Source organism: Cibotium barometz, chromosome 7 (assembly GCF_041138505.1).
Source record: "Cibotium barometz isolate CiBa-2024 chromosome 7, ASM4113850v1, whole genome shotgun sequence".
Taxonomy (NCBI): Eukaryota; Viridiplantae; Streptophyta; class Polypodiopsida; order Cyatheales; family Cibotiaceae; genus Cibotium; species Cibotium barometz.
In genome coordinates this window covers 7,684,685-7,756,773 of record NC_141052.1, presented here as the reverse complement: position 1 = coordinate 7,756,773, position 72,089 = coordinate 7,684,685, and the positions used below count along the sequence as shown (strand labels likewise).

Below are 72,089 nucleotides of genomic sequence, written 5' to 3'. Positions count from 1 at the left end.
TTCTGAAAGTGGTTTACCACCCTCCTCTTAGCCTTTGGTTAATAGAAGTAATCCTTCAAAAACATTTGAATTTAGCTTTTTACCACTCAATTCTTATCCCCTTCTCCCTAGGTCTAGCTCTTATACCACTCACACGGATCTAAATTTCTAGGGAGAGAGAATTTATATAAATTTGCAACAAGAATTGATTTAAATTCAAAGAATTCATCAAACACCACATGATCACGATCAATATATTCAAAAATAAATAAAAATACTTAGCTCACAAAGGCTCGACTCTCCAAGATTGGGTGCAATCATCTCCCCCTCATGTGTGTATGGCCTATTTTTCCCCACATGAGTATTTACGAGATAATTTATTCCAATTTAGGCCATAGCCTCCAAAAATACAAAAAGGGTGCTTTTCTTGCACGACACTCTCTTATCTTCAAAAATAGAGTGCCCATAAATTGAGGCTTGGGTTTAAAGCATATCACACTTTACAAAATATTAAAGATCAAGTCTATGCTTGATAAACTATGGCTTTTTCAAAATAAATGAAAATGTGCACAAGCTAGCACATGTATATACAAAGCTTGTTTATAAAAATGGTGTGCCAAGTAATAAATTTGTGTGACTTCTCTTCAATCCTTGGAATCCTCTTCATCTATAAAATAACCAACAATAAATTGGTGAAATAAATATTCCAGAAGCATACAAACCATTATCACACACATGTTTGCTAGGCATAAGTAACCCGAGAATCACCCCTACATACGAACCAACTCAAAACAAACATTGGAGACCCCAAACATATGTTAATATCCACCAAACGTATTAATATTTATAATGGTATCACCCATGATATTAACATAATTTAGCATGGCGCAAAGATATTCCAAGCATCCTTGAATTATCTAAAAGGGTAGAATAATATTTTTAAGAGGGCTTAAAATATATTCCCATAATAACCAATAGCTAATTTATCCTAAATTAGATTCACTTCCGTATTGGATTCACTCACAATGTCCTCACGCGCATCGCACATGTCACATAGTTGATCGGATTCACTCACGATCAAACCACACATTCCTTACACGCATCACATGTGTCACAGCTGGTTGGATTCACTCACAACCAACTTGGGTTAACCTCTAAAGAATTCGCTCTTAATTCTTATACCACATTTGGGTCACCCTCTAAAGAATTAATCAGATTCACTCTTATAACTAATTCTTAAATCACACTTGGGTCACCCAAGATAAATAGTCAATTTTATTATTCGTAACACATTATTGTTGCCTAGAGATTACTACAAAAAGCCCAATGATCTTTGTCGTGGTAGAGTGTAACATATGCATCATTTAGCAATGAGGGACATACAGATCATTTGTTTACTAATGAAGCATGATGGGCACTATGATGTCACGTAAAGATAGTGTAATGAAACATGGTATATGGATTTAGGTACATCAAACCACATGACATGTCATAGTGGAGAGTGGTTTGATAACATGATGCCTACACAAACTCAGGGATATGTTGCTACTAGGTGATAATACGCAGCATCCTATTACACATGTTGGTAGTGTACTATTGAGGATGCATGATGGCAGAGTGAAACCCATGTCTTAGGTGTTATATGTGCCATCTATTACAAAGAGGTTTGCATATGTTGGGGACAAATGGTAGAATAAGGATTACAGGTGAGATTCAATAAGTATGGATGACTTCAAGCATGGCTGTAAACTAATTGGCCAAAGTTTAACAATAAGGGAGATTGTTTAAGCTAGATGCAATCATACCAGAATTGAAGTTAGCCATGTTTTCTCACAGTCATGGGATAGTGCCAAACATTGATATTTGGCACAAAAGGACTAGACATGTGAACATACAAAAGCTAAAATCTATGTAGACAAAGGGAATTGTTGGTGGTCTACCAAGATTCAAGTATGATGGGAGCACACACATTTGTGATGCATGTTAGTTTGAGAAACAAGGAAGGTTGCCATTTCCCAAAGATAGTCAAATGAGTAGGAGACCACTTGAGATTGTGCATAGTGATATTTGGGAACAAGCAAGGTTTCCATTTCCTAGAGATAGTCAAATGAGTAGGAGACCACTTGAGATTGTGCTGCATAGTAATATTTGGGGTCCTACTCAAACCCACCAATCAATAAATGGGAGCAAGTACTATATTACATCTATCGTCGATGATTTTACCAGGATGACATGGATTTACTTCTTGAAAGAGAAGAGTTAAGCATTGTGCAAGTTTAAAGAGTTCAAAGCACTTATGGAAAAGCAATATGGTCATTGGATTAAATGTTTGAGGACATATGGTACCTCACATACATTGGATTCTCAAGAGAACATGGTATTAGACGATAGCTCACATGCAAGTATACTTCTTAGCAAAATGGGATTGTTGAGAGAAAAAATAGAGTGATAAGTGAAGTGGCAAGAGAATTGTGAATGAGAAGAGTATGCCATTGTATTAGTGGGCAGAGGCATGTGCTACAACAATGTACATCTTGAATAAGAAACCTACAACTGCCATACATGAGAGTACTCTTAAGATGAGGATGACAAGTTTTAGGCCCCACATTGGACATTTGAAAGTCTTTGGATGTATTGCTTATGTGCATGTGCTAGATGAAAAAAGGAGGAAGTTGGATCAAAAAGTTGAAAAATGTGTGTTCATTGGGTATGCACAAGATAGGAAAGCATACAAATGTTATAACCCAATGATAAAGAAGGCTCTCATTAGTAGAGATGTGATATTTAATGAGATGTCTAGTTAATATGAGCAAAGTGAGAGTGTCATGATTGATGACATTGATGCCAATGAGGATGTACACTTACCTTTAGAGGAGTCCACTAGTATGTGTGGGCCACATGAGACATCTAGTAGTGACAATATGAGTCCATGGTCAAGAAGATTGAGACACGAGGTTAGCACTACTGAGAGTAGGGCATTGGAGAAAGGTAAGAAGAAAGTTGAAGGCATTGGCATTGGAAATGCAGCTTATGACTCATCTAGTTTAGAGAATCTTGATGATGAGTTAGGAATCCCAGTGGTAAGAACTCCACGTGCAAGGAATGATTGGGATGTACCGCCACATCCTAGAGCTTAGGGAGCTCACACAATGACCCACCGCAATTGAGGAGGTCACAAAGGGTAAGATATCTAGTTCAAAGATTCACGTATAGTGGGCATGCTATGAATTATGCATATATGACATCTATGGTTAAGCATGTGGAGCCTTCTTATTTTGATGAGGCTATTGGCAAAGAAGCATGGAATCCCCATGGGACAAAGTTATGGATGAAGAGATGGATGCTTTGGCACACGATGATACATGGGATTTGGTTGAGTTACCAAAAGGAAAGAATGTGATTGGATGTAAAAGGGTTTACAAAGTCAAATGCAAGTCAGATGGATACGTGGAAAGATATAATACAAGGCTGGTCGCTAAAGGTTATGCACAAACACATGGACTTGATTATGATGAGACATTTATCCCAGTGGCTGAAATGGCTACGATAAGATCTGTGATTTCATTCGTTGCATATAAAGGCTCAGAATTGCATCAAATGAATGTTAAGAATGCATTCTTGAATGGAGAGTTGTAAGAAGAATTGTTTATGGAACAACGAGAGGGCTATGTACACCCAGATTTTTCCACACATGTAGGCAGATTGAAGAAAGCATTATATGAGATGAAGCAAGAACCACAAGCTTGGAGTGATAGGATTAGCAGGTATCTCATAAGCATTCGATTTCATATGGGAAATTCAGATTCTCACTATATGTGAAGAAGACAAAGAATGATACGGTGATTGTCATTTATGTTGATGACTTGATAATCACAAGTGATTGTGGGAATGACATTGCCAATGTGAAGGTACGACACCATTGGAGCAAAACATAAAGCTAAGGGCTGATCTTGGTGATGAGTTGGATGATATTATTATGTACATGAAGATGGTCAGTAACTTGATTTACTTGACCATTACTAGACTGGATTTATGTTATACAATGGGACTAGTTTGTTAGTTTATGTAAAGTACTAGGAAGCCACATTTGGACGTTGTCAGGAGGATCATGAGATATGGCAAGACCACTACCCATTATGGTTTATTCTATGAGAATTTTCCATTGTGGTTTATTCTATAAGCATGTAAGATCATGAGATATGTAAAGACCATTGCCCATGAGCATGGAAAGGATGTGATGGTGTATGCCACATTTGGATGTTGCCAAGAGGATCATGAGATATGTGAAGACCATTGGCCATTATGGTTTATTCTATGAGCATGGAAAGAATGTGATGGTGTATGGCTACACATATGAAGATTAGGCAAGTAGTGCTTATGATAGGAGGTCTACAAGTGGGTATACATTTAGAATGGGAAGTGCTGCAGTGAGTTGGAGTAGCAAGAAAAAACCCACAGTCACTTTATCTAGCAAAGAGGCAGAGTATAGAGGATCAGTATGGCTGCATGTGAGGTGATATGGCTGAATGTGAGGTGATATGGCTGAAAAAGTTATTTGGTGATTTGGGATAGCATCATGATGGAGCTATTGTCATACACTATAATAACATGAGCAGTATTCAATTAGCTAGTAATCCGGTTTATCATGTGAGGACCAAGCACATATCACTATCATTTTATCAGGGAGAGAGTGTTGGATGGTCAGATAGATTTAACATATGTGAATACTAAAGAGTAGGTTATAGATATCTTTACCAAACTACTTAGTAAAGAGAAGTATGAGTACTTTAGAGATAGACTTGGAGTACATGAGATGGATACCTTATGCGTTAGTGGGTGTGGGATTGACCATATGTATAAAGAATGTACGCTAAGACTTGGAACAATGGGTGTGAGAGATGGCTCACATGGTCCCTCTCAACGCAGTAACCCGACTACAAAATCGATAGAAAGCTGCAACTCATGCTGCAACAAAGGCATCTCACGAGACCAGGGACAAGCCAAGGTTATATCCTCAAAGAATGTCCTTGAGTAAGCACAAGCGACTAGACACTCAAAGAAGAAAACTACAAAGATTGGCAAGGGAGACAGCCGGGTAGTTATCAAAAGTGGTTCGAAAGATGGCACGACAACACATGCATTAACTTCTTCGTCAGAAGAGGAAGATCTAATATGCTCAGCCGCCTAAGCCCGAGAACTAATTGAAGCTACACCCAGCTCTCAAAAACTCTTGCTGAATATCCTAACCTCGTAATAGAGGAGAAGTAAAGAAAGAGGATGAATTGAATGCAACTTTGTCGATAACCTTCGATGGCCTCCAAGTTACAGCAATCTTGGACGGGGAAGCATGAGTAAGCATTATTACAAGACAATGCTGGGAAAAATGGGGAGCACCTGCCATGGATGACACCACATTGTTAGTCTAACTCGCTGATGGAGCCACAGCTAGACCCATTGGTCTATTGAAGGATTTGAAGATAAAGATCCTTGTTGGAACTACTTACCGCCACACCTTTGTGGTGATGAACTTTGGACGTCAGCCTGTTTCTTACGATGACTGCATCCTTGGGGATGACCATTCATGAGAGAATCCAAGATGATCCACGACTGGGATACGGACCACATATGCATTCGAAGAGAAGATCAAACCGTAAAGATCAACTTATGCATGTGGAAAGTACACCCTCTGAGTGGCAAACCATTCGCAGTAGTAACAACAACTAGATCTACTACAGTCCATCTCTATAAAACATGCCACAAAACACTTGATGATGAGGAATGTGCACCTCTTCTAGAGCCAGAAGACTTCGAGGATTGGATGCATATCCTTGCCACACCCATGACATCCTTCCTAGATGTACTGGCACAAGGTTTGCTATGGCAAATGGGCAGGAGATAACGTCTCTATACATGCTTAGTTCAACATACCAGCCTAATGTTGCCACACCCAAGAATTGGAACAAGCCATTAGAGCGAAACCATCAAGGGACACACACTCCCACAGGACTGGCAAGCCCGATGGATTCCCGGGGCTAGAGCGATATATCTTCCCAGACAATTCAGACACCCACTGGCTGAAGTATGTTGGGGTTATTGAAGCACATGACCACTACAACAAAATATGGCCACTAGAGCGATATATCTTCCCAGACAATTCAGACACCCACTGGCTGAAGTATGTTGGGGTTATTGAAGCACATGACCACTACAACAAAATATGGCAAAAGGAGTTTGCCAATAGCTCCCTTTTGAATGCATTTCATTGCCTTGTCATCCAGCTTAGTTCTGCTTTGTGCTAGCATATGTGCATTTGCCAAATAACCAAAAATACACACGTGTTCAACCTTAGATTTTTTATTGAACCAAGCCTCATAAGGAGTGATAATATTCAAAGACGCACCTATATTTAGCACATAGGTAGTACAAAGAACTACTTCCATCCAAAACTTGTGTAGAAGCTACTGACCTTTAACCATGCATCTAACAATCTTCATGAGGGTCTTTTTTTGCCTAAGTGGTAGGGGAAGAACGATTGGAACCCTTTTTTCTTCTTTTCCTTATTTTGAAGTTTGAAGCAATTTTCAATTGCAGAGGCCGGCTTTTTACAATATTGGCAAGTCTTCTTCTTTGGATTTTTGGACCCTCAACCTCAGAAGTTTTGTTTTCATTAGTCTTCTGTTAAAATTTCTTGCCCTAGGAGTCGCTTCTATTAGTCATCACATGTCCCAGAAGCACGAACACTTCAAGTCTTGGCATCAAGTGCCATGTATATCGAGTGTACTAGTATACAAACTTAGCCACCACTAGTATACAAACTTAGCCACCACCACTAGGCACTACCCTACCCGTTTCACCCCAGAGTTGCTTTATGTCCTCACACTAATCGTGCCAGGATTACACCCATGTTTGATTGAGAGGGTTCAAGTTCTTGAATGACCACCTTCATGTGATGTACCCCACAGATGAAACCCATACGATAATCCATAAACTTGTATGGTACCTACATAAGCTAAACAAACATATGCAACATATGATTATAGTATTTCGATTAAAGCATACCATAATCTCATTTGGAGCAGTGTAAAGCATCGCAAGCTCGATAAGACACCAGTCAAAACTCTGCATGAACAAGTGGAATTCCTTTAGCCACACATATCCTAGTGAAGTCTTCTCAAGAATCTTTCCTATTTGGGATCATTTCCAAGTCTAATCCAATCCATTTTACTTAAGGTAAATATGGTCATTCTAGCTCTTGGATTTAGGCTTTATCACAAATCGATAATCCTTCTAAGAAACCTTAGTCAATTCTATCTCTCCTCAAAATTCCCTTAATTTCAATTCAACCTTGGTTTCTCAAGTCATATTATCATCACACTTCTTAAGGATTGGACCTCTTTTTAAATTATACTAATCAATCCCTATTCTTTTTTGACCTTGATATTTTAAATCCTAGACCTTATTCTCCATAAAAAATCACTTAGTCTAATTTTATTAAGACTTCTTAGTCTTTGCTTTTTGAAATACATCATTTTCTTCCTTGAAGTGCTTTTAATCTTTTGAGTTTAAAGTAGCTATGACTTTCTCTCTCTAAAAACTTATTTTCTTGAGAGAGATGGATTTAATCTAATCATAATCATATTTGGAATCAACTTGATTTTCTTGAGATGATTCTAGATTTTTAACCTAATTTATCTTATTGTTAATCTTTCTTGCATAAGAGGTCATTTTTCTTTCTTTCATTAGAATCACTTCATTAGAATCACTTCTTCTCACTTTTTAGGGTCCTATTCTTCACGTAAAGCTATTATCTCTCTCTAAAATCCTAATCCCATTTCTCTCTCTACACCTAGGACTATCCCTAAAATAAATCCTATTCTAAAGTCTTGATCTTTACTTAAAATTAATATTATAACCTTTTTAAATTAATTTTTCTACAAGGGGTCGATCTATGTGCATGATTTGTGTGCATTCTCGATGTACACATTTATGTGCATAATATAATGCACAAGGCAGTTCAACCTCACATTGAGAATGCACATTTATGTGCATAATCTAATGCACATCGTAATTCAGCCTTAATTAATATTAAAAATCAAAGCAATTTATCCTATCCTTCCAAGGGTGACCTCATAATTTTTGGGGTACTCAAATATCAAAATGTAGTGCTTTACTCCTTATTCTAAAATTTATCCTAACGTCAAATCATTAAATTAACCTAAGGAAGCTTCTATGGTCAATTAATTTTCTATTTCTAAGAGTATGGGTAGAGAATATTACTTACTCAAAATTTAATATAATCCTTCATTCTAAATCAATTTCAAGCCTTAGAATTAATAGAACTAATTGTTGACTCGCGCCTTGTGGCATTATTGTTTGTAACTTCTAAAGAGACTTCTTGTCAAAAAAAGCTGACCGATCTCTCTCTTTGGGCAACTTTTTTGTAACATTACCTTTTAAAAATGAACTCTTTCTCACAATAAAGACATATGAACAATGCCAATTAACTATTATCAAAAGATATCATAATACAACAAAAAAAAGTCCAAATATACAACCTGCACTTTACTGCTCCCCCTCACGCTCGAGCTCAGGAGCTCGAGGTGCTACCACATGGTAGAGCCCTACCTCAAGATTATGCATAATGACTCAGTAATTATAATTTATGGAGGAAACAAAAGCCCATGACCACTTAAAAGATAAGTTATGTTATATGCTCATGACCCTTACGTACTCGTCAAATTTGAGATACATATTCTGATACCTTCTTGATATCATTAACCTATTAGTGAAGGAGATGAAACTTAGACAAAGACAAAGTCACCTTTGGAAAGGAATGTGACACAATGTCTTTAGTGCACTCTTTACTGTTACCACAAAAAAAACATGACATCTTTGATGGAGTGAAGTAGAATGAGATTACACACTTGGGGATGCAAGAATGCACCTTCAATAAAGTCCTACATCTAAGGATCCCCAAGCTCCTCCAATAACCTACTCAAACACCCCATATTTAGGAATAATTATCCTACTTACCATCATGCATAGTTTTGGCATTAATTAGAATTTGTGTAACTTGTAACTCAAATGTAATCATTGTGCTAATAAAATGAGTTTTTCCTCAATCCATGTTCTCTTAATGTTGGGCCCAAGGTAAAAAGAATGTTAATATAATTCCCTTATCCTATTCTAATATGGGGTCTTCTCACTAATCCTTATTTAACACCAATGCCAATTAATGGCACATCTACATAATTGATTTATAAAAAAATTAAGTGCCTAATTGAACGCCAGTACTTCATGAAATCACAAGATAAGATTCCACATATTCACACAATTTTACCAGGATTTAGCACCCAGATGAAAATAAATAAGTATTAAACGCCAAAAAGTTGTAGTAGATTGTTAAAAATTTGGTGACTAAGTACCACAAAAACACATCGATAGCACAGATACACTACGTTGACACGGATTAGGCATAAATTACTAAGGGGCTTACTGTCTCTGATGATGATTGCAATTATGAGATGTGCAAGAGGTTATGTGGGTTATGAAAGGGGGTAGAATAAGCTGAGTACATCGGTGGTGGAGAGGACAATGACAACCATGATGTAGGCCATGAAAAGGGTATCACAAGCACCAGCCTTATATCTAACCTCAACAATAAGCCTTCAGCCTTGCCACCCATTGCCATCTCCTTCATCTTAATAGAAATCGTTGTTGTGTGAGGCATTGAGGAAGGAAGGGATGCAGAAAGCGAGGGGCAAGGGGGTGAGGCATGGACAAAATGGGAAGGTTGGAATGTTAAAATCCTAAAGATATCTCTAGCTAATCACTATGCATAAACACACATAATCCAAGCATATACTCATCCACCCAACCACCCCTGAGCCCAAGGGTTCACACATCATAGTAATGAAGAACCACAAACCTAACCTTGGTGTTCCATACCACCAAGTGGTATGTCTTCAATCTAGTAGTAGTAGCACATAGCTCTAGTATGAAATGGCAAGAGAGTAGATACTATGCTCTACACAAGAGAACATCCCTTGAGAGTTCCCCATGCTCCTATTATATAGGAGAGCTCTCAAGTGACTCTTGACTCTCCATTTCCATGTGTGACCCTTGGTTGCGGACCCTAATCCCAACCCAAGCTAGGTCTAAAACTTATCCCACTAGAGCATGTTCCCATGATCCCATGCTCACATGCCTAGGGTGGATTAGCCTCCTAGTATATGCACATAATATGATGTGCACATAACATATACCCATCCTCAAGTATTCAGCTAGTTGCTTGGCTACCTTGTCTTCCTTAGTCTGGCTAAGCTAATACGGAGGAGCACTAACAGGTACTGCACCTGCTACTAGCTTAATTTTATGGTCCACCTCTCGTTTAGGAGGTAATCCGTGAGGTAACTCATCGAGAAATACATCATGAAATTCTCTCTTAATAGAATTTAACACTTTATTTTCCTGAACAGGACCCAAGATCATGACATGAAAATCAAGTCCTTCTGAGTACAACTGGATGTCTAGCGGTAGCTTTGACACCTTCTTGTCCCAAAATTGGACTTGTCCTCCAACCATTGTACATGTGATTAATAAAATTGTACCAGCTTCATCCTCTGTACCACAATGTTGTCAATAAAATTGTAAGTACTACCGAGACAATATATGAACCTGATGTCCATTTATTGTTCCATAAATATGAAATAACTCATTTGGACCAAAATATTTTTACTGAAAGTACAATCTGGACATTGGCTTCCTTCAAGATGCGTAATATTGTCTTCAAAAAAATTACCTTAAAGTTATGTAATGTGCACATATTTCTTTGGTATAAAATTCTTCGGTCCCACCTTTTGCCCAGGTGCCGAAGGTGTTGCAGCTCCGTTCAAAGGACATAATTTCTTTATGTGTCCCTTTTCTTTGCATTTGAAACATGTGAGATTATCCCTACTCACAAATTTTGGCTTCTTGTTTGCTGGCATTGTCGAAATTTTTTGGTTTTGGTGTAAAACCCATCTTCTTATTTTGTCCACTCTTCGCTCGTAAAAGTGAACGTGGATTTCTTTTCATTAAATGCTGGTTTTGAAGTGTTGGTGCCAACATTGTCTTATGAAAAACTTGAGCTGCCTGAATAATATCCTCAATTGTTTTGACTTTGTATTTTTTTACCTTATACTGATAGTCATGAGCTAGACCATTGATGAAAATCCCACATAAGGTATGATCATCTGATTTGGCTTTTGTAGCTTTTACAGCAGCCAATTGTCTAAACTTTTGGACATAATTGTCAAATGATTGATTCCCCATGCTAGCCAAGTGGTAGGAATAGAATCTTCGTTAAGATCCTTCCACCAAGTCATCTACAACTTTTGCAATAATCCTTGCGCCATCTACAACTTTTGCATATCAGGTGTGTAGTCAACCTGTTGGGCCAAGCATCTACACTTTCTTGAGTCTTCTCCTTTTTCTCATCGCCGTCGTACACCTTTGGTGTAAACGACGGAGCAACTACTTTGTTAGGAGCAAGAGGCGCCACCAAAAGAGTCTTTTCCAGTGTTAAGATTTGCACCTTTAGTGACTCCATCTCGTCATGGAATTTGGCAATAGTTGCTTCCAGACACTCTGTCACTTCCATAAATTCACTCTTTCCAACAGCCTTCTCTTCTTCAACAACTTGGAAATTAAGATCTTCCCTTCCTAAGTTGGGAGTCAGTTGAGAACGTTCAATGCAGGTTTCCTTCTTTTCATTACAAGAGTGCAATGTTTTGAGAGAGGGGAAGTATGTTATGTGCATGTCATATTATGTGCATATACTAGGAGGCTAACCCACCCTAGGCATGTGAGCATGGGATCATGGGGGAACATGCTCTAGTGGGACAAGGGTTAGACCTAACTAGGGTTGGGGTTAAGGTCAAGCAACCAAAGGTCACACATAGAAATGGAGAGTTAAGGGTCACTTGAGAGCTCTCCTATATAATGGGAATATGGGGAACTCTCAAGGGATGTTCTCTTATGTAGAGCATAGTATCTACTCTCTTGTCATTTCATACTAGAGCTATGTGCTGCTAGATTGAAGACATACCTCTTGGTGGTATGGGACACCAAGGTTAGGTATGTGGTTCTTCATTACTATGATGTGTGCACCCTTGGGCTCGGGGGTGGTCAGGTGGATGAATATATGCCTAGATTATGTGTGTTTATGCATAGTGATTAGCTAGAGAGATCTTTAGGGTTCTTCTAACCAAAGCTAAGGTACATTGTATGCCAGGATATCCTGCTGATGGTGCATCATGGCACTCAAAGAGGATCCTGAGTCTAATTTCTAGCACATTCGACACACAAACCTTATCATTTCAGAATAAGAGACCATTCCAGATAAAAAATTGGTTAGATTTTCCTTGATTCACCAAGTTTTGATCTACCTCAGAGTTAGACCCTGATTCTGCCAAATTCCAATACTTTCCAAAGAAAATATCTATATTGTATTTTCCCTTGAGTGAATCGTACAAGCTAGAGGTAATTTCCATGAAGCTAAGTTCATTAACTTCACCAATTCGACTCAATGCATTAGCAATGCGATTCGAGCTACCTTTCATGTATTTAATCATGAAATCAAAGTCTTGCATCAACTTAGCCCATGTGGCCTTTCTAACTTTCAAGTCTGGCTAATCACAAATGTACTACAAGACTGGTGATCTCTCAAGACCACAAACCGAGACCTGTAGAGATACTGTCTCCATGTCTTTAAAGCATAAATGATCACATACAACTCTTTCTCCTGAACTGGGTACCTAGTCTGCATCGTTGAGTTTCTTACTCTCGAAGGCCACATGCTTTTCATCCTGGAACAAAGTTGCGCCTATCGCAAAATCACTAGCATCAGTCTCAACGATGTAAGGTTTGCTAAAATCCGGCAAGGCTAACGTAGGAGCATCTCGAACTTTATTTTTCAAAGTATCGAAAGTTCCCTGTAGCTTCTCATTCCATTCAATCCAAGAATGACTTCTTATTTTTACCCTTACATCCTGAAAAGAGACGTTAAGAAGCCGGTAGAGCTGAAACAAATGGAAAAGAAAAAGAGATAGTATTGTGGACTAGCTCTGCACTAGACCTTATCTCAACAAAGAAACATGCATGGGTGGCCACAAAGAAGTTCAAGGAGAAAGCAAATGATGAAGCATACCTACGTGTCTAGATTAAGGAACTAGAAGCGCTCTCATCGAAGAATATAAGGAACATCAAAAGTAGGATGGCTAGACCATTAAAGCATTAAAGAAAGAGGTAGAAGTAGCCACACCCACAAGGGTGACGAGGAAAAGGAGGAAAGATGGGGATTAATGAGCTGAACGTGACATTAACAATGGCAAATGCTAACATCAAGAAAAAGCCCAAGAAAATGGATGCCATGAAAAAGGCCCACGCCGAAGAACTGCAGTCCAAATAAAAGATGGTTCATGACTTCCAAGACTGGGGCAAAAGAGAGAAGAAGGCTAGGGAGGATGTACAATGTAAGCTTCAGGAGGAGTTAGGCCAGAAGAGCCTTAGTGCCTAGAAAGAAATAGCTCTCAAAAGCATGTAGCATTTAATAAACTTTGCACAACAGGTGGGCACCATGAGGCCTTCCTTGATATAGCCAAATTCATGAACAAGTTGGAAGCACCTAAAGTGGCAGGACAAGGCCAAAGCCCGTCCCTCACCCAGATCCATGTGGGGAAGCAATAGGATGTTATGACTTGTGGATCCGGGTGAGGAGGCAATGTCTCATTCAAAATGCAATGTTGCTAGTGCCCCTCACCAAACAACAGAGTCAATTGGCAAACAAAGCAAAGGGGAATTCAAGATCCGATCAGTCCGAAAGGCCACCCTAGGAGTGGAAGTGGAGCCAAGGAACTTTGGAGAGTTGCAAAAGTATTTTAGAGATAAGTTATCCCCATAGGCAATAAAAGTGAGACCATACAAATATTGTCCCCATTTTTTTTAAAAGCATGAATCATAGCATATAGCTTTGTTTCATGTGTGACCATTTGAACAATAGGCCACTCTCCTCTTTTTACTCTTAAAATAAAATGTGATAGCATCCTAAAAAAATGTTGCTCCAATACTCCTCCAATAGCATAATCACTAACATCTTTTTTAACCATAAAGGGTTTATTTGGATCTAAAATTTGGAGCATAGGATCTATGGTACCCTCATGTTTCAACTCATTGAAACACTTATCTATGCCCCGTCTATTCCATAGGCCTATACTTTTTATACTTGCCTTTCTCCACTCCTTCAAAAAGATTTAATATATTGTGATTTTAAAAAAACCATGATAGTTACACCATATGCATGATTGCTGCATGAGCATACAATCAGATGACAAAATACAAAGTTCCTTTTGATAAGTAAAACCAAGTGCATACCAAAGTACATAAAATACATTTAGCTCACTAAAGATCCAAGTACATAAAATACATTTAGCTCACTAAAGATCCAAAGACCAACATGAGGAAAAAGTTAGAGCACAAGAAACTAGCCTCAAAAAATATAAGATAGAAAAGAAATTCAAGTCAACAAAAAATCAAACAAAAAAAATATTTTAAGAAAAATAAAAAAATTAAAGAAAGAAAAATATTTATAAAAAGGAAGTGAAATGTTGATATATATATATGTCATAATATCATTATGGCGTATATATATCATTTCTAAAAAGAAGGGAAAAATGTTGAGAAAAATGTTGAGATATACATGTTGTAATATTAATCATAGTTAATGTTACTAACTCTTTGTGGCTTTCCACCAACAACTGTGTAAAGCTCCCTCCTAAGTTTGGTGAGCTTTTTTTCTCTATGGTTGCCAATGTGAGTTAGCATAAATTTCTATTAAATGATAAAAGAGATGTATGTTGGAGAAGCTACGCTCGCTCCCTACCGTCGTGCTGAGACCAAGTTCCCCCCTCTTCACCCCCACCCTGTGCCTCTATTCGCCGCTCCTTCTCGTCGATGCCCCCTCCTGCTCCTGTTTGTGCCCTGCTGCCCCCAACCCTGCATCCCCCCCCTTGATTTCGCTAGCGCCCCCCCTCTTGCCTATGCTCCCCCCTTTGCTCTTGCCCACCATCCCCACTTCCCTCCCCCTCCATCGCCTGCGCTGTCACTTGCTTAGCGTGATACCCCCCCTTTGTCGCCCGCTCTCCCCCCATCTCCAGCCTGTGCCTTCCCCTCCTTCCTATGCCCCTTTCATACATTGGGGCGTGGCTACTACCAGGTTGAGTTCGATTCACCAGCAACATCTGATCTTGTCATGCAACTGATCCGTTGCACTACGTAAGGCCAAAGCCTTCTTTGCATGGTGGCAGCATGGCTTTGACCCGGCATCTTACTCTGTAGCTGGAGTTTTAGGCATTCTCGTGAACACTCTACTTTTCAGGCCTCAGGAAGAAATACCTTCCTCTTCTCCCGGTGATTGGTGGTGCCATCGGGAGAGTGATGGAATCCCCCCCACCATTGCCTTGGCCCCCTCGCACAAGCAGTCAGGATTCCATCTCTCCGTATCTGTGTTGCCTCATCGGATTCAATACCTCACATGATATCTATTCCCAGTCTTCGAGGCAACCCCATTATGTAGAGAGTGGAGTATTCCGGCCTTTCAGGCCAATGTTTCATTTGTAGGAAGATGGGTCATTTGGCCAAAGCTAACCCTCGACGTAAGTCTAGGAGACCGCCCTCGATGGTTCCACCTCCTACTTCCCGCTCAGATTCGCACCAAGGGGCCAAGGGACGAGCAAGTTCCCAAGCCACGAAACACCAGGTACCGACCAGTGATGACCCATTAGCCGGAGAGTGGCGGACGATTGGCCCCTGCCCGTGTCGCCGACACCAGAGCTAAGTGTCACCCCGTCGTGCATGCCAAGGTTGCAACATGCAGGAGGATTCGGTTCTGTCAGAGAACTGTTACGAGCACTTATCACAGCATCCACTTGGAGATGGGCCCCCTTCAGTCCACAAAGAGGGCCCCCTACCCCCCCTGATTTGGTGGCCGATTCCTCATCGTGACTCCTCTTCCAGCCCTTAGTGCTACCCAATGGGGTTGGTTGATGCTACCCTCTCTCCGTTGAGCCTTCCTCTCCAATGGATACCTCTCAGCAGCGTCCCTCTCTAGCCTCTCCACCTTCCTACTCCCCCTCACCTCCTCCCCCTCCCCCACCCTCGCCTCTGTCTCCTTCTACATTCGCTCCATCTACCCCTTCCTCTTCTTTCATGCCCACCATCCCCCCATCCACCTCCTCCAGAGCATTCCTGTTGGCCCTCTACAGCCCCTGATCCATAGAGGAGACAGTCGGCGAGCTCCATTTGACACCTCATTCATTTTTTCTCTGCGCTGGTGGTGGAGATGATGATTGCGGCCTCATCGGTGAGGGCTCTCCCACCTGAGTCTCTAGGCGGCCCCTAGCATCTTGGGGCAGCCTATGGATCATAGTTTCTTCCGGTGTCTTCGGACAGAAGGGATAGACAAGTTTGAGGAGAACGTAGCCCCTATTCGGATATGCGTGGTCTTTCGCCACTCCATACCATCTATGCCATAGAATGGAGCGATGATTTTCTCTTTCCCCTTGAGCATAGCCCCAAGGATAGAGTGGGATCTAGAGTCGGTGGGGCCGCTACCATTCAGGGCTAGGTAGTTGAGCTATCGCATCATTTTTAGGATCTCCACATCACTGACATTCTTACTCATCTATGACCTCTGGCCAAGATCGAGCTTGGTGGATCAGCCCATAGAGACTAGGAAGGGGAGATGATGACCTCCAGCCTAGAGGTGCTACTCTTTGTGTTCATGCATACCTCTATTGTAGTACCTCTCCCCCCTTCCTATAGGTATCTTCATTGTGATCGATTGAGCACAAATTATGCATACTCTCATGTTGGGACAGAGTGGCAGTACACATGGAGGGCATGATCCATGCCTACTTGGTGCGACTTTGCACGAGGACAAAGTGTGAGACTCTTCAAGTGGACTCTTCGAGTGGAGGGCAGTTCTGATAGTTATGCGTCACACAGATATTGATATGAGGATTGTCTCATGGAACATCCAAGGTGGGGGGGGGCTCAGTGCTTTCATAGATGAGGTGTCCTTAGAGGAGAGCTTCAGCGAGCTATGGTGGGGGGACCTATTCACATTCGTTTCCTCCAGGAACATCACCTTACTGAGGGGCACACCCGCCCGCAGTGGAAAGATTTTACGGGGCATGAGTCATACTTTTTGGTCCCCATCCTTCGGCCCTTCAAGGGCATAGGGAGGAGTGTGTCTCTCTATCAGTAAAGCAACTTCTACCATCTATGAGATAGGATTAGGAGTCATAGTTCCAGGACGTGCTCAGTGGGTTACCATTTTGATTGGTGTGGATAGCATTGGCTTCCTCAACATTTATGCCCCGAATGCTGCTACTGGTAGAGCTATCTTTTGGAGCACTGTCCAACAGGCCCCACCCCCCAGGCTAGTGCATGGGTGGTGACTTCAATATGATAGAGGCGGTAGAGGACAGACTTGGAGGTGGCACAGCCATAGTCTTAGGAGTAGAGTACTCTGCCTGGGAGGAGATGGTACTGATTCTTAGGGGACAGGACCCTTAGCATCTCCTAGAGTTTGGGTGTAGCCTTGGGAGTCTTAGCTTCTCTCGATAGGATAGGGGGAGCACTAGTCCCAACCTCTCTCGTCGGCAAGACAAGTTTTACATCGATGAGTGGGCTTGCAGCCATGGAGGCATGATTGGTATTCTGGTATGCACTACTTTCTCAGATCATGCCCTAGTTATTTTGTCCCTAGAGGACCCATGAAGGCATGACATGCATGCGAGCTCCAGGATTCAAAGACAACCTCATTCAGAACCCCTAGATGTATAGCCGGAGCAGATATGGGTAGGACTGGACTTTTCCTCAGGCTCTGCAATGTGCACTTTGGATGATGGCTTGGGGGGGATCAATGTTTTCTTACAGGATGCATCCGAGACTAGATTGGAGGGATTTCAGGAGGAGGAGAGGAGCCTGAGGAGGGGTCTAGCCTCTTTACAATGTCTTCAGGAGAGGAGCCTAAGGAGGGGTCTAGCCTCTTTACAACGTCTTCAGGAGAGTTCCTCAGACAGCCCATGGATTGAGAGTCAGACTGCTCCCACCCGCACAAAGATTCGAACCATGAGTGAAGGAGAGGAGAGTGGAGTATAGATATCATGCCAGGGCTTCATTCTAGACTCAGGTTGGTGACAGGAGTTATTGGAGATTTCTTTGTGATAGCTGGCCCCCACAGGAGGAGAGACAGTATTTGCAGGTTGCGCGGCCAAGATGGAGCTATTGTTTCAGACCCCCCACATGTGGGAGCCATCGCCATGGATTTCTTCTGCCCTATTCTCATCACTGGTGCCCTTTTATCACCGCAGGTGATGGCCGCGCGAGAGAGATTCTAGAGGCACACGAGAGAGGTGGTTCCTCCCTCCCTTTAGTCTTTCTTATTGACCCCTTTCACTTTAGAGCAACTCGTGGAGGCGATGATGGTATTACCTAGGGGCAAATGCCCAGGGGAGGATGGACTTCCTGTCTCTTTCTTTCTTTCGCCATTGGGGCCTCATGGAAGGTGGCCTTCGCGCTACCTTTAATGAGATTATGCTCAAAGGTTCCATGGCAAAGAGGCTCGTAGAGGGCTTGATACATTTGATTCCCAAGGAGGGTGGTGACAGATTAGAGATCCGAGAGAGACCCATCACCCTTCTAGGCCTATAAGATTTTGGCCAAGGCCACCCAATAGGAGACTTCAGCCTCCTCTCCCAGATTTGATCCACGACACTGAAACTGGTTTTGTTCATGAGGATCAAAGAATTCTGGACAACATCTTTTTGGGAGGTGACAACTTCAACCAGGATGATACGACATTAGGACCTCATTGTGCTACTCTTAGACTTTAAGAAAGCTTATGTGACAGGGTGGATTGGAGCTTTCTAGAGGACACTATGAGCCGGATGGGATTCCCCGTGGAGTGGGTTCATGGAGTCTTATGACTTTATTCAGCATCTCACAGCCAGGTTCTCATTCAGGGAGCCCAAGTGACAGATTCCCCCTTTCCTGCTCGATTCGACAAGGTTGTCCTCTAGCTCCGTACCTCTTTTTATTTGTCACTGAGGCCATGAGTAGTTTTCTCTCTGCCCAGCAGCAGACCGGACTTCAGGGATTGCACCTTCCCCTCCACACACAGAAGGAGCTGCTTGGACTCAAAGTTTGTAGATAACACAGCAGCCTACCTTGCAGGAGATGTTGGAAATCTCTATAGATTCGCAGAGGCAATCGAGATTTTCTATCATGCATCACGAGCGTAGATCCACTGGCACAAGTCGTGTGGTTTTTGGGTAGGGTCAGCACCCACCCCCTAACTTGGCAACCAGTTCAAGCTTTCCAGTGAATCCCGAGGGGGGGCACTCCAGTTCGCTACCTCTTGCCATTTGGCATTGATATCACTCCCAAGCAACAGCTCACTCCGCTTCTTCTGAGTATTTGGAAGAAGCTTTTATACTGGAGCTCGGAGGCTATCCTTAGCACGCAGAGTGGTGGTGTGGCAAACCAGGTACTGCTTGCCACCATGTGGTACATCACTTCATGTTGGGCCTTTTCTCGGCAGGCATTGTAACATGCCCATCTTCAATGATAGTATATGCTCATTTTATGGATGAATTTATAGTCTTTTTGTGATGTAAAAACCATCAATTTTAATATTTTAGTTATTTCCACTTGGAATCTTAAAGTTCTGAGTCCAAATTTGGAATCTGCGAGACGAATGAGTTTACCTTAATATAGGATTTTACAGCACTCAAAACGGACACCGGATTAATCCTATATGCAAATTTTTAGTTATTTTTAGTTGAAATACAGTAAACTTTAAACCTAAATAAATGCATGTTTAGGTGTCCGATTGACGAACATATTGCACCCCTATGACCAAGGAAACACCTCGAACATTTTTGCTGAAATTTTTTTGCACCCGTTGGGTGGTCTGGCGTATGCATATTGAGGTCGGTGCCCCAAATTACTGATCCTCGCTCCAAAAAGATGGCGTTCATATAGTCGGGTGCTCGTACAATATCCGCGTAAGGACCAAAGGACGACCTCCCCAATGTATGGTGGTGCACACTGGCCGCCACGTGGACATCCATGCTACCACTGACTCGGAAGGTATGTGTGTACCTCATCTTGTGCACAGGTACCATCCCTTTCCCCAGGCTCATGCAGCCACAGATCGGTTTACTTTCACCATACACCATCCTTTGTACCCCACTTTTCTCTCCCTTTCCTTGCACCCATACCCCATATCAGCTCCTATATATACCCCCTGCACCTCCATGGTCAATACCCCGACACTCTGTGCTGCCCATACCCGACACTCTGTGTAGAGACTGTACTTGATAGTTCGTACTCGACACTCTGTGCGAGACTGTACCCGACAACCCCAAATTCCAGTTTAAGGACACCTTTCCCCCCCATTTGTGGTGACTTTAGTAAGGGCTCTTTGGCCCTTATAGGTGGTTCCCACCTAAGAGTTTTTTGTTCATAAAGAGAGCAAACAAACTTTGATTCGTGATCTAAGTAAAGCATTGCATTCAAGGCGATGTGGGCTACGAGAAGGTGAAGAGAATGGCTCCTCCATAAAGTAGATCCTACCAAGGTCAAGGATATACTGGAATGGCCACCCTCTAAATCAGTCCGCGAAGTTCATGGATTTTTGGGAATCACAGGATGGTATAGGATTTTCATTAAAGATGATGCCCTGGTAGTTGCACCCTTGATAGATCTTCTTAAGAAGGATTCCAAAACAGTGTGGCTGCTAATCCATCAAGTCAGCTTTGATCAGCTTAAAGCCATCATTACCTCAGCTCTCCAATCCTGAAACTTCCTGATTTCACCAGAGAATTTGAGGTGTGGTTATTACTGATGCTAGTAATCTAGCACTTGGTGGTGTCTAAGGCCAAGAAGGAAGACCGGTATTTTATACTTTACGTAAGATGAAGCAATATGAAGCAAATTATGCCACCCATGATTTGGAACTCTTAGCTCTTGTTCATTGCCTTAAGTTATGGAGACATTATCTCTTGGGGTGCAAATTCTAGCTTGTTTTTACTGACCACAAGAGTCTGAAGTGGATCTTCACCCAGCCTAACCTCAACATGAGGCAGAGAAGATGGATTGAAATCCTACAAAAATATGACTTTGACATCAAATTCCGCCCTGGGAAGGATAATGTGGTAGCTGATGCACTCAGCGGCCGCCGCAAATCTTTCTTAAGTGCAATTTCTATGCCAAATGATCCCATTTTGATCAAGGTGAAAGAAGTGTCAATCCATGATCCAGATTACCAAAAGATAGTGAACCTAGTCAAAGAAGGAGGAACCTTAGAAAAAGAGAAAAATCTAGTCAAAGGTTACTGCACCCATGATGGGTGCCTCTACTTTAATCACAGGCTATGTATTCCTAAGGATCCTTCCTGAAAGAAGTTAATCCTCCACGAAGCTCATGCTATGCAAAAACCTTGAATGCTGTAAGAAGGAGCAATCATTGGGCGGGCTTGTGATGTCCTTCGATACTTGAAGTAATGTCTCTCATGTCAAAGGATCAAAGCTGAAAGAGTCAAAATGCCTGGGAAGCTTCAACCCTTGGATATCTCCCAAATGAAGTGGAAATGGATTAGTATGGATTTTGTCACAAGTCTCCCCAATGTACAAGGAGGATATGATTCCATTCTAGTGGTGGTGGACTTGCTTACCAAAGTAGGTCATCTTATACCCGCAAAGAAAACCTTCAAAGCTTAGGATGTTGCCCGGTTATTCATGAAGGAGATATTTAAGCTTCATGGTCTACCAAAGACGATAGTCAGTGACCAAGATTCTGATTTCACTTTGAAGTAATGGCAGTCCTTATTTTAGGCCTTGGGTACTCAACTTTGTTTTAGTACAGCTTATCATCCAGAGACCAATGGCCAGACTGAGAGAGTCAACCAAATAATTGAAGACATTCTCAGATCATATTGTGGACGGGAGCCAAGAAGATGGATTCAATACCTTCCTCTGCTGGTAGAATTCGCTTATAATACATCTTATCATCAAAGCATAAGAATGTCACAATTCAAAGCACTCTAGGGCAAGAATACTTATCTCCTCTAAATTTATCTGATCTGACCTTAAGAGTTGAGGCATCCAAAAAATGCTCGAGGAGATGGAGCAATAGACCAAAGCTATCCAAAAAGATATTAAAGCTGCTTAAGATCGGTAAAAGCATTATGCCGACAGAAGGAGGTCTGAAAGGATCTTCAAGGAAGGAGACAAAGTTCTTTTACAGGTGCGACCCAAGCGTAGCTCTCTGTTACTTGGGAAATATAAGAAGCTCAACCCAAAATACTGTGGACCCTATACAGTCATCAAATGTCTTGGCAGAAGTGCCCATAAGCTGCAGCTCCCAACCCATATTAAGGTCCACAATGTATTTCATGTAAGTTTGTTAAAGCCTTATGTACTCAGACTCAATTATATTCTTGATAATGAGCAAGTTGTAATCCCAACTCAAGGAGTCCTTGAATTGCAGCCTACTAAGATCATAGATTCTAGAGAAAGGCAACTCCGTAAATAGAACTCTTGTAGAACATCTAGTACAATGAAAAGATTATCCTAAAGAGGATGCAACTTGAGAAGATGAAGCTACACTCTTAAAAGAATACCCCGAATTCATGAGACGAGATGAGGACATCTTGATTTCTTTAAGGGGGAAGGATGTAACATGCCCATCTTCAATAATAGTATATGCCCACTGGAGGGATGAACTTATGGTCTTTTTGTGGTGTTAAAATCATCAATTTTAATATTTAAGCTATTTCCACTTGGAATCTTAAAATTTCCCATCTCTCCCCTTGGGAGTCTCACAAAGAATTAATGGCTAGATCATTTAAAAAAGAGGCTTTTGATTGAATTTTTAATACTAGCATTAATTAATTAAGAAGGAAGATACCACTATCCTTGCTTTGAAAAATACCAAAATCCTTGTGATATTATTGTTTTCTCGTGAAGGTGATGTTGTTTATCGTATTCTATGGTTTAGTTTAGCAATTTTTATTTTGATTAAGTTAAAAAGTACAGGTACATCTCCTCCTTGCCTCGATGCTAACCCTGTTTCCGTGCTTGTGTAGCCAGGCGGGGATGTTAGCAAGGCCCAGAGTTGGCCCAAGGTATCCCTCCTACCATTGGGAAGATGAGGTTCGCCAGTTTTGGCGAGTAATATGATGCTACCTAGTTCTGCGGGCCCAGGCTAGTGCGGTGAATAAGCCCTCCCTAGTGTGTAAACATCCCTTTGAGGAGCGGGAGGATCAAGCGATGGAGCCTGAGAGGGCGACAGGCCGGTTTGAGTCCTTGCTAGTAGCTGCCGACGATGAGGTGTATGGTCCCGTAGGGATTATCTAGTCTATATAGGCTGGAAGGCTGAATTCTAGATCATCGGGAGAATAAAGTAAAGGAATAAGAGAGCCTAGATTTGGCTATGGATAATTTTGAACATTATATCTATTTCTTTTATTAAATTCTTTGTTTGTAAGCATTGTTGTATCATTGTTAAAGGCTATTTAAATGAACAATGTGTAAGGTTATTAATTAAAGAACTCGTCTATATATATGTCACACAGCGTGGTAGGACTAATTAGAAAACAAAATTGATGCATGAGTTGGGTGGAAAGTGGGAGGATAGAATGCCCTGATGGCACCATCCTATGGATGGGTGGACGCGATTAGTTAGGTAGCTTTCCAATATATTAATTGGAAGTTCTACGTTAGGTAAGTAGGTTCTTGGGCAACTCTACTCTAGAGGACTAGGCCAACGGCTGTGCCTTGCATAGATGAGGAAAAAAGCATTGTTCCTAGGAATCAGAATAGAGGTTGCCCGATTTAAGGTTAGTCACTCTATGAGTGATCTGATTTTAAGAGTCATTTAGAAGACCACACTCCCCCTGCAGGATAGAACTAGGTCGGTCTTACCTACTACGAATCATATCCTTATATCTTTACATGGCCAAGGTGTTGATGAGTAGGACATTTTGGAGTTAGACTTAGTAGACTATCTTATGGTTTTTCCCTATTTCTTTAAGGGGGGGAACCTTACAGGCGTGTATTAGCCAGGTACAATGTTTGATCTGGAACTTCTTGTGGGTCGGATGTGATGGGCAGCCAACCAGGGCCAAGGTGGCATGGAGAGTGATCATTCAGCCATGTAGCAGAGGGGGACTTGGCCTCATCGATCTCGCTATATAGAGCTATGCCTTGCTTGGGCAAGTTGATTATCATAGGACTCCTATCCCAGTGGGTGGTGAGCCCTGTAAGGACTTCCTCTTGGCCCGGATTCTAGACCGCACTCTGTGACTTGGAGGCCTGTGGGCTGCAGAGTACTAGATGGATCTTCACAGATATGCGAGCCTGTGGTTTTAGGCCATCCTTTGAGGATAGATTGGCAGCCAATCGACTTCATGCTTGGGATCTTAGATAGTGTGTTCCAGTTGGCTTAGAGGAGCAGGTTCGGCAGCCCTTGGTTTGGAACCCCGTGATTCGTTTACCCAGTGGGGCCACATGCTAGGGGCCCAACCGCATATATCCTGGGACGCCTTGAGCATGGGACCATGCAGGTCTCTTGGAGATTGGATTGCACATAGGTAGTTACCCCTTAAGAGGAGCAGGAGAGAGGCCTGACAAGGATCCAAGGTAGAGACAGGCTCAGACATAAACTCAGTTATTCCTCATAAGACACCTATTCTAGACCCGACCCCCCCCCGGTGCGGGTAGGTGTGTTTACTAGACACGATATTCTTGTGGAAATCCATGGGGCAGATGAGGATAATGGTCTGCTCACTTTCTCTATTAGATCCCATGGTAGACTAGAGAGATCAGAGCAACCCTTGGAGGATCTCCTAGGCTTGACTTTGCAAAGGGTGAGGGTGATTGGTTTTCGGGCACGGTAATGGCATATAGATAGATCCAGCACCGGCCAAGGTGGCCAGGCAGAACAGAGAGTGGACTTGGCATGATCCCACAGATCAGGAGGAGGAGACTCTGGATGCCCCCTTCTTTGCATATACAGCACGGTTTGGCCATAGAATCCAGAAGCTCGAGATAGATGGCACTCCAACAGCAGTAGCACACTGGTAGTCTTAGGGCCTATCATAACGCTTCCTTTCGGATTTCTAGAAGAGGCTTTAGGATAGCTTTCGACCAAGGAAGATCACTCTCTTTCTTTGGCTGATGGCACACAGAGGTTTGGTGGTCGGTACTTGGCTGGCAGTTGGAGGTAGGTCAGTAGCTTGCCTGAGGTGTGGCCACCCCCAGGAGTCTCAGTGACATTGCCTTTGGGATTGCCCAAAGGCTAAGCAAGTTTGGCAGCGGATTCTCAGCATCTTTGCTATGGACATGGCATTGACCCAGATCATCACTTGGGGTAATATCGCTTAGGCCACCGAGGCTAGAGTGGTCAAGACTAGGGGAGGACTAGCCCTTCAAGTCTCCCACCATTGTATTGCAGCAGTACCAGTCACAGCCCCACCGACAGGTGACTTGCCACCAGGCTCCTACCAGAGATGGGAGATTTGCAGCAACATAGCAACCTGGCACATTTAGCGTGCTAGATGTAGCGAGGCCATCGAGGGTACCCACACTCCGCCGATTGAGACCATCAGGAGCATATGGCTCAATATCATTCACACCCTCAAGTCAGTGGTGGGGGAAGCTACAAGGAGGTTATGACCGCATGCGGTAGTGGCAACAAGCCTTCTTGAGACTTTGGAGGCCTGGCCCTTTTCTCACAGATAGAGGCGGTGACCCCATTTGGCATTACATACTACCTCTGTGGTTGTTCCTCCCCCCCTGTAAGAGATAGCCTTCTCCTCACAGAGCGGCCATGCGGAGGAGAAGCATCTCTTCCCCTTTGATCTCTTGTTTCCCGCCCTTATATGAGGCGAGTTTGTGTATCTAGCCCGTCATGGTTGTACTTAGCCCCTTGTGTGGCTGATTTTTTTTAAACTAATTGAAGGATCTTTTTCTCGAAAAAAAATAGAGATGTATGCTACCCATCCTTGCCATAGTATACATATCATTATCATGCCATATACATTGTTTTAACGTGACATAATATTCATGCTATCCACACAAAAGTCAATGCTAGCCACATTAGCCTAGTTAATGGCAATAATGATGTTGTCCATGTTGATATTGTTGTTTTCCATGTTAATTTCAATGTTGAGCATGCTAATGCCAATCTCAATACAGTCAATATTTCCCACATCGATATCGATGCCAATTGTAATGGTGTTGTTATTTTCGTCACATCAGTGTTGTTACCATTAGGGTGTTACCATCAGTGTTGTTACCATTAGGGTGTTTTAAACTCTAGGAGATTTTTCCCCCTTTTCTTGGATGAGCAAGGAGATAGATGGGGTAGACTTCCTACCCATGAGAATAGGTAGGAAGATATCCCCTTTTATAGATTCTTAGCTTTCTCCCCCCTTTTCTAGGTGTGTGTAAATACCCTTACTAATGTTAACATTAGCCTCATCTTCTTCACTGGATCCATTATGTAGACTCCTCCTCGATGTCGACATTGGGCTCTAAGAACCTTTACACATCTACTTTACATGGCCCAGTAATTTTCCTAAAAGAGAAGGGGTGGGGAGATGGACAGGGAGAGACTCCACGCGCAATGGGCACCCACTTAAGTTGGGTGACCAAGCAAAACCCTTGTATATATATACAACTTTTGATACTGTGAATGGGGAGAATGAATCATTTCATAAGTGCAAAGATTTCTTCTTCTCTTGTGCTCTTACCTTCTTGCTTGCTTGCTTGATTGCAGTGTGCATGCTTATATGTGTGATTGGAGTGTGTTATAGGGTGCATGCTTATATGATTGGAGTGTGCTTAGTGTGCATGCTTACAAGCTTGAGTGAGAGTGTAGTTGAGCAAGACAGTAGAGGAGACTAGTTCAAGCTTTCTAGCTTAACCATTACCTTACTTAGAGCATTAAGAATAGAGAAAAGGCTTAAATAAGTGGGATTGACACACCTCTTAGGCTCTTTTACCTCTCCAATTGGGAATTCCACGATCTAAGACAAGAGGACTAACCACTATCAGTATGGTTCCTTGTAAGAGAGCAAGAAGGTTTTTAACATAAACAAATTGTGTCGCTCCTAGGGAATTGAATTAGTCTTGGATAAGGGAAGGAAGTAGAGCTATCATCTAACCATTAAGATAAGAGTTCTAACCTCTATCACTATAATTCCTTGCAAGAGAGCAAGAAAGTTCTCATGAACAAATGGCGTCACTCTCGGAGAATCAAATTAGTCTTAGATGAGGGAAGGAAGTAGAGCTATCAACTTGTATTTTTCTCACTCTTATCTTACGCTTGGATGCAAATTCTTGGTTAAATGTTAGGGAGATGTATGCTAGAGAAGGATTTGAGTTGATTTGGGTGTTTGGGAGTGGATTTGTGTGATTAAAGTAACCTTTCTTTTTAATCTTAACCCTTTGTGTTTTTTGTTGATTAAGTAGATCTATTCTTTGTCTCACGAGAGTGATGGAAGGAAGAGTAAGCTCTCTCGAGTGTGATTGAGGTAGATTATCACTCCACTTGGTTGATTTCATTACCATGAGTGTTATGTGCATATACTAGGAGGCTAACCCACCCTAGGCATGTGAGCATGGGAGCATGGGAACATGCTCTAGTGGGGCAAGGGTTAGGTCTAACCTTGGGTTAAGGTTAGGGTTAGGCAACCAAGGGTCACACATGGAAATGGAGAGTCAATAGTCACTTCAGGGCCCTCCTATATAATAGGGGCATGGGGCACTCTCAAGGGATGTTCTCTTATGTAGAGCATTGTGCCTACTCTCTTGCCATTTCATGCTAGAGCAATGTGCTGTTGGAGTGAAGTCTTATCTCTTGGTGGTATGGGACACCAAGGTAAGGTATGTGGTACTTCATTGTATTTATGTGTGCACCCTTGGGCTTGAGGGTGATCAGGTGGATGAGTATATGCTTGATTTATGCATGTTTATGCATACTGATTAGCTAGAGAGATTTTAGGGTCTAACAATGAGAATTAGACTTAGATTAATTTAAAAATTAGTATATATTAGTATTTTCTAGATTTTTTATTAATATTAGCTTAATCGAGATATTAATTTTTGTAGTCATTATTATTTTTAAATAAAATTGAGTGTTAAATCACGACTTGAAGTGTTTCTAAGCAACACTATCATGTTAAAAAACCCAAAAACATCAAGAAAAACCATAGAAAATGCTTAGAAAAAGAACCAACAACTAAATGACATATTTTGGATCATTGACCAAGATCCAGCTTTCAAACCATTGAAACAATCGCTGGACCAAAGTTAAAAATTGGGTACTGAGGGGGACTACCAGCGGTAAATGATCTTCATTTTCACACACTTGAGCTATAAAAAGAGTGGGAGAAATCTGTGCCAACCATTATCTTTATTGCACAAGTGGATCACGGACCCCAAATCTAAATCCCTGTCCCAAAATTGTGAGATTTCGATCGTTGATCCTAGCTCACGAGTCTGGATCGCCAATTTGACTCCACGATTGTCCCATATTTTATATCGCTAGCTATGGAACACTCCTAAATTCAAATCATTCCTGAATCCAGATTGCTCTTGAATTCAAATCATTACCTTTCAGTTAGCTATTCCATGTACTTTTTAATTAGAAACTCTCAAAAGGTTTTAGTTCTTATACACATAATTCATTTAGTTTATTAGTCTAGGTTAGAAGTTGTCACAAAGTTTTAGGTCTCACACATAATTCAATCTTAGTTTATTATCTAGGTTAGATTGGCTTGTTTATTCATGAATAGACAACCTCTTTATGATGATAGGATTTTTAGATTTAGTGTGTTTCGTTGCATAGCATAGTTGTTTGTTACTTAATTCATGTTTAGAACTTGTTTAAGCTAGGAATTTTAACTTGAATCTTTTAGCTTTCCAAATCGTTCAAGATATAGTTTGTAACCTCAAAAAACAAGTGAGGGGGAATGATGACACGTACCATCTTACTTACTAAATTGAGGATACCAATACCTTACTTTTCATGGATGATGGCAAGGGAAAGCTCCTCCTCTATTATAGCTTTGAGGTTTTTGAAATCTAAGTGAATCCCTTCCCTAGTGGTGGTGCCTTCAACTTAGTGGTGGGTCATAATAGTAGAGGAGTTTTGTATTAATTCTTCTTTTAGCATAGAGTGCCCCATATGAATTATCTTTGTTGGTGGTTCACTTATATTTTTTCTTTATTTTGATCTTTCTATACCTTTTTACTTTATAAGTTTCTCACTTATCTTATTTATGGGGTTGAAGTATTTCTTTCACACGTGCACCTACACCCATGCACGAGTGTTTGCTTACATGCACATAGACACACGCATACACACACACACACACACACACACACACACACACACACACAAACATACACGAGCGTGTATGCATGCATACACATGTGCACACGTGCACATGTACATACATGCACACACATGTACATATGCATGCATGCACATGTACACGCACACACGATCATAGTGCATGATTACCAACACCTTACCACTTTAACTTAGTGAGAGTTCCTCCATCTATTCTTTAAGAGAATTTTAAACAAGCTTGCACTTCAAATAGTCACAAAGAAAACTCGCTCATAATATTTTCAAAAATTCTAGACTAACATGATTTGCATTTGTAAATTCAAAGTGGCATGTTGTACTTAAATTAGCATGATCACCATGTTAAGGATTAAAAATGTGATGGAGTGACTATGACATAGGAAGTACCATGAATCATGATTGTCATGTGCACATTTGATGTGGTGCAGCTAGTAACAAAAATGACTTTGACAGGGGACTTGTGCAAATGAACAAATTAATTCACTTGACAAAGGGACTTGTGCAAATGATGAGATACACTAAAGCATGTACCTTTTTTGAACCACATGTACAAATCAAGGTAAAAGGGGAATGAAAGGATCAAAATAACAACTTATTATCGAAGGTGTGAAGAGCACAATCATCTATGGTCATGGAAGTGCAAAGGTTCTTCAAAGCATGGATATCATGTGAATAAAACTATGCTTGAGTAGATGATATTATTGTTACAAAGCTTGCATTCCTATAAAGGGTACCAAAACAAGAATATGGTGAAGGCATGCTATCAATCAAAGGCATTAGGAAAAGAATCTCTTTTGTGTTGCTTTAGAGGAGGGTGGGAGAAAAAAAAGAAGTATCGATTGAACTTGTTAAGAATAACATTTAAGAGTTAATCATGATGTCTTTACTCACCCCTCAAGGACATTCTCCTCTTTATCTCCAATAAATTATTGTTAAATCAAGCCTTCAAACCACAACTTTGTATATTTTTAAATAGGCGTGACTTGTCTAAGGGTCAAGATTGACGGGTTCTCAAGCGAAGAATCAATTCAAATAAGGAGGTAGGGTAGCGCTATAATGCACTAATAGCAAAGAGAAAAATCATTAAAAGGGATCTCAGGTATGCATTATATGAAAAAAAAGAGTGCTAAGACATGAACCATGAAGGATAGGTAGCATTGGTAACATTCTCTTCGTGATACCTTCACACATTGGTGCATGGGGTTTGCACGCGAGCACTTTGTTGAGCACTTTGTTGGCTATGTATTAGTGCATCTTAACAATACACATGGGGTACTCGAGCACTCCATAGCATGCCATATTCAATTTCAATAAACTTGCCTCCTAACTATTGATGCACCAAACAAACCCTTGGAGATGATGCAAAATCAAAACAATTGAGGCGGTGCTAATAAAGCCAAGCAAAAGGTGAAAGAGCGGCCATAGCATGGCCTATTGTATAGTCAATAAAGAAAAGGCAATCAATTAAAATTTAAATAATAATAATAATGCAAGTAATTACAGTTGTATCATCATCTCAAATCGTCCTAGCAAGGCACGGCAGCTGTTTCAGCGTGTACAAAACCCTAGCTTTCATACATCGATTTTTCTAATTTTGTACAATTTTTGCTCCATTTTTTTTTCCCAGCTTACCCTCTCTGCAGCTCCCCTCTTCAAAGGTCAATGAGTTCTGAAGACGATATGCAGGATGCTCTTTGTGAAACATCAGAAGAAGATTTTGAAAGCGATCGCATGCCTACCGATGATGATGATGATGATCAGTCTGATTATGCTTTTGATTACAATGGTGCTGATGATGATCAACAACCCATCTACCATCGGAGGCAGGTAAACTTAACAAATAAATAAAAAATCAACTGCCATAGACTATAGCTTCTCTAATGCACAAGAATACATCACACATTTGCCCACCCTTCACTAGACTTTAAGAGATCAACATCTCAGAGTATAAGAGCAAGTTGATCATGGCTAAGCCAGTATGGGACGCTGCCGGCCAAGGACCCCTGCATATAGCAGGTACAAGGTGAGGCAGTGTGTAAATCTCAGTGGAGTTGCCATTGGGGCTGGACATGTCCTCAGTGGCATGTAGACACTAGGCGTTCTACCTATGGCATACAACTTGGATGGTTATAATGTCCCCGGGTTGTGTCCCCTTTGCAACAAGAGTTTTGACTGGAGGTGGAGATACAACAATTTGGCAGAGGACACTATGTCCGGGTGAGGCAAATCCGCGTAGGGCAGGTGGCATTAATGCTCCAGAGCAAGGTGGAAGCTGTGATACCATATTAAAAATCACACTTAAGGAATAAGTAGGTGGAGTTGTTGATGCACAAGTGCACTAGAGAAGGGATTCGGAGGTCGAGGTTATTTGTGATAGCCTAATCCGCTCTATTAGAATATCTGAGGGCCTGAGCAGGACATCCATACCATTGCACACCGAATGATAAGAGGATGTACCTCAATCTACACTTGCCCTAAGCCAGGCTATCCTCGACCATATATGAATGGCCTCCATGAAACTCAATAAACAATGCTGAGGGGTTATTGTAAGGTGGATTGACAAGGAGACCACCATGTTTAAGTAGGGAAAGGAAGAGAGCTACGATTTATCTTTCCATGCCATCTGCCTGGGTAAAGATGGTGACTTAGTTTGTCCTATTTTTTCAATAAATAGGATTCCTCTTGCCTCATTCTACACATCTTCCACACGTCTTTTTGGAGCAGCCAATTAAGGGAGAGATCAGTCGTGAAGAATAGTTGATTCAGCCTAAACAGCAGCAAGTACTGTAGATCAGTCCATGGCTTCTTATTGCAGCAGATTTTAGCAATTGGGAAAGCACTACATGAGGGTTTCTTTGTGTATTCTTAAAGAACTTAGTGAGCATTTAGTTTTCAGCAATCCAGTAGGATTCTTTTTAAAAATTTCATTTTTATTCAGTCCACCAATACATAGTAGATAAGGTTGAACCATGCTTTTGTTAGTGCACCCTGACATTTGAGCTTAGCCTATTGACATGATCCTCATAATGATAGTTGTCTTGACAAAGTGTGTGTTGGATGACAGTTGCCTTACATGGTCTTGAATGAAAAGGACATTGAGCGGCGGCAAGAAGAAGCAATTTGTAGTGTAGCAGCAGTTCTTTCCATACCCAGAGCACAGGCTGGTCTGCTGTTGCGAAATTTTGAGTGGTAGGCATTTGAAATTTTATGAATAGTTCCATTGTTATCTTGGTGTGATTTTCATTAAGTAAAGCTACTTTTAGCATTTTATCTTGAGTTTTGTGTGTTTTGTAGAGTCCTTTTTTTGTGTCATGGCATGCTAACATGGGGTTTTTGACATACATCTCTGGGTGTTGGGGTGCTTCACATGCAGGTGTGTAAGCAGAGTCAATGATGAATGGTTTGCCAATGAAGCAAGGATTCGAAAGCATGTTGGATTGCTTGACAAGCATGAGAACCGTTATGTTGAAAAAAGGCACGATATTAGAGAGGTGGGTGATCATTTGAACTTTTTTCCCTTGGTGGAGGGGGGATACAACCATAATGGTGGGTAGGACTATCAAAAGTATGCAAGGAAAGCGAGAGGTCCTTTGCCATGTGGGAGAGTTTCAATGTACAGATCCTATGTATCCCTTGGTGTGTGTTCTAGGTTTTTATCCAAATGGCACTCACCATCTTTAAGGTGGAATTCACACTCCCTTTATAACTATATACAACAAGTCACCATATATGCAGGGTTAGGCATATATGCATGTACACCTCACTATTGAATAGGAGTAGTGAAGGGGAAAGCCCCCTCTGCATCCTTTAGACCTGGAGCTAGTGCTGGCAGTGGATGTGTAACACTTGGAGAGACTTGATCTGAAAGTTTTTGGTACAAGATCTTAAAATCATTATGGATTTGGTCCTGATCCTTGTATTTGCTTGTATTACTTTGGAGAACTTTATACAATGATGTGAATGATGACTGTGGACTGCCAAAAGCAAGGATGAGGAAGACTGAACGTAGGCTGAACCATATGCGGACCCAATAGCATTGTAGAAGACTCTATGAAGCCACTTATGCAAGTCCAGAAGTACTGAGCATATGTACATATGTTGGTTGAAGATGAGAGGATCTTCTATGCTGCCTAAGGGATGAAGCATGGGGGGTGCTTTAAGGCTGATTGTATGCTCTAGAAAAATCTGGAGGCTTTTAGGCACACATATTCACTTTCTTTTGGTTGTGAAATGAGGTGATTTATATGGAGATTATGGAGGGCTTCTTATAATACCCATGGGAAGTGCTGGTTGGTTTGCAATAGGGGGCTGTCGGCCAGCATTAAATGCTTACGATTTAGGAAAATAGCATTTAATGCAATTGCATTTCACACATGTGGCTGCCGGTTGGTGATGCGGCAGCCCAGATGCTGGGCCGACTGGAATATAATGCTGTAAATGGCTGATTACAGCCTCTAAAGCTGGCCAACATGATGTACACGATGCAAGCATAAAGAACCAAGGCATATACTATGCTTAGTATTGCCTCATGGGATGGCCAATGGGCTGGGCCATGCATCAATGCTTCTATATATGCTTTTACATGCTTTATATATGCAACTATAGGACTGACTTATGCATGCCCTAACCTCAGGTGACTCTACATGCTTGTTCTCCAAGTGGGTTAAGGAATTGACCCTGACACCTAAGGCTAGGAGACTGATTTACGTACTCGTGCTTGACATGTCCCGGATTGGGGCTCACAATGGGGCTATGGCGTACGACAAGTATTCCTAGAAAAGGTATTAATGATGTATAAAATTACATTGAATGTTGAGCCATTGTGTTACATAGCACCACAGTACAGAGTGCATGTGACATTCCCTCCTGCATAGCTTGGTGGCAGGCTCATGGCTTCCAAGTAGTTCGGCAATATTTGCGGGTACTCCTATACGGCTTCATGATTGCCTCGGTCCGTGAACTTTGTGTAGAACTATCTTTGTCTGTGGAGGAGAATCTGTTTGCATCCATGAGTGCCTCGATGAGAACCATGCTTCCATCTATGGAGGAGAATCTGCTTTGGCTCGATGACTTCGGCTTCGCCAACCATCTCAGGCTGTTGCTCATCTGAGACCACCTGCAAAGATGGTTCAACATAATCAAGAAACATGGAAGACGTATGCATAGTCCAATTGTATGGTAGCTTTAGCTTCATGGAGACATCACTGATCTTTTTGATGATCGGAAAAGGGCCAAAGCTGCGAAAGGAGAGCTTGGGACAACACTTGTCCACTTGCTTCAATCTATGCTTCATGATCTAGAGAAACACCTAATTTCCTTTTTTATAGTTGACATTCTTCTAGACTTGTTGGCTTGCTTGGTGTATGCTTCGTGAACTTTGGCGAGGCGCTTCTTTACTGGCTCGATGATTTTTGAAAATGTTTTCATGGTCTTATTGGTCTCCAAGGAAGGTGACACCATGTGTTCGTGGATCCAAATGCTGTTGGAAGGGGTTCTTCAAAATCCATGCTGATATCCTTCTGGAACTGGCAAAGGTCGTAGCAACCTTGCCTGCTTCATATGAGGAATCTTAACCTTTTGGCAAATCTGACATGATTGGACATGCTGATAGATATCCCTTAGCATTTTTGGCCAATAAAATGAACGATCTAACTTCTCCAATGTACTGTTAACACCACGATGACCTCTGACAAGAGAGTCATGGGCATCATGAAGAAGTGTCTGTCGCTTTTCCCTTAGTATGCATAGCCGGTTCTCGTAGAACAACTAGCCATCTTGGATGGTATAGTGACCCGATTTTGACTGAAGGGCCAATCTATATTGAGTTGTGAATTCCAAAGAATCCTCGTACTGTGCCTTCATACTATGTAAATCCTTTCCCTGTATATCGAGCATAGGGGACTCTTGCAGAGTCTAAATGGTACCTTTGTGACTTAGAGCATGGACAATGGGGTTATTCTTGCGAGGGATGTATTTAATCATACCTCCAAATCGTTGGAAAATCTTACTCCACCTGGCTTGTTTGTCACTTTGTTGGACACTAGGCATGGTTTGCAGCCTTTTGAGTGCTTGATGATTCGTCTTAACTTTGAATTCCCTTCCATAAGGGAAAGGTTTCCAATGCTTAAGAGCTGTCAACACCCCCAATAACTCTTTGTCATATACTGAATAGTTTTACTCTACTTCATTCAATTTCCAGCCATAATAAGCCACTCCGCACCCTTCTTGCTAGAGGACAGCTCCTATGGCTAAATTGCTGGCATCGGTAATGACCTCAAAAGGATTATCCCATGAAGCCAACTTGAGAACCGGAGATTCGGAGGTAACTTTCTTCAGTGCATTGAATGCCTCAAGTGGTTTGCCCATAATGGATACTTTCCGTCGAGGCATCTTCACGAGTCACGCCCTTAAGCAAGTTTGTAAGAGGTGCTGCAAGGTCGGAAAATTTGTCCATGTGGGAACTGTATGCTTGACAGAGAGCGACAAAACAGCAGATCGCCTGAGCATTCTTGGAAACTTCCCTTTTGAGAATTGCCCTTACCTTTTCAGGGTCAAGACTAATCTTGTTTGCGTTGATGACATATCCCAGAGAGTGGATTTCCACTAGTCTAAATTCGCTCTTCTTTGTATTGATAAAGAAAGAGCTCATTGTCTCGAAATAGTTGCAAGACCTTTTCCACTAGATGAACACACTGTCCTATGAGCTCCACAAAAACCCTAGACGTCATCTTGTTGAACGTCGCTGGTGCATTGGCCGAATGGCGTCACCACAAACTTGTAGTGGCTGCGTTCAGTCCTAAAGGCCGTTTTTGGAATGTGAGCCGTAAAGGTTTGAACTTGATGATAGCCACTTTTGAGATCTATGTTCGAAAAGAACTTAGCACCATTGAGTCGCTCAAGGATATACTCAATCTTGGGCATTTTTAATTGTGAGCTTATTGAGTGTCCTGCAGCCCACGCTTAATTGTGCGGACTTGTCTTTCTTTTGCACAAATAAAATAGGTGCAGCAAAGGCGAGGATAAGGGCTAGATAAATCCAGCTTGGAGTAACTGGGAAAGTTGCTGCACCAATTTGCCCTCCAATGCCTTGGAAAGGCGATAGGGGAACTTGCTGGGTGGTTCTTGATGGCCCACTAGGGTTAGGGTTTGATAGTCACAGCTAAGGTGGATGGAACTCCATGGTGGGGAGAGAGAGAGAGAGAGAGAGAGAGAGAGAGAGAGAGAGAGAGAGAGATTGCACGTACAATGATGTTGATTATGATTGTGTAATAACTTGCACCAAGTACATTCTTTTGTAGGCAAGCAGCCTTATCTTTTGACTCACACAAACTATAAGTGACACTGTGGTGACATATCACCGCTTAGGTCACACACACACTTATCGTATCTACTCATAAGAGTAGGTTCACACAAATACAATCACACTTATGCATATAAGGGGTGTTCACACCTATATAGTTACACATTGCCTAGGGGATGAAGCACAGGGTGCTTGAAGGTTGATTGTATGCTCTAGAAAAACACGGAGGCTTTTAGGCACACATATTCACATTCTGCATGTTGAACTTCTGTGAAATGAGATGATTTTTATGGAGATCATGGAGGGCTTCTCATATACCCATGGGAAGTGTTGATCGGTTTGCAAAAGGGGCTCTTGGCCAGCATGAAATGCTTACGACTGAGAAAAATAGCATTTAATGCTATCGCATTTCACATGTGTGGCTGCCAGTTGCTAACATGGCAGCCTAGATGCTGGCTGACTGGTATATAATGCTGTAAATGGCTGATTACAGCCCCTAAAGCTGGCCGACATGATGGATGGGGTGTCCATGATGCAAGCATCAAGAACCAAGACATATACTATGCCTAGTATTTCCTCATGGGCTGGCCCGTGCATCAATGCTTCTATATGCTTTTATGTGCTTTGGATATGCAACTATAGGACCAACTTATGCATGCCCTAACCTTAGTTGACTCTACATGCTTGTTCTAAGGGATTGACCCCGACACCTAAGGCTAGGAGGGGCTTGGAGACTCACCTACGTAGCTCCTGCCTGACATGTCCTATAGTGGGGCTCACAATGGGGCCACGACATATGACAAATATTCCTAAAAAGGGTATTAATGATGTATAGATTACATTGAATGATGAGCCAGTGTGTCGCATAGCACCATGGTGTCGGGTGCATGTGACACCGGATTATCCATATACAACCATCATTCGACCATAAACACACGAGCTCATCAAAAGAAGCCCCAAAAACCATGAATGAATGTGTGTAAAACACCTCTTCCTTAGAGGGTACTAATCTTCCCCATGACCATAGGTCTTCAAGATGCCATATATGATAGAAAATCTCAGCTGAAGCAAATAATGCTTCCACATATACCATAAATCCAATACCATAAATCCAAAACACCAGTGAAATACAAACTCGGGTAGCTATAAAACCGATCCCAAGTAGTAATGGGATCAGGTGAGAGCTTTTTAGAGATCCACCAATGGGCAACCCGGCCGTTCAAGAACATGCGCACATGTCTTAGCCATCACTAAAGGCAATATCAAATTGAGCAATAAAAGCCATAACCTAACCAAACTGATGGAGTGTGCACAGGGCGGAAGCAAGGAGAGCACTAGAATGTGCTGAACTGGGAGTGCAAGAGAGAGAGATATATGAAGCCAATAAGCTGAATATACTGTAGTGAATGCAACCTCGAGCAAGAGACCAAATAGTCTCATAAGTGAAGGATACAAAAGGGAGCAAGTGTGTCAACACATGAACCACACAACTCAACAATGAAGATATGGAATGGGAGAGGCCAGCCCACCTATTTATACGTGCACACTTGCATATTGTCCGGAGAAAAACATAGGGTCGTGACATATCCCCCTCTTGAAAAATAGCAAGCGTCCTCGATTGCACTCAATGGCACAGTTAGGCATCTTATGAACAAAGATGTCCCATATGACAAAAGCAATGGCCCTCCAATGCATCTGGGTGATGAAGCAATCATCCTGCACAATATGGCCACACTGTCACGTAAAAGTGACAAACAACTCTTGCTTGTTCCTTCAGAACCTGCAACAAAAGTCTAAAACCAAGTGGAAACACGTAACCTGTGTAGCCAAAAACAAAGCCATGCATCATTCTACATATGACACACATATGCATGACACACATGCATTCGCAAACGATATGCTCCTCAAGATGCTCTACCTACTCTAAAGTAACAGTCTAAGGGCTTCTCGCAAGCCTTACGCCCATGGACATCCCGTAGGACCCACGACTGGCGGTACAACATGAGCATATGAAAGCACTCAATGCATCCAAACAATACATCTACTAAGTACTTTCCACATATGTCCCTCTTGATGCTTTACCCACTCTGTTTATGGCCATCCCGCAGGAGCCCCACCCAATGGTGCATCCATGAACATAATAAAGTACTTGATGTATCATACCAGCATACATGCCTCACATGACACAATCCGGAGTATTCCCAATGTATTCTCAAGGGTACCATGATCCAATGGCACCAGAATACAATAATACCTCAAAAAGTGTATGCATACATGCACAAATAGAGTTCGATCCATATATCTATGAACCAAACCAACTCTAGGGTTGCAGCCTCAAGTCTTCAGACAAAACCAAAGGGCGGTGCGAAACAAACACTCGCACACAAAACACTTCAACACCTTTGAGGACCAAGAAAAGGAAAACAAACAGGGGGAGCTAGAGTGCTCCTGCAAACAGTACACGGACACCGATTGGCCCCAACACGCAGTGGCGCCCCTTGTGGTATTTCTTTAATTGATTATATGAGCTTTGATTACAATAAGGTTGGAAAACTCAGCCGTCACAGTAGAACTCCAGAAGCCTGCAAAGACCCTGCATCATGGCTTCTTGTCCACTCGGCTTCCACAAACAAGTCCAGCCATTGTTCACATCAAAAGACTCTTCACATGGAGTCTTGCATACAGAAGCTTTCTCCCATGATTAGGGCTGCCACAACCATCCATAGCCTCTCACCCTATGAACAACATCACACCCTGACACATCCAGTGCTTCTGCATCACAAGAAAGACTCCCAAACTGTTTTCCAAAAGAGAACTCACATCACAGCACAACATACCATACAGTAGACACACCTGTACACTTCCCTCCATTTCAGTACTCCCTGGATGCACCCTCCCTCTCTCTCACACGGGCAGAGATTACCAGACTTATCAGGCAGGACTTGACTCAGCTGGACACTAGGAGGACATGGATACAGCCGACACACGAGCTTGGTACGAAGATGGCTTTCTATAGAGATCATCTTCTCCAGCTCACGGAGGATGGGTTTGTGATTAGACCCAGCTACATGGATACTCATCTTTCTCATGAGGTACGGTGTGCTATTGGTCAGATGCGCACATCCTCACACCAGCTAGAGATTGAGACTGGCAGATTCAGAGGAGTACCAACTGAGGCCAGGATTTGTCAGCTGTGCCAGATGGAGCCACAGACAGAGTTACATTACATATGTCACTGTCCAGTATATTATGAGATACGAGGCCGTTTTCACTGCCTGTTCAGAGAGGGCTTTGGACCACTTTCTAGAGTCATGAGATACCAGGATCAGAGATGCCTTGGATTGTACTTGCTGGAGCTGCGTAGACAGAGAGAGGGTCTCCTGAGAGGGAGGGGATCAGAGAGGGAGAGACACCTACAGAGGCAGATTACAGACTTCTTTCGACCAGAGATTGAGCAGTCAGGTCAGCAGGCATTGCAGCTAGCCCCAGAGAGTACAGCCGCACCAGAGGTACATTGATTGATCGGGCTATAGAGTTGGGGCGGTCCAGGCGCCCCAAGATGAGAGGCCCATCTTGACACCGGCGGAGACTACAACAGAGGATCAGGACCATACTAGCACGGCATGGGAGACGTCCAGTCAGAGTACTCACCATGGAGGATATTGAGGAGATCCGCCAGCGTCCGATGCGGCACATATTATGAGATGGAGGCACCTCCATAGTGTACCCCTCCGTCCCACATGATATTGTATCCCCTCACTATATTCCACTCACCTCCATAGCGTACCCCCCCCCCCCCCCTCACTATATTCACACCCTATAAGGGTTTCTGTTTACCTTCCATTTCCAGTTTCATTTTCTAGGTGCCTGTAGTATCATCTTTATTTTTCATTTTCTGTGTTTTTTTAATCCAGATATTGTATCAAATCCACCATGATGTAACTTTTGGTCTCATAGGTCATTATGGCCTTTTGAAGACGTTAATATAACATTTCATTTCATTTCATTTCTACCTTCCAAGGGTATCTGTCATGGATTCCCGAACCCCTGTCCAATCAGTAAGCAAGGCTATACCAAACATGTGTCCACTCCTGTGACCGCTGCCTGCATGTGACCTATCTCTTGGAGAAACCCAAATACATGTTTCCACATGAAACAAAGACCTGTTTCAACAAGCATTGGGTGACCTGTTTTCCCATGAAACATCTGGTCTGGCCCAGCATGAAACCCATGTCCTGTTTCCAATTGAAAACATTCTTGGCACATACTCAAATGTCGTGCCAAAACAACACACAAACAAAAGAGAGATCTCTTACTGAATATGTCTGGCTGTATTTCTGCCCCACAACTATGCTACATAGGTTTGCCCAAAACGACAGGTCCCTCTGTCCCTTCCAAGCAAGAAAATATAGGAGGGGATGGAGTCAGACTCCGAGGTTGGAGTGACTCAGATTGGGGAGGAGATCCAGACACAAGGAGATCTACTTCAGGATACAGTTTTACCCTCGGCTCAGGAGCAGTTTCTTGGAGCAACAAGAGGTAGCCAACTATTGTCCTCTCTTCGACAGAGGCACGAGTACCGGGCTGCTTGTGAGTTTGTGTGGCTGCGGAGGCTGCTTGGCGAGATTGGGTTTCCACAGAAGGAGCCCACAGTCATCCAGTGCGATAACCAGAGTTGTATAGCTATTGCTCGGAACCCGATCTTCCATGCCCGGACCAAGCACATAGAGATACAGTATCACTTTGTACGTGAGAAGATCTTGGCTGGTGACATCTTGCTACTTTATTGTTCGACGGAGGACAATGCGGCGGACCTCTTCACGAAGTCTCTACCTCAGGCTACGCTCAGGCGGCACTTCAGCTCCCTTGGGTTGATTTCACAGCCAGGAGCTGAGAGGGGGTGTTAGAAGTCATCTCCTGTCTATTTTTATACACCAGGGCCTCTGTTGTGGGTGTGCCCGCCTGGGTGTGCCCGCCCTGTATAGGTGTTTTATCATTTTTCCTCACTCCCCGTATTTTTTTCCATTTTTTCCATGGTGTGGATGGATGCCAGATGGTTGGCAGGAGCCCATGGTGTTGGCCGACTGCACCTCATGGCTGGCCGACCTGTTTTACACAGTCGTGGAGGTGCTGGTGGCTGGCCGACCTGCTTCTTACAGTCGTGGAGATACTTACTGATGGCCGACTGCTTTATGCAGTCGTGGAGAGCCTCTAGCGCAGGCCGACTGCATCCATGGGGCATATAAATATGCCCCATGCTCCTCACCATTGTATCATTCAGTATTCTACGGGATCTTGTGTATAGAGAAGAGTTCACACACCTATTTCTCTGTGTCTCTTGTGCTGTCTATTTTCTGCACTCTACTTACTCTTGTCAACCCAAGTTTGGTTATCATTTCCGCTGCATATTCCGACAGATGCATGCACCGTGTTGTTGTCTGCAAATTCCACAAGCGGTAAGTACTTCTCCCAAGAAGACTTCTGATCCGCCACATAACATTTCAAGAGATCCAACACGGCTGAATTTGCAGCCTCAGCCCTTAACACCTTTCAGGAACATGTAGATGCAAAACGTATACAGAAGATGGAGAGAAGAGAGAGAGAGAGAGAGAGAGAGAGAGAGCTGAGTTTCAGTATATTCAATATAGTACGAAAAGTGTACATTATTGGCAAGTCCTAGGATGCCTTAGAAAAGGTTGTCTTGACTCAAGAGAGTTCTATCCTATTGACTCAGTCCCTAAAGGACTGAATGGCTAAATGAATGCATGGCTGAACCTTTAATAAGTACTTGGGACAACCATTTATAGTCGGCCAGCAGAAAATTCACAGAATATTGTGCTTGCAGCCAACGTCATCTGTAACACTCTGATCAACTTGCCGACCTGATCATGTCATCCGTAACACGCTGATCAACTTACCGACCTGATCTTGCATCCACAGGATGCCCTTCTGTTATCATCCAGTACCTTGTTCAAGCTCGAATGATTCTGTTTATCTTACTGCCCTTTAGGGATTAGCATGTACATGTCATGCACATGACACCCCCCCCCCCCTCTGCTAAACTTGATGACGGGATTCCGACTTCTGACCCTTGGTGACTTATCATCATCCCTTTGTCTCCACATGGACTCCCAAACCTGTCATCCTTCCCTTCCTAGCAACCTTTTAATTGGAAATTGAAAAGAGAGCTGGAAAATCAGAAAATGCATGAAGGAGATGATATGTCTAGCCACTTAAACAAGCTGCAGGATTTGAGGGAGCAACTCATCAATGTGGATGAGATTATTCCTGAAACACAGCTTGTGTCTACCATCTTGAACTCTTTGCCAAGATCTTACTTGGCTTTTCATACCTCTTTGAACCTCAGCATGAGGAATGCTGTTGAACCCCTTAAGTATTAGGAACTTGTTGCTCTCTTGCTACAAGAAGAGCAAATCAGGAAGAATATGAAAATGAACACAAGTGCTGAACAAGCATTTACTACAGGTCAAAAGGGGAAAGGCAAATCTCAGCCAAAGAGTTCAAATCAGAATTCAGGTGATGGTGGTTCAGCTCAGGATACCAAGAAAGGTGATGGACAGTCCAAGAAGAAGGGCAAATGCCATTACTGTAAGAAGCCAGGTCACTACATCACAGAGTGTAGAAAGAGGATTGCCAAAGAGAAGGCAAAGGAATCTGGGATGTCTGTAAATGATGCCTCTAAAGCTCCTCCAGAGACTGCTTCTTTTGTTGAGGACAGGGATTACTGTTTCTATACATGCAGCTATGATGCCTGTTGGTCTTCACAGGCACTCAGTATGACAGAGCATGCATGTACTTGGTATTTTGATAGTGGTGCTTCAAAGCATATCACATCTCGCAGGGATTTGTTTTGTCATGTAGGCCCTGTCCCTGCTGGCAAAACTGTTCAGTGTGCCAACAATGCTTCATATCCAGTTCGTGGCATTGGGGAGATTCAGCTCACAGCCATTGATGGCTCTATTCTTCGCCTTACAGATGCCTTATATGTACCAGGGATAAAGAAGACTTTGTAGTCCATATCTTCTTTAGCACACTGTGGTATGCAAGTCCACTTTGATGATGACAAGTGCATGGTCAGAGACAAAGCTAATGCTTTGACATTGATGCTTACTGGTACATTATGTCATGGACTTTATCAGTTGGATGCATTTCAGCCAGTGGACCAGTCTGCTTATAATGCATTCACTCTTACTCCAGCTATGGTTGATGCGGAGTTATGGCATGCTCGCATGGGGCATGTAAATTTTGGTAGTCTTATGCTTATGCGGCGACATAACATGTTTACACTGGTCGTACTCAGGGAGACACGGACCAATGAGCATGCACACATCATGGATTTGAATATGGTTATGGCAGCCAGTTTACAGGATGATGATGAGCCTGATTCATTTGTGGATGCACGAGACAATGTGCATTGGAATAAAGCCATGCAGGATGAGCTTGATTCTATTAAAAGGAATCAAACATGGGATTTGGTTGATCTGCCCAAAGGCAAGAAAGCCATTGGTACTAAGTGGGTCTATAAGTTGAAAAGACATGGAGATGGATCCATTGACAGGTACAAAGCCCATCTAGTTGCAAAGGGCTATGCACAGAAGAAGGGCATTGATTATGAGGAGACATTTGCTCCTACATTCCGTATGTCGACACTTAGGTGTGTCATTGCATTGGCTGCACATCGTGGTTGGGTTGTGTCACCAGTTGGACATTAAGACTGCTTTCCTACATGGGGACCTCAAGGAGGAAGTTTATGTATATCAGCCCATAGGTTTTGCAGAACATGGTCATGAAGGGAAAGTATGCAGGCTGAAAAAGGCCTTGTATGGTTTGAAACAAGCTCCACGGGCTTGGTATGCAAAGATAGATGCTTTCCTACTCACTCAAGGATTTGTGAATAGTCCATCAGAAGCCACTTTGTATGTAAAGAAAGAAGAGAAAGATCTGCTGGTCATCAGTCTTTATGTAGATGATCTCTTGCTCATGGGATCAAATGATGACAAAATTGCAGCTTTTAAAGAGATACTGCAACAGACATTTGACATGTCTGATTTGGGCTTGTACACTACTATTTGGGCATACAGTTTGTGCAGGATAACAGAGGCATTGGGTTGTTGCAATCTCGGTATGTTGCTAAACTTCTGGAGAAGTTTAAATTTCAGGATTGCAAGCCTATTAGCACTCCTATGGAGCGTGGGATGAAACTGTCACTACAAGATGACAGTATTTCCTTTGATGCCACTACATATGCTCAGGCTGTTGGGTGCCTTATTTATTTGTGTACTACACGGCCAGATATTCAGTATGCCGTATCTCAGTTGAGCAGATTCATGCACAGCCCGCGATTGTCACATTGGCAAGCTGTGAAGCGTGTATTCCGGTATTTGCAGGGTACCTTGTCTCTTGGATTGCTTTATTCTGAGGGGGGTGACATGCAGTTATATGCTTACAGTGATTCAGATTGGGTTGGTGATTTTGATACCAGACATTCCACTAGTGGAAATTGTTTCTTTCTTGGCTCTTCATGCATTTCTTGGCTAAGCAAGAAACAAACCACCATGGCCACTTTGTCTTGTGAGGCAGAGTACAAAGCAGCCTACACTACTACTGTTGAGTGTGTTTGGTTGCGTCATCTCATGACTGATATGGATATTTCAGTGCAGGAGCCTACACTTATCTATACTGATAGTCAGAGTGCCATTGCTGTGGCCAGGAATCCTGTGTTTCATGCTCGCACGAAACACATTGAGATTCACTATCATTTTGCTCGGGAGAGACTCCAGGCAGGTGATATCAGTCTGATCTACTGTCCTACAGATCAGAATGTGGCAGACATCTTCACCAAGGCACTACCACGTCCGAAATTCGAAGCATTCCGCACTGCTTTGAATTTGTTTCCTTTTGGTGGATGATGTACAGTGATCACATATCACTCCATGGGGGTTTGTTGGGTTTTATGTTGTGTATGCACCTAGAGGAGTGCTAGTGATCATCAGTAGATTACTGGGGCACTTTTTACTTCAGTTAGTGGAGGTTTTTTCCCCTGGTTTAGCTTAGTTTCACTTATAACAGTTTATAAGTGTTTTGGTCCACCCGGCACATTTTATGGCCGGACATGTGAACACATCTTTTAGCTCACTTCATTATGTGGCTATTGTACTTCACATTATCACAACTGAATACACAAAGAGTCGTGTTCTCTCTCTCTCTCTCTGCTTCCCGTCGTTTCTGTTTGCAGTACCTCCAAACCCTAACCCTAACTGCTGAAAGCCTTCAGTGGGCAGCCAGGGCTGCTGTCGGCTGATTATGAGCTGGTCGACCAGCAGCCAGGGGCCATATAAAACGGCCCCTTGCCCCCACACTCCATCTTGTATATTTTCCGGGATTTTATTGGTGTATATAGGAGAGTCACATAGCTTCTCTCTCTCTTTCATCTATAAATTGCTCTCAACAGCAGTTGTCTTCATTTCCACTATTCATTCTGATAGCCTCCGCTTCCAAGAAAGCCTATGCTTTGATACCAATATAACTCGCGGGTGCCCAGGGGACTAGGGCCTCTGACACACTTGTTGATACCATCAATGCATATAAAAACATTTAAACATGGCCTCAACCTTAACACATATCCATCATCACTTTGCATAAAACATAAAAGTTGGACAAAACATCCACAAATGCTGAAAATGGAGCTTGCACATGTGACACCGCATAGAGGCTGGAATGGGCCGAGTATTTTATTACCCAAGGAGAATAATATCATGTACAAGCTTTGAGAGCCTTACTCTCCCCATGGGAGATGCCAGATTATCCATATACAAATGCCATAACACAGCCCAACACGAGGCTACCATGCCGAAACACAGGCTGTAGAAATGCCGAGCCAACAATATAATCCATATACCTCCGTGTGGTTACTGATTCTTTCCCAAAAACCACGGGTCTTCATGCAATAGAGCTAGTATAGCAAGTACAACTCTCCATTCAGCCAGTACAACAAGTACAATGGCTGGTACATCAGGTACAATGGTTGGTATAGCTGGTACAGTGGTTGGTACAACAGGTATAGCAGGTACAAATGTTGGTACAACAGGTATAATGGTTGGTACAGTGGTTGGTATAGTGGTTGGTACAACAAGTACAACAAGTACAAGGACTGGTACAACAAGTATAGTGGCTAGAAATCATAATAAAATGATTAAATACCCTTGCCTTCAGTATTTCTTCATGATGGAAGACTCCAAAACAATCCCCAACAACCGGTATACTTCATGGGCAGCCTTCAAGAGAGAGAGAGAGAGAGAGAGAGAGAGAGAGTAGCCATCATTAGGGTAGCCTGTAATGGTGGTAGAGACTAGTGTGCAGCAAGAGAGCCTCCTCCACATGAAGAAAGAGGACTCCAATTTATAGATTTGGGCCTCCAATGAGCTAAAGTGGCAAGAGAAGGCTATAATGACAAGTGGAGAGCCACACAATAGCTGAAATGACAAGTGTGAGGCCACTTGTCTCACTTTGATCCACTTTCTTGCCACATGTCCCAATCTAAGAGATGGGTTCTCCCATAATCTTTACCTCTAAAAATATCCCAACTAGTAGCTCATTTGTCATAGGTACGTCGGCAACTCTTGGTTTCCGCTCTATTCCAGATGTAATGATGCGAACATAATTTCCATCGGAGTCGGGCCAAAAATAGCAACTCTCCTAAATTTTAGGAGTGTGGTCCTTTATATTCCACCATTCCTAAAGCTTGTACTTTCGAAATATTTCGACGTCTTGGAGTCCATCAGAGCCCTTTCATACTGGAAAATGTCCAGGCTAATGACACTGCAGGCAAGAATAAGAAGGTAGTGGGTGAAGGCCCAAGGGTGACAGGCTCACCTTCGCTTGGTCCCAGGAGTGCAGATGTCAGAGGTCGACGTTCTCAGGATGAAAGGCGGTGGGTACTCAATGCGGGTGTAGTTTCAAATTCGCTTGTGGAAAAAGTTTGTTTGAAACCACGTTTCCAATGGATGAAACGTTTTGACGTTTCATACACGTTTCCTAAATGTTGGAAATGCATTTCATTGCTATTGTGAACACCACTAACCAACCTCCTGGGAACTTCATGCACGTCTTGTGTTACTCTCCTTGGATTGTGCACCTTCATTTGGGACAGCATTAGTGTTTAGCCTTGCTGAGCGTGATGTTGATACAATGTTGCCTCGTCACCCCACCACCAAAAGATCAAGACACGGGCGATGGCATCATCCATGCGTGATGCAGTAAGGGTGGGCGGGACATAGCCAACAACAATATTTTAGAACCAACTTGAATTTCTGATACCAATGTCACATGCGGAAGCTCTGGAAGTCTTGATGGAACATGCTTGATGCAAAACACAAATAGAAGATAGAGAGAGAGAGAGAGAGAGAGAGAGCCGAGTTTCAGTATATTCATAACGTACAAAAAGGTAGTACAACTTTGGCAAGCCATAGGCTTCCCTTGAAAAGGAGATCTTGACTCAAAAGAGTCCTCCTCTATGACCCAGCCCATAAAGGAGCCTTATATAGGCCTTGGGACAAACCCCATAAGTTGGCCAGTAGCAAAATACAATAAATATTGTCTGTTGCCGACGGTGTCTGCAGCCCCTTTGAGCCACCTACGGACTTGGTCTTGAATCCACAGAATGCCCTTGTGGTGTCCTCTTGTGCCATGCTCATGGCCTAGTCTATCTATTTTTCCTTCTACCCTTTAGGGATTAGTAACGGGACTTAGCATGTTCATGTCATGTGTTGGGCGTTCACCAAATATCCCTAGTCACTTATGAATGTAAGGGTCATTTGGTCTAAGGTTATTTGTCGTTGTAATTATCTAGTAGTAGATGCCTTGTAATTATCTAGTAGTAGATGCCTTCAAGTTACTGAGGAATCTCTACTTTTGCAAGTGGTCTAGAAGATGCCAATGAGCCCACCATACATCTAGGAATGCTAGAATTATGGGAGAGAATAGTTGGGCTAGGCTAGATTTAGGGATAGAGTCTAGGAGAAGATTGTGAATCTCATTACCACCTAATCTTGATTAGATTATTGTTGCCTATTTAAGAGGCTCTCTAATTCAAGATCAATACACTTCATTCTACTTTATCACATTGTCATTATGTTGTGATTATGCTAATTATGTTAGCTTAGCATTAATCTTATTGTTTAGCACCATAATCGCTTCATCATGCCTAAATCATGAGCCTCCTTGATGCATTTGAGCCTCCATGATCTTATTGGTATTAGAGCTTGGTTAGGGCTGATTTCTCCCTCTACTCAGCCCCATAGCTCACGAGGCTTTCGGGGGCCTCTTCGCAGCTCATCGGCGCAGGTGTCTGCAGGTGGAATCGTCAAACAAAGCAACGTGACGCCAACAACAACTCGAAAATCAAGCAGGCTATATTTTGGGGGAAAATCAGATCTTTTCAGCTACGAAGTGTCATTTACTAATTCCACTTAGCCCCAGCGGTTTTCAAGGGTGCTCTATACGATGGTAACGTCAGTTTTTCGATTTGAAGCCTTCAACATAGCGATCCAGGTCTGTCAGTCCATAGAGACAGTTTGGTAATACAGTGATAATCCATGCTTTTTTTGCTCAATGCTTTATTTCATAAGCTCAAATCAAAGTTAACACACTGCTATTCAATGCCCCAAGAGCATTTGAGCTCAATCAAACCCTAACTTCATCAAGTTAAAGCTCCAAAAACCTCTGTTTTTTGCACTGTTAAGAGTGAGTAAAGCTCACTAATCAAGTTCTTATCAACTCTAAACTCAGAAATCTCAGACCATTAGTGGTTCATTTTTGCCATTAGGGATGTGCTACAACTCCATCACGTCAAATCCCAAATGCCCTTTGATTTAATGCTCCAAATCATCACTCCAAATCAACCTATTTTCTCCACAGACATGTGGGAGTGTTTTTTTAATCATTGCTTAACCTTCTCACTTTACACTAATTAAATTAGGGTTTTGTAAAGCAATAGACATTGCCCTTGAATTGTAAGCCAAGTGGTAGGACCTTGTTAAAATGGATTCTAAGAGTCACACAGATAAATTTGATAGTAAAGGCTTATGAAGAAAGGGCTCTGGAATATAGCTAATGGAAAGGATAAGAAGCCACAAACCAGGGGGAATAGTGAAAATGTCGATGTAGGATATCCAAGTCGATGTCGATGTCGAGGCACAAGATCTCTGATGCCAAGCACACCACAGGGATGACCCACGAGTATCTCTCACCGGGCTAGTACCAGATCCGATATCCAAATCCAAATCCAATGATTCCAAGTTCAATGAATCCAAATCCAAATGCAATATCCAAGTCCAAGTCCAAGTCCAAGTCCAAGTCCAAATCCAAGTCTAAGTTCCAAATCCAAATCTCAAATCCAAGTCCAAGTTCCAAGTCCAGATCCAAATCCAAGTCCAAGTTCCAAGTCTAGATCCAAGTCCAAGTCCAAGTCCGAATCCAAGTGAACTCAACACCCAATCTTTAGGAAAATCCTCAAGAAGCTTCTCGAAAATAACAAACACCTAAATGGCAGATATGAGTGCCCGACTTCCAATCCCCTTGCTGTGGATCGGGAGGAAAATGTTGGCAGCGCTGGCGGCGGGCAGTGATCAGATGCGGCGGTGACGGCGGCAGCTCTCGACGGCGGCGGCCGGCGGTGGCGGCGAGTAGATGAAGATGAGGGTCTCCTTGCTCTCCACAAGCTTGATGCCCAAAACAAGAGAGATCTAGCTTCTTTTATACTTGGGGAGGGCCTTGCTTTTTGCCAAAAGCAATACTTTATCCTTTGCTTTTCTCTTTTTGCTTTAATATTTTAGTAATAATAAAATATTGCTCATCTTTTGCCAAAGTTCTTGATTTATTGCCTTTCTAGCTTCAGGGCCTTGCTTTTTGGCCTTGGAGCTGCTTTTTGAAAAAGCGGCTTGTAGCTTTTTGATCCAACTCAGTCTCCTCTTTCCAATGGTGCCCTTGGCTTGCGGTCAACTAAGTTTGACTTTTTGCTTTTCTTGCTTTTTGTCCAAAACCGGTGCTTTTTCCTGAGCCAACTTCATGATCCATGTTTCCATGCTTTCATCAAACTATCCATGTGTCCAGGCATGTGTTCCATCATGTGAAATAGAGCTAGGAGGGCCAAACAGTTACATTCCCTCCCTCTTATATTGCAGTTGTCCTCAACTGTGGATTGCAATTGTTCCATATATTCCATGTATATCCATGTGTTTCAAGTACATCAAGTACATCCATATGTTTCAAATCTCGCTGTACTAGCCCTGTCGGGTGAGCTTGTGCATTTAGTCTTTTCCCATATGTGTGGTGTCATCTGCTCATCTGACAACATCTCTATGCCTTATCTTTGACCAATGTCTTTGTTCTTGATGGTACGTCTTCATGGCTTGTCACATGTGTTAGTTAAAATAAATGCATACTTGCCTCTTGTGAAAACGAGACAGAAGCTAGTCAACAAACAAGTATGCATCATTCGTGTCTACTGGGTATTCCAGGTACTTGCCAGGTAGTCTGGAGCCCAGTGGACTATCACATGCCATAAATCCAAGCATTTTACATACATCAAAAACAGCACACAAAGTCAAAGAAGTTCCAACATACATCAATATGCAGTGCACAAGTAATGATCCTTCTGTTTATGGATTGTCCTATTGTCTGGTTTCATCAGAAACCGTGCTGAGCTATTTGGCTCTCGAGGGAAACCGTTCAGACTATAGCTCAAGGCCATCTGGTCACTAGGACCGCCCAAGAGTTCGCTCAAGGCCATTTGGTTACTAGGACCACCCGAGAGTTCATCAATAGTCATTTGGGCCATCCAGTTGCAATGACCACCCGACTATGAAATCCAATACAGTCATCTTGTCCATCTGTCACAATGACCGCCCGATTACGAAGTCCAATATAGTCATTTGGTCCATCTATTCACTAGAACCGCCCGACTGTGAAGTCCAAGACATCTGGCATTGTTGCAGTCCAATGGGTCATTTGGCATTGTTGCCTTCCATATACAAATCTCGTTCTGGCGTTGGTGCCATCCAATGGGTCTTCTGGAATCGTTGCCACCCAAATACAAATCTTGTTCCTTGGGCTATCGGGCATTATTGCCACCCAAACTAGAGCCCATTATAAGCAGAATAATGATCAATTTCAGTCCAATATATCTACGGTGAAGAGAGCTAGAGGCACAATCCCTCCCTCTTGAATCTCTCTTGTTTGCAAGATGTCGATATACTTGTACTTTGAATATATCTGAACCAACCACTTTCTCATAAACTCAAAGTATATTTGGATAGTCCTAGAAGTACTCCTCTGGCATCCCTTTCGCATCCAATAGCGAATAATTCTCAAAGTCCAAGAGGAACTTTCGGACCTCTGTCTTTCCTCTTTTTCTCACAGAATGAAACTCAATCTGTTCTGGCTCTTTCAACCCTAGTGGATCCTTCGATATAGGCTCCTCAGGTGGTAATCCTGTGTATGGTTTCCATAATTGTGATGGAAGGCATTATATCCTCCAATGATCTAAAAGGTCCATCCGATGACATACATGATTGATCTTCTTGGTAATCTGAAAGGTCCATATACCATCATTATTTGACTTTGGTAATCCAAAGATAAAATCCATAGCAATACTCTCCCATAGAACATTCAATGGGTGCAATAATCCTGCTAGCTTTTGTTGGTGAAACTTGTCCATCCGACAAAACCAATCATTCTTGAGCATAAGATTTAATGTTCTTTCTGCTAGGCCAATAAACGGGTTTACTTCATTAAAGAATCTTTCTTGATGACAAGAAAAGTCACAAAATTTCCCATTCTACAATTTATTCCAATACAATCCTTGAAGTCCTCATCAAAGATTTTCATAGGCCACAACATGGCCCTCATGGTACAAGACTGCTCCAATGCAATCTCCTCTTGACAAACTTCCTGGCAGGATGTCAATTTGATGATCTTTTGGTCTCTTTAACTTCTTGCTCTGGTAGGTTGGGGCAATTTGCAGCCAAGTGTTCCTTCTTTCCACATTGGAAACACTTCCCTTCTTTGGTATATTCCTCACGTTGCTTGAGGGGCAATCTTCTTCGAAAGAGTGGAGGTTTTTCTCCACTCCAATCCTTCTTCTCTTGAGACTCGGCTCTTGATGGAGATTGGTCTTTAAACTTCTTCCTTTGATATGGATCCCGATTGTCGTTCTTCGTCTTGTTGTCCATCCAAGGCATGTACAAGGCCTCGGCTTGCAAAGCTGTCTTGGGCTTCTTTCAACGTTTTCGGTCTAGCCATATAAGTTGCTTGCATAAGCTTAGGTTGTAATCCATTCACAAACTTACGCATCTCCATTAGTGGTGGAATGGGAGTATATGAAGTAAACTTCAAAGAAACTGCTGAAAAATTGTTGAGGTAAGATGCCACATTCTCACCAACTTTCTGCTTTACCTCATCCCATTTTTGCTTCAAAGTTTGCGGGTAGGAATTTCTTGTTGAACATAGTCTTGAAGTCGGTCCATGTCTTCGCCTCGGTCCCTTCGTGTACTACTTTTAGCCACCAATTCAAGGCGGCATCCTTCATCTGAAATTTTCCCAACAAAACAAACTCACTCAATAACCTTCCCTTGTTTGAATCCACAAATGGCAGGGATAGGAATTTTGCAATAGCCAAGTCCATGGCTGAGTTTGCTTAAATCACATCATGTATCACTTGTGGATTGCTTGCACTTTCATGTGGGTATCCACTTATGGATGTATTCAGATCCATTCATGACAGTACTCAATCACTTGGGACGAATTAAGAGCAATTAATCCCAAGTTTAGTTGGCAACTTGACTGTCCATGAATTTTTTAGATTCAATTTTCCCTATGTTACTTTATGTAGATCATTTTTCTAATAATAATTTTTTGTCCTACAAGTGAACTCAGGTGCACATGTCACAACCGGGAAAGATGTTACGACAACAAATCCAATACGTAATCACAAGTGAAGCATGGATTATTAATCATAAATAATATAGTTATCCAATCCAAATTGTAATCAATGAAAAGAGTTTATCCTAAATGTAAATAAACTTCCATTAAGCCTACACTACATCAACATGATTTATCCTAAATGTAAATAAACTTCCATTAAGCCTACACTACATCAACATGATTTATGCTAACCAAATTCCTAGACCACACCACATGCTTGGCTTAGTACATAAGTGTGGCTACTTAAGCATAAGCGAAGGCTCAATTTGACCTATGTCAAGGTGATACTCTTTCCTCCCTTCTTGGAAGATCGTGGCAACACAAGGGACGAGTTTCCACTCCAGGTCTTGCACCTGCTTGTACAGATATGTCCACGTGGCATCCAAGTGTGGGATGCACGTGACACATCGTGATGATCCTCATCAAGTCTGCGGTCAAACTTTAGGCACCAAACCCATTGGTAAAAGTCTCTTAAATCATTGACATAATCCTCAAAAGTTCTACCCTTCATAGAATTTTTTACAAATTTTGCATATTCATCCTCGGGTTTAGCAGTAGTCTCAATGAACCTTTGCTTGAACTCATCCCAATCAATATCGAGTGCGGATCTTGGATTTTCAATCCAGCAACCACGTGTATACCTTTCCCTTCAAATTCATTTCAACAAGAGTGACTCTTTGGTTGCCTAGGCAATTGGTAAGATGGGGCCTCCCAATTGTTTATCCGCAGCTCAACAAAGTTGGGCATCATCCCCTTCTCCCTTGAGAAAGGCTCGGGCTGAAAGTAGGATATGGTGGTTGCACAACTTGAATGGGATGCCGCTGTAAGAGTTGCTCTGTTGCCGAAGTTGTTGATTCATTTTCACTTTTGCTCAGCCCTTGCACATCAGAATTTATAAATTGACCTGGAAGTCTTAAACTGGTAGTGATGAGGAAGGGAATGGGTTCGGGGATGCCCATTTTTGCTCTTGCAGCCAACCTGCATTGCTAAGAGGAAGGAAGCAGGAATGGGTGGATAGTACTTACTCACTGATGTTATGGGCACCAGTGGGTGTGGAAAGGCCATGTCTGGCTCTGTTCGATACATCAGCTGGACTTGGAATTTATGGCCAGTGGCTTTTCATCTTGCAAGTGGAAAATGTGGCTGATCTGTCACCATGATGACGTGATGTGGCTAGTCAATGGTTTGGCTTGTATTGATGCATGAACTTGATGCAAGACACAACAGGGAGTCCACAGACTGCAGGTGCTTACTGAGTGTTGTGTCCAGGACCTAGCCCAGGCTGTTGCACTATGGATAGAATTTAGAAATGTGGATGCAATTAAGAAGTCAGTTTTACACCTGAATGCTTCTTTTGTGATGACAGCTCAAATGTGGTATATGTTTGGAGTACCATCCTACTGAAAAAATGCAAGCTGCAGTGTGCTGTCATTTCTTTTGCAATTCATGCTGGGCAGGTACGCTTTTGTTACTGATGTTGAGAGGTAAATCGAAATGTTGATGAAAGCTTCAATTGGTCTTCATCTGAACAGGTGTCTCTATACTCCATTTTTTTTTTTTTTGGTGTGTAGGGTATATCCATACATCCATCAACGACGGTCCAGGTTGCCTTTCATTGCAGTGTCCGAATCCGGATTGTTCTGCTGCTGTCGGAGAGGATTTGGCTCTGCCTTTGGTATCAGAAGATGACAAAGCGAAGTACAGGCGTTATGTATTAAGATCTTATGTAGAAGATAATCGGAAGGTCAAGATAGTTGGTTTTCTACAGGGTTTAGAGGCAAAACTCTTAATAATTGTAGCTTACCACACTGCATAAGTGAAGTATCTATCTAATGTTTGGGAAGTTACAGTATACTTTGGTGATGGTTCTCATGCAGGCGAAATGGTGTCCGGCACCTGGGTGTGAGTACGCTGTGGAGTTTACACCAGGAGGTGGTCTATATGATGTTTATTGCAATTGTGGGCACAACTTTTGCTGGAATGTATGTTATTTTTTGGGCTATTTAATATTAAAAAGCTTTTCACCTTTTTTGTAAGAAAGTTTGAAAAGCATTTTTTGTTTGTTTTGGGTGATCAAGTGTTTGGAGGAGGCTCATAGGCCTGTCGAGTGCACAACAGTAGCTCAGTGGATCTTGAAAAATTCTGCAGAATCAGAGAATATGAACTGGTTTCCTCTCTCTCTCTCTCTCTCTCTCTCTCTCTTCCCCCCCTGTGGTTTCCTATGTGTGTTTGTGTGTGTGTGTGTGTGTGTGTGTGTGTGTGTGAGAGAGAGAGAGAGAGAGAGAGAGAGAGAGAGAGAAGGAGAATCAGCCCCTCAGCCCCTCAAATGCTTCATCATAAAAACCCTGATGTGCAGTTCATATGATGTTCTGCATCATGATTTCCAGGAGAGTACGGCTGTGTGGGACAAGCCTAAACCCACATTAACATACAAAATATCTGTACAGACAATCTTACCCACAGTTAAGAAGTTTTCTGAGAGTGCAGTTATCTTGTTTTTTCTTGGAAGAATGCCTTCAGCCATTGACATTGCTCAGTGGTTGAAAAATATGCTCGGAGGATGTTATGTAGATGGGGTGCATTATGCTGCACGAGGATTTTTTGAAGTGGTGCCTACAGATCCCACATATAATCAGCAACTGCTGGAAAAATCACTGCTGTTTTATGGCAGGCAAATGGTCCATGTGCTCCCATGGACTCCACCTAAGGATTATCAGGCACTTATCAAGCATCATTGCCCCCGTGTGGGTTGAGGTAGTCAATTTTCCAATCAATTTCAGTGAGGCATTGCCTGGCTCAACAGTTAGGCACTATTACCTGTGCTCGGCATGTGATGGGAAATCGCAATCGTTTTTGTATACTTTGGGAGACTGACAAACCCACCCCTCCATCTGTTGATGTGGAAGTTGATGATGTACAGATGGGGGAAAAATGCTTTGGAACTCAAAAGAGTTTTTTGCAGGAGCTTGCTTTACCTGTCACGAGTTCAGGCATCTGGCCTCTGAAATGCTCCACACTGACATTGCATTCTCCGGCTGATTCAATCCCTCCTGCTCCGATCATGAATGATTCGATGCCTCAAACCAAACCCCCTTCCTGTAAGACAACTAATCCACCTCCTGTGGTTAATATGGGTGTACAAACTAGAAATAAAGCTGGACCACAGACACAAGTGCGTTTTGAGCCACCTTAGAAACTTGTTGTTGCAAAAGAGAAAAGCATGCCGGATGCAAAGGGCCGGCAAACCCCACATCCAAGAAAAATGATCAATGTGAAACCTTGACCATCACAATCCTGCACTTGGACGGAGGCCACTGCATCCCCGAGTAAGGCATCCACTTCTACCCATGTTGATGTTGGAATCTTGTGGGATGATGTATTCAAGGGTGGAATGCGAAAACTACAGAGCATGCAGGCTGATATTGACATGGCTTTCACCTGATGAACATGCATGCACCAATAAAATTCCTGACATATAATGTACATGGGTTAAATAACCCACGAACTGAAGATTACTTTGGAACTATGGAACCCGATACAGTGTGTCTATAGGAATATAATCAGCATGATCTTGCAGGACAAACTGGTTAGTTCCATGACTATGATATATATTATGCAGGCTTGATTACTTTTTCTAGTGTTTGTGTACTTATACAACATGCTTTACACACAATAGTGGCTTATAATGATCGAGATGGTAGTTTGATCATTGTACAATGCATTTTGAATGTGCAGACTTATGAATTTGTATCGGTTTATGCTCCTTTGGTATCTGCCCGTGGTGCTTTGCTCTAGCAAAAACTTATGCAGTATCCATGGATAACCAACACTTTTTATGTGGTGATTTTAATAATTCACCATCACAAGAGGACAATACTTGTGGTCGCTCTCACACGATTGCGGCTGAGAGGATCTCATGGACAAATCCATTATGTCGTCTGAATGCAATAGATATGTGGAAAGAAACTTACCTGGATGTAAAATGGTGTACATTCCATCACAATGCTCTTACTCATATCGTGCTCATTTGGATCCTTGGTGTTGATCATGTTGATCCTCATGCATGCCGTATGTGGGTTGACTATTCCCTGGGACTCTCTAATCATGCTTCCTTATGGCTGGGTCTTTATTTGGATGCTCCCATTGATGGTATACAGTTGCTTGCCAAATGACTGTGTGATAAATAAAAGTTCTCTCACTCACATCCTGTTTCAAGAAATGGCGTGTGCTATTGTGGATTGCCTGAAAACTGAAATGTATGAGGATAGAGACATTGCTTGCCATTATTTTGCAATGTGAATACAAGGGGTAATAACAGATTATGGAAAATGGTACTTAGAGGAAGAAAGACAATGAATCACTGGGTTGAAAAATCAATTGTGGATGAAGAGCTTAGCCATATTTTTTTGTTATCGTCCCATGAAGAAATGCAGATGAATTATGCCCGGTATGAATTGGATAAAAATGATCAACGAAAGCTGCAAAAATGGAAGATTTTATCACGACAAAAACCCCTGTTGGACAAGGGCTGTTCCTCCAAAGCTTTCTTCAAAAGTTTGCATTCAATACGGCAAAAGATTTCATGAGTTCAAATATAAATTGGTGAACGGACACACAATCTTATGCAATTAGAACATGAATGCATTGCTTGTTTTCAACATTATTTTGCTTCACCCGCTCTGGTGCCAGCTAGTATTTCTAGTGCTTGTCTTGACCTCCTCTCTGAGGTGGTGTCAATTATGGATGCAAAGGAAGCAAGAGACCTTGGACTTCCTTTTTCAGTTGGAGAACTTGGTGGTGTTACTTGAGCAGCCCGTGTTGCTTATGATCAAGCAATTGTGGTTGCAAGGAGTTATGCCATCCTCTTGGCAAGAGGGGCTCGTCAAATTGGTGCCCAAAAAACAACTATGTCAAAATTTATGTAATTGGCGACCCATTACTTTGATGCCAGTAATCTATAAAATGATCACAAAAATGCTTACTGTGATAGACTCAAAAAGAGTTTTACTAGAGGCGGCCTACATCCTGCACAATATGGCTTTGTTCCCAGAGGATAGATCACGTATAATATCTGTAATGCCTATGTGGGGATAGAACATGCAAAATATACAGAGCAAGATCTCTTATTAAAGCTAATATAGCAAAGGTATTTGACACTGTTCAATGGGATTACATTGTTGCAGTCATGACAAAGCTTGGGTTTGGGAAAAAACTATCGAATGTTATTTATTGGCTTTATGAAGACAATACGGCATGCTTTATAGCGGGCAAAGGATTGTCCTCTCAATGGGTATCGGAGAAATCTGTTAGACAGGTATGCCCCTTAGGTGCTTTATTGTATGCAATCGCTACTCATCCTTTGCTGTTCTACATGGATAAACTCACTAATACCGGGCAGTTACAAGCTCTTGAGCTCTTTGGAGAGGTGGCAGGCCTGCTCATAAATTTCAGAAAATCAAAATTGCTGCCATTGAAGGAGATGGATTGGCATAGCATTTTATGGCCAGGATAAATTATTCAGCCCACTGACATTGTTCGACACCTGGGATATCCTCTAGGCTGGAATATGTCTCATTGAACTGCTACTGATTGGATCATGCAGAGGCTACAAGCCAAATTGGAATGCTGGCACTTAACTATTTGGCCTCTTCATGTGCGACTCAGAATATTTAAGTCCATTCTTATGGCTTACATTTAGTTCTTCTTGTTGCTTTTAATATGGTCAAAACAATAGATTTCTAGCTTTATGTCAAAGCCCATGTAGGTTTTATGACGAACAAAACATCATTCAGAAAGCACTGCACCTTCTAAGATTCGAAAGAATATCTACTCACCCAAGCTATATGGTGGTCTCAATGTTCTTGATATCCATTATCATATGTTAGCATGCAAAGCAACCGTGCTACAAACTTTTTTGGCTCAACAACAGCCCTGGACTCTCATGATTGGCCGCAATGTTGACAACCTATCAAACTTGCTCCTTTGGTAAATGAAAGCTACACTAATGGGATATACTATTTGGACATGTCCAAGGCAAGATTCGTGGCTGCCCATACACAAGCCGGCTGATTGCTGATTCGAAAGTAGTATTGCAATATGTTCATTGGTCTAGAAGACCTCCTCAAACAGGAAATTCATTTAGCCAGGATGCTCCTTTTGGTAAATGAAGTCTACACTATTGGGATATACTATTTGGACATGTCCAAGGCGACATTCGTGGCTGCCCATACACAAGTCGGCTGATTGCTGATTCGAAAGCAGTATTGCAATATGTTCATTGGTTTGGAAGACGTCCTTAGACATGAAATTCATTCAACTAGGAAAACATACATTGGAGTTGGCTTTTGGCGATTACAGCTCCTAGATTTACTAACTTTTTGTTGTCAAACGCATATGCATTGTGCAAGATGTCATATCCCCTTAGGGATGTGTTCTATCTTTCCCGTAGGGATGGGGTTTGGGTATGCATTATAGGCCTACATGGCAAAAAATCCAAACACAATTACAACCCTTCCAAAATGTCGTACTGGACCGTGACGAGGATGATTGGAAGATTGGATATTCCATAGAGAGGAGACTTTTGTTTCTGTGAAATTTCCTTTTTCACATATCACAACAGTGATTGATTATACCACCACCATGGTTTTCGGAGCATGGAAATATGCCATGGAATATGAATAAGCCAGTGATGTGTTGGAAAAAAACTTTGCAGGGGCTATGGAAAAGCAACTCACCTCTCAAACAAAGCGTCTTCTTTTGGGTGGTTGATTGCAAGAGTTCTTCGTGTTGGTAGCATTTCAGCAAAAAGAAAGATTGCTTCTGCTCATTGTCCAAGACATTCTTGCTTGAATGAGACCCTTCATCACTTGTTGTGGCGCTGTCTTGACACACAAGATTTCTTGCATCATTTATCTAGACACTTGAATGCCAGATTTCCAAGTGCACGTTTCTCTCAACATTTTTGGATATTTGACATATATGAGCAGAGATTTGCACCTAAAGCTCTATTTTTCCAATGGACATGATTTTGGGCTCTTTGGACAATTTGGATTGCTTGTAATGGATTGGTTTTCCTAAAAAAAATAAAAATGGAAAAAAGATCCTTCTATTAGTTACCGAGAACAAACAGCCTATATGGCTAAGTACAAATCCATACTCAAATGGGAAACGAGAGTCAAGAAGAACAAAGGGAGAGGATGCACTTCTCCTCTAGCTGGCTGCTCTAGGAGAAGAAGGCTATCTCATATAATTGGGAGGGGGGGGACGACGGCACTGGTGGTCTATAATGCCAAGTGGGCTCTCCACCACTATTTGTAAGAAAGAGACCGTGCCGCCACATCCTCAGGAAGGCCTCCCGACGCTTCCTCACGTGGTATAAGCCACCTTGAAGCTGCCCCCACTGAGCTCGGAGTGTATGAATGATACTGAGCCAGTTGCTTTGGATAGACTCCATTGACGGGGTGAGAGTGCCTTCGATGGCTTCATTGAATTGAGCTCTCTAGATATGCCATGTAGCTATACTGCTGCAAATCTCCCATATCTGGCTAGAACCTGGAGTTGAGCGACCTATAGGAGTTGGAATTGGCTTCAGTGGCCCAAGCAACTGTGCCCCACGCAACAATACGGGCGGGAGCTCCATCCATAGTGAAAATACTTGGGATCCTTTGCAAAACTTGTTGAGCCTTTGGGCAATCCCAAAGATGACGACACTGAGACTCCTGAGGATGACCACACCTCTAACATAATGCGGGTCTACCCCCAGTGGCCAACCACGTGCCAACTGCTAAGGTCCTATGTGCCAGTTGCCACACGAAAAGAGTGATCTTCAGCGGCTGAAAACTGTCCCATGACCGCTTCCAAAAATCTGAGAGAAAATGCGGCGGGAGGCCTTGGGACTGCCAATGTGCAGCTGTTGCTGGAGTGCCCTCCACCTCTGACATTGGAATCCTACGGCCCAGCCATGGAGTGTAAGCAAAGAAGGGGGTGCCAGGCATCTCCTCACTGTCCTCTCGATCGTGCCATGTCCATTCTCCCGGGTCCCATTGGAGACTCGTGAGAAGCCGGCCCTCCCAAATCCATAATCGCTAGAGTCTCTCTTTGGCCACCTTGGCCGGTGGAGGGTCAATGTGCCACTCATGTGCATGAAAACCGATCATCCTCACCCTCTGCATGGTGCATCCCTTGAGGTCCTCTAAGGAGGTCTCTGCTCTCTCTAGTCTGCCATGAGCCCAATAGAGAAGGTGAGTAAGACAGAGCTCTCGCCCGCACCATGAACTGCCAAGGATATACTGTGCCTGGTGAACACTGCCAACCACTGCGGGGGGAGTCGATGTCGAGGCTAAGTCAGTCTTTGCCGTGGATCCCAATAAAGCCTCTCTTGAGTCTTTGGGGGCAACTGTCTAAATGTAAGCCAATCTCCAAGTGGCCTAGTGGGGCCCGTGCGTGCGGGTGAGCCTGGAGCATGTGACCAGTAGGCAGACAGACCATGGGAATCAAGATCAAAGGCTATCAGAGCCGCTCCTCAGAGGCTATTGGAGCTGATTACTGAAGAGTGGAGTTGAGATGATCCCAAGCACGCAAGAGATTGGCTGCAAATCTGTCCTCAAATGCTGGGCTAAAGCCACGTGCCCGCATCTCTGTGAAAATCCATCACGTGCTCTAAGGCCAAGGGCCTCCTAGGATCGGGGTGCGGGTGGAGATCGTAGCCAGGAGGAAGTCCTTCTAGGGCTCACAACCCGGAAGAAGACCTCGAACAATCAACTTGCCAAACAGGGCACAACTTTGAATGGAGGGGTTGATGATGCCTATGCCCCCTTTGCGTCGCAGTGGATGATCACTCTCCAGGCCACCTTGGCCCGGGCAAGTCTCCCGTCAATGCCAGCCCATAGAGATTAGTAGGAGGTGATGTACCACATGGCGGCGAGAAGAACCTAGTTTGCCACCACCACCCAGCCAGCTAAGGAAAGCCTGACAGAACTCTAGTATAGCAGCTTCTTCTGAATTCTCATAAGAAGAGGAGCTAGTTGCTGCTCCGGGGAGATGTCAATGCCAACCTGGCATCCAAGATAATGAACTGGAGTGCCCCTCGGGACCCACTGAAAAGCCTCAACTAGACGCCAAGTGATGAGCCAACCCAAAATCCACATGATTTGTGAGAGTTGATCTGTGCTCTGGATGCACGACAGAAAATCTCAATCACCTTGGCGAATCTCTGGAGGTTCCCCTCATCCCCCGACAAGTATGTTGCCGTATCATCGGTGAGTTCAGAATCAAGCAGCTCCTTTTGTGCTCGGATGGGAAGATGCAGTCCCTTCCCTGGAGCCTGGTCTCCAAGGTGGAGCGAAAACTGCTCATGGCCTCGGCGGCAAACAAGAAGAGATAAGGTGCTAGAGGGCACCCCTGCTGGACTGAGCGAGAGAGCAGAAATCTGTCACCTCTAGCTCCCTGAATAAGAACCTGGCTGTGTGAAGCCGAGTAAAGTCCCGTCGACTGGTTTTCAGTTGACCTCAATTGACAAGTATTAGTATTTCCGTCAATCGGTGTTGTGACAATCTCTACATGATTGCTATCAGCTACAGTAGTTAGATCAGTCTCATCTAGATTTGTTTTTCCACTGTTTTTAGTTTTCCACATCTGTGAGACCTCTATTGCTTTGAGGGGGTCTCTCTTTCTCTACATTTGATTTGATAGAAACAGTGCTTTTTACAAAAAAAAAAAAAAAGGGAGGGAGAGTGTGTATGAGAGAGAAAGAAAGAAAGTCCACAAAAGGCCAAAATGACCTATGAGACCAAAAGGTTACATCATGTCCATGAAATACATCATCATGGGTACTAAAAATAAAAATCAAAGAAAGTAATAAGAGCTGAAATGTCAGATCTGATCCCAAAACCAGAGAGAGAGAGAGAGAGGTGTATTGAGTTATAGCTCCTTCAATAAATATTTGTTGTCATTGTGGTGTAGATGGATTGATTTCTGAGCTGTGTTTGGTATCAGGATACTCGCAAATTCGAAGCCGTGCCCAAAGTGCAAGCGCCCTATCGAGAAGAACCAGGGTTGCATGCATATAACATGTACGCCGCCTTGCAAATATGAGTTTTGCTGGTGAGTGCGTGCAAAACAAAAGGATATATGCATTTTACATTGCAGCAGACAAAGCATGTGCAAGGCTTTCTTCTTAGATAGATGAGGCTTATAAATAGTCCTATAACTAGCTCCTCTTGTCCCCTCCTTCCTCATTCTTGTGCTTTAGGGTCTAGCCCACACATTTTCCAGCCTTTGCTGGAGCAGCCTGGAACTGCAGCATGCAGCAGGAAAAATCTTCCCTTCAGTTCATCCAGCATATAGAGGTTTTGGGGTTGACTTGAGTTGCTTTGTGAGATGTCGTTTCAGTTCTCATCTGTTTTTAGCTTTTAGCCACGCTTTGGCAGGCTTGTACATAGAGCAGTTGCCTACTGATATAGTGGTAGATTAGGTATGTATGAGTGTTTATTAGTCTTCCATTGCTTCCATTCCTCTGTTGCAAGCACTTAGATAGGCCTTTCAAAGCATGCATTGAGAGAAAAACTAGAGTTGTATCATACCAGTTTTTCCTTGTGGCTTGGTTCAACATTATAGAGGTTTTGGGCTTGACTTGAGTTGCTTTGTGAGATTTCTTCAGTTCTCTTCTGTTTTTATCTTTTAGCGGCGCTTTAGCAGGCTTGTAGTTGCCCACTGATTACAGCAGCAGATTAGGTATGTATGAGTGCTTGTGAATTTTCATTATTCTTCCATTGCTTTCATTCCCTGTCCATACATTTGCACTTAGATAGACCTTACAAAGCACGCATTTAAGAGATCACACCAGTTTTTCCTCATGGCTTGGCATAACATTTATGAGTTTACCTCTTTTTAACAATTATTCTTTAACAGGCTGTGCCTTGCTGTTTGGTCTGAACACGGTGAAAGGACTGGTGGTTTTTATGCATGTAACAGATACGAGGCAGAAAAGAAAGAAGGCAAGGTGTGGTTTTTTGGTGTTAAGAATCTTGGACACGTGAGTTTTTTTTACTTTGATGCCCTTGATAAGGACTTGAATTCGGCTCATTTTTATCTATTCAGCATGACGAGACTGAAAGAAGGCGAGAAATGGCAAAGAATTCACTAGAACGTTACACTCACTATTATGAGCGGTGGGCCTCAAACGAATCAGTTACGGGCCCTACTGCATGACATTGTACTCTGGTTTTCCTCTTATATTATCTTAGCTGCATATGTATTTTTTAATCCTCTTGTATCTAATCAGATGAGCATTAGTTTCTTACTGACTACAAAAATGTGCTTAAACAGTCTAGGGCTAAGGCGTTGTCCGACCTCAAGCAAATGCAGGCAGCTCAGGTAAACAGGATCATAGAAGCTTCCAAAGCTGATGCTTTGATTTAAAAGTTCAAAAAATTTCAAGGAAAAAATGTATGTATGTATGTGCACATATGTGTGCATAAAAGAGAAAATGGTTCCATTATCATCATTTTATTTATATTAAGTTGTATTTTTGCTGTGGTGCAGATGGAAAAACTGAGTGACAAACAGTGCCAACCAGTTTCTCAATTGAAATTTATCACAGAAGCATGGCTTCAGGTAAGGTATTGCCCCCTTTTATTTGTATGCATTTTAAAGCCTTTAAAATTGTGTAAACAGAGTTTGTTGCATCTTTTGGCATGGATTGGCTATGGGGTATATGGATCTTTGAACGTGTAACATGGGCTATTAGAGAGCTAGTTAATAATTCCATAAAAGCAAGGTTATTAATACTGCATGGGCCTGTACAAGTGATTAAGTGTGCGAGTCTTGAGCCAAGTCTGGATGTAGTCTAGACCTAGAGGTCATAGTATGGGAATTGGAAACAGAAATTTTGAGGGGGCTGAAATGGGGAAATGCTATGTCGGCAAGGGAAATGCAAAATAAGGGGGAGGGGGCAAAAGAAAAGGGAGAGAAGAAACACATGAAGATGTAAGAAATTAAATGTGTATATGATTGGAGACTGGGAAAAGGAGATTGGTTAGAAGAAGGAACAAAAGAGAAATTAAGAGAGTATATGATTGGAGACTGGGAAAAGGAGATTGGTTGTTAGAAGGAACTTAAGAGAAGCTGATTTACCCTGAATTTGGGGGTTTCACAGGGAAATGGCAGGTGTTACTGGAAATAGCTGAACAGGTAGGGGGAAACTCTCCAATTGTAACACATTTTGGGGTACAGGCAGAGGAGAAACGCTGTTTCCTGCATTTGAGGGGCGTTATTTCAGCCATTACGCGTATATATTGTGGTGGCCATATTTACGGGAGACCGATAATGGAGACAGATTTGGCAACAGAAATGGAAATGGCAATTTTGAGGGGGCTGAAACAAGGAAATGCCATGGAGCAAAGGGGATGCAAAATAAGGGGGAGGGAGGAGGAGAAGAGGGAGAAAAGAAATGCATGGAGATGTAAGAAACTAGGAGTGTATATGATTGGAGAGTGGGGGGCAAGGAGATTTGTGAGGAGAAGGAACAAAAGAGGAGCTAATATTGGCCTGAAATTGGAAGTTTTGCAGGGAACAGCAAGTGTTACTGGGGAAACGGTTGAAGTGGCAAGGGGAAACATTCCCCACCATTTTTCCAACTGTGAAATGTTTCCCCAAATGGAAATGTGTTTCGGGCTGCAAGCAAAGGGGTATGCTGTTTCCTGCCTGTGGGGGTGCCTTGTGGGCCGTTTCCTGTAGCTAGATGCAGATAGTGGGCTGCTGAACCCTTGGTGATTGCTAGGTGTGGTATGGTATGCATCCAATATTCATCCGTGGGCAAGGTGGTCTATGGTCTGAAGGCCTCATTCAAGTTTATTCACCTGTTTTAACTCTCCTATTCACGGATGCGGTCTGGAGCTATTGGGCATATGGTTGGGTTGGGGAGTATTTCAACTTCTTTCCATGTTTTTCATGTGTATGTGCATTGTATGTGGGGGTTGTTTTGGTGCTCTGAATGCAGGTTGATCGTGGATGGTTGCATGGGGATGTAACAGGTGGTGGTACAATGCTATGTTTAAATCTGATCTCTGACTTTACAGATAGTAGAGTGCCGTCGGGTTTTGAAATGGACATATGCATATGGATACTATCTTCCAGAACATGAACTTGCAAAGAAGCAGTTCTTTGAATATCTGCAAGGTGATCCAGTAATACTCTCACTACAAGAAAACACCTGATTGTTAATCAAAGAAATAAAAAAAAGAAAAAACTGATTGATCGTCTATGGAAGTCTAGGGGAGGCTGAAGCTGGGCTAGAGCGACTTCATCAGTGTGCAGAGAGGGAAATTCAAGTTCATTTCCAGGAAGAATCAACTGAAGAAGTCTCTTTCAATGAGTTTCGCACAAAGCTTGCTGGCTTGACAAGGTGATGGAATGCAATGTTTTTTATTTTTATTTTTTGCACGTGCACGCGTGCACGCGCGCGCGCGCACATACTCACAAACACAAACACCCACACAGATACAGAGTAGGGAGGAATCAAACCCGGGTTTTGAGCTAGGAGTGCCCTTTTCCTTCACTGGCGCCCATGGGATTTTTGTAGCAACTTTAACACTGCACTTATTCTTGTGCCTGTTTTTTGGTGCAGTGTGACAAGGAACTACTTTGAAAATCTTGTACGGGCACTTGAGAATGGTTTGGCAGACGTGCACAGCTTTAGGGTAGCAGGCAGTAAGACCAAGCCACAGGTTTCTACCAGGGGGAGCACTAGTAGGTTGAGGGGTGCCAGCAGCTCCAGAATTGGGAGTTCCAGCAGGGTTGTGGATGACAATGGTCACTGGTATTGTGAGCACTGCACTTATGCAAACACGGAAGCCTCCTCGGTCTGCGCTATGTGTCGTCTTGCTAACCTATGATGCCAATGACAAGGATACTGCTGATGGTATCAGAATGCTTATTTTGGGCCGAGTGAGGGGGTCAGCAGTTTGGAATGCTCTACTCCTAAGCATTGGTCTGAAGTCAATATCCTTGTAAATAATAGTCTAGTATATGTTGAAACCCTTGTACTGTCTGCACATAGTATCATGGGTGCTTTGTAAAGAACTTCTGATAATTATATGCACCAAGAAGGCTCTTCTAACATCTCAAATTGACTGAGCATGCCTTTCATGCTGAAACTTGATTGATAACAGTATGGATTTTGTATTTGGGTCAGTGCCCTTGCCTTGCATAACATCATGGTTTCTACCATTTCATGTTTGTTTATACCTTCAGGTTTGTTCCTAATTAGTTGCAACAGTACACATGTTCTTTTATAGAAGCCTTTTTATGACTTTTCTAATCAGTGAGTGTTTCACAATTGAATGATGCAAATGAATTACTTCTACCTTTCGTGAGCAATCCTTGATGATTAAGGTGGCTTTTTTTTTTTTGGGGCTTGACCCTTAAGCTAAAATGCAATCATAATGTACTATATTGAACATGCTATGATACCTAGATTCTTTGTGAGTTTTTTCTTTGGTCGACTTGGAGAAAGTTTTGTAGCATCCGTAAGAAGGAAAGAAATGAAATTATATTATGCATAACGAGATGTCACAAGAAGCATAAAGTAATTGATCACAAGGCACCAATCCGATTTTAACCTCTGTATGTGAGAAGTGGGTTTTGCCACATTTCCTAAGAACATCTTTTGCGTCAGAAAAATGGTCCTTTTGGTAATTGGTGTCACATGGCTTACGAATCTAGATGGACCTCTAGGTAGCATTATGTATGTTTATGATTCGTGCGTGGTTGGCGCTAAATTGGTCCACCTTTGTGATTTTGCGAGTCTTTCACATCTCAAGAGCAGCAACAGGATTCATGAACCTTGATTGAGGATGGGTTCATGAACCTTGATTGAGGGTTTTCTAGTGTTGTTTACCAATACTCTCGATCCTTGGATGGGGCAATATGATGTCAATGTCTCACAATGAGCTCGTTATTTGAGGTGAGGGTAATTCAATGGCGACAACCATTCAATATCAGTGAAAAAGAAGCCAGTAGTGTTTTTGTAAATTCTTAACTTAAAAGACATTGATACTGCCGTCACATGGTTGGTGCTTGCTATATAGATGTCCTGTGCATGTAATGCATTAAGTTGATCTTGAATAGTGGGTATGTATTAAGTTGTTGATCTTGAATATGGTTATGGATTTTTTCCATAAAAGCAATAATTTAAGAGAAAATGAGGAATTAAAGTGCGAGAAAAAAACGCAAGAAAGAAATTTTCCTTATTACTTAAAAAAGAGTGGAAAGAAATTTGAGTCCCTCCCTTCAGTTAAAAAACTTGCCATAAGTTGTAATTTGTACAAGATCTACGGATAAGACAGGTGTTAAAATACTCCAAGTCCAATGGTGGTTCAAGTGATAATAATGTTGATAGCACTTTAATATAGCTTCCTCCTCCTCCTCTTCTATAGTTATACTAGAAGTGACCAACTCAACCTTGCTGAGCTCTGAGGTATACTCCACACCTAGCAAAAAAATAAAGAAAAAATTAACTTGCCAATCTACACATCATCCATGGGGACTGTTTTGCTATAAAACAAACTTACTTGGAAAACTAGCCATGTGAGATACTCGAATACCATTGACTCTTTCCCTTATTACTTGGGTTTTTTTCTTTGACTGAACCACTGACCTTGACTTGCTCTCGTGGTAAAGTGTCGAGGAAGATTGTTGTGTCACACTTGCAAATATTGTTGCAATTTCACATCACATCCCTCAGACTAGGTTTTATGCTACAAAAAACACATTCAAATGTAAAAATATGAGTGCAATAACACATGCGGTATCGTGCACATTGATTGAAAGGAAAGGACTTGCACATTATCTTTTTTTTGGATTCCAGCTAGTAAAGCTATCTCCAAGATCTTTCTTGGATCCATGATGGAGCAAACCACCTGGATATGGCATGCTCTAGTCTCATGGTAACACTCTAAGATCAACTGCATCTGTGATTTGCCTCCTACACTTAGAACATCTTGCCATATAGGAATTTGAAATCCCTCTTACTAGCAATCTCCCTCTCAAACTCTATCCACCTCCCTCTACAAAGGTGACCAAGATGCTCTTAATGCTGCTTTAACCTGCACTTCCATCCCATCATACTTACATAATGAAACAATAAACAACCTCTTTTGTGGTGAGTACCCCTCATTTTGGAATGAAACAATAAATAACCCCTTTTCTGGTGAGTACCCCTTATTCTGGAATGTACTTTTCAATGAAGACAAGTCACTTCAAAGATCTCTCATAATAGCATGGGGCATCATGCGACATAATGGGATCCTAGGGCAAACCCATGTGACAAAAACTGGCATTGACCAATCACATCATTGCATCCAACCATTTCCATGTTAATGTCTTCATCTTCAAGCTGCCACCCTCCAAAGTGGAAGAGGAGGGCACCTCATGAACCACATTAATTTCTACATCACCAATTAAGTCTTGATGTATCTCCCCACCTACAAAATCACCTTGGAGGCCCACATTCTCATTCTAGAGAGTCTCACCCTCTCTCCTTTCTCTCTGTGGGATCACACCTGGGGGGTCTCCACCCTCTTTCAAGGAGTAGACTTTTGGGCCTTTTTCCTTGCTTTGGGACTCATCTATCTTGACCTACACAAACAAAACAAAGAATGAGTAGATGCTATGGATTTTTAAGATACTCTAATGTATATTGTCCCTACATTGAAAGAACATGTCTTCTTAATGAGTGTTAGTGGAAAGAAAAAATGAGAAGACCTCCCTTGAATGGACCAATATTCAATGAGAATGGGACCTTGAAATGTAAACATTGTGGGCTACCACTAGAGAGTGTGGCTGCTTGTGATGTATACATCCACATCTCAGGGACAGGGGCATGGAAAGCTAGCTAGAAAGAGAGTCCACACCGCCACTAGACCATAGACCTAAAATAGGACAGAGTGAAAGTAACCCTGAAATAGGACAGAGTGAAAGAGAGTCCACGCCGCCACTAGACCACTAGACCATAGACCTGAAATAGGACAGAGTGAAAGTAACCCTGATCCAAACTAATCCAGCAGTTTGGGGGACCATGCCTACCACTGGAATGGTAGACTCATACTAAGACCACATGTCTATGCCCAACCTAGAACAGGAACCTACTCACTAGGGACCAGAAACCTCCTATCAAAGGGAGAGAGGCCACCCTGAACAGTTCTATCAACATGCAGTACCTAGGTACAAGCAATACCCGCCTTATGAAATGTATCCTGAGTATCACATGGGACCTTATGAAGTTCATACTGGTCCACCATTAAGGCAAGGACCACCAATGGTATACTATCCACTTGGCCCAGCTCCTCCACCTATCTTACCCCAACCTGTACTACCAGCCCTAGCCATGGTAGGATTGGCTCGTGAAATGTTGAGGATAGCCATGGAAATAGGGAGGGGGGTCCCTATAAGAATAACACCACTAGCACTAGCTTGATGGAACTGGAGATCCCATACTACATCTGGAAATATCAAATTTGTGAGGCATTAGGCCATCTGGATGACTAGGTCAAGGTGAGTACCTTTGGCCTCACCCTCGATGGAAAATCCGGGTAGTGGTTTTGATCACTAAAGGTAGAGGATAAAGCCACCTTTGAAGCCTTGAAAGAGGCTTTCAAAGTGGGATACTCATATGGCAAGGAACCCAATGGAGCCCAGTCGAACAATTGCACAACATAAAATAGAAGGATGGAGAATCCATCCGGGACTATATCAACCGGGTGAGATACCTTCATTCTTGTTGTAACGATAGAGACAAGTTCTTGGATGAAAGGTTGATTGGGAGGTTCCTCGAGGGCCTTGAAGATGTACCCTTGCACAACTCCTTATACGCTAGCCCACACCTCCTTTGAGCTATGCTGTAGAAGTGCTATGGACTTTGAGGATAATTTCAAGGGAACTTGTTCCCAAGAACTACAGGAGGCCACATCTGAGGTCCTTCAAAACTACCAGCACAAGATCCGAAGGAAAAGGGAAAGAGACCTCTTCAAGACAATAGGTGGAATAGTTGGCAACATCGTTGATGCAGCAAATGACCAAACATTGGAGAACATGCCAAGGTCGGGATTGAGTCAGCTAACCCCATCTTTACCCAAAGGGGGAGTTAGTATGGTGCCCCATTTTTCAAGCTAACCATACTAGCATAGAGTGTCCACATTTGATACCTTTACTCACTCTCTACTGTGCTTACTGCCAAAGGCGGGTCGATTATGAGACCACCAATTGCTACCACCAACAAAGAGATTCTCAAGCATGAGCCCTACCCCAAGCTTTGCCCGCAAAACCT

The 72,089-nt window shown here is 42.5% G+C and overlaps 1 protein-coding gene across 6 annotated transcripts; it reads left to right on the top strand.

Moving 5' to 3' along the window:
• Positions 1-30,835: 30,835 nt before the first annotated feature.
• LOC147636641 (putative E3 ubiquitin-protein ligase ARI7) lies at positions 30,836-67,957 on the top strand. 6 transcript variants are annotated; one of them, XM_086800094.1, is made up of 16 exons: positions 30,836-30,873; positions 31,094-31,293; positions 32,531-32,655; positions 32,840-32,957; positions 55,134-55,224; positions 55,339-55,511; positions 55,645-55,749; positions 55,846-55,934; positions 63,761-63,868; positions 64,676-64,766; positions 64,865-64,954; positions 65,093-65,140; positions 65,309-65,380; positions 66,844-66,943; positions 67,040-67,169; positions 67,392-67,957. In XM_086800094.1, the coding sequence occupies exons 2-16, from the start codon at positions 31,129-31,131 to the stop codon at positions 67,657-67,659; spliced, it is 1,773 nt and encodes a 590-aa protein (XP_086656220.1). In that variant the 5' UTR covers positions 30,836-30,873; positions 31,094-31,128; the 3' UTR covers positions 67,660-67,957. The 6 variants fall into 6 exon arrangements, 5 of the variants coding, with proteins under 5 accessions (XP_086656220.1, XP_086656219.1, XP_086656221.1 ...); XR_015266182.1 differs by lacking the exon at positions 30,836-30,873 and having other exon boundaries at positions 30,888-31,293; positions 65,309-65,385; XM_086800093.1 differs by lacking the exon at positions 30,836-30,873 and having other exon boundaries at positions 30,888-31,293.
• Positions 67,958-72,089: the final 4,132 nt, after the last annotated feature.

Coding starts and splice junctions, on each gene's coding strand:
- LOC147636641 (XM_086800094.1), top strand. CDS start 31,129: ATGAGTTCTGAAGACGATATGCAGGATGCTCTTTGTGAAACATCAGAA. Junction 65,381..66,843: donor TCACAGAAGCATGGCTTCAG/GTAAGGTATTGC, acceptor CTGACTTTACAG/ATAGTAGAGTGCCGTCGGGT. Junction 67,170..67,391: donor AAGCTTGCTGGCTTGACAAG/GTGATGGAATGC, acceptor TTTTTGGTGCAG/TGTGACAAGGAACTACTTTG.